This window comes from Nicotiana tabacum, chromosome 5, assembly GCF_000715075.1.
Source record: "Nicotiana tabacum cultivar K326 chromosome 5, ASM71507v2, whole genome shotgun sequence".
NCBI classification, from domain to species: Eukaryota; Viridiplantae; Streptophyta; class Magnoliopsida; order Solanales; family Solanaceae; genus Nicotiana; species Nicotiana tabacum.
This window is the reverse complement of record NC_134084.1, coordinates 6,793,163-6,854,110: the sequence shown is the minus strand read 5'-3', so window position 1 is coordinate 6,854,110 and position 60,948 is coordinate 6,793,163. Positions and strand designations below refer to the sequence as shown.

Sequence of the window (60,948 nt, the reverse complement as noted above, 5' to 3'; positions counted from 1 at the left end):
ACAAAAACGAAAGTAAAATTTGGATTACACCCTTGAATAATCCGGACAAAACAAAACACACAAAACATAAATCAAAGCCTACTACCAAGACTCCCCTCTGACAGGAAGAGGAGTAACTGTCCAATTGTTGGTCTTGGCCTCAGGCCCCGCAAACTGTATCTCTGCTTTGCTGGAACCTTCTCCAGCTTCCACCATACTGACATCCGCGAATAGCCTCTCAAAACTCTGATTCAGGTCTTCATTTATACCGATCAAAGGTCCTCGAATCTTTGGGACCGGCGACCCCTTGGCACTTGCTTTGACAAAAGACCTTGAGAGACGTGGCACTGGTTTAGGCAGAAACCAGACCCTCTTCTTCATTTTTCGCGCTTGCTTCCTATCGCTGCGGTTGGTTTGAACCCTAATCCGAAAGTTTCCAGATTTTTAGGAAGGGAGGCAGGTTGGATAATCCCTTGAAGCTCGACTCCCAGGCCTTTTCCCGGCACAAATCCATTACCCAGCATTTCTGAGACCATCATGACTGTTGCGGCAGCTACCCTAGGGTGCAGGATGATTTCTCCTTCAGAAATTTTGTTGGCCGACCCTGTATCGAAAATCTGGTAGACCCAAGGACCTTTGTCATCAGCGGTCTCTATGAAAGGTACAATGGCTCCGCCCATGGTGCACGTTGTATCCTCGCCGTGTAACACGACCTCTTGTCTTTCCCACTCGAACTTCACCATCTGATGTAGGGTGGAGGGCACCGCCTTGGCTGCATGAATCCAGGGTCGTCCCAACAGCAGGTTATAAGATACTGTGGCGTCTAATACCTGGAATTCCATGGTAAACAGGACTGGACCGATGGTCAGTTCAAGTACAACATCCCCCACAGTGGTTGTTCCGTTTCCGTCAAACCCTCGGACACAGATACTGTTCTTGTGGATCCTTCTGTGGTTGATCTTTAACTGGTTCAAGGTAGATAGTGGGCAAATATTGGCGCTTGAGCCGTTATCCACCAATACTCGAGTTACCACCGAGTCTTCACATTTGACAGCCAGGTATAGAGCTTTATTATGCTCCGTACCTTCCACCGGCAGGTCATCATCTGAGAATGTTACCCTGTTCACCTCGAAAATCTTGCTGGCAATGGTTTCCAGGTGGTTTACAGAAATCTCACTAGGTACATGAGCTTCGTTCAATATCTTCAACAGGGCCCGACGATGCTCCTCAGAATGGATCAGTAATGACAACAGTGAGATCTGGGCCGGTGTTTTTCTCAGCTGCTCGACCACAGAATAGTCTTGTACTTTCATCTTCCTCAGGAACTCTTCAGCCTCTTCTTCGGACACAGGTTTCTTGGTTGCAACTGGGTTGGTTCTTCTTAGCTCTACCGGGGCAAAACATCGACCTGATCGAGTCAACCCTTGCGCTTCACAACTGACTTCTTCCACTTGTTTTCCTTTGTACATCACCACCGCCTTTTCATATTTCCAAGGCACAGCCCTGCTGTCAATCATCGGCAGCTGGACCACAGGCTTTATGGTCACCAGTTCTCTACATACCCCTTTTAACACGACTGCCGGTGTGGGCGAGATCCCTGATATTACCAACTTGCTTGGCTCGGGTTTGCTTGTTATGGCGGACGGGCTCTTTCCCAATATCACTACCGGCTTGACGCCTTCTCCCTGCGACTGTACACTCGTTCCTCCACTGGTTAAGACTTCTTTCGGGGCGGCTTGGATCATCATCACTGTTTGTGAGGGTTTTCTCAATTCTCCTCCCTCACACACCAACTCAATCATGTGAGTTTCGTGGTGCGCTGGCAGTGGGTTTTGGTTGATGTTGGGAGCCTCCGGTGTCTGGACCTCGATCTTATTGGTGTCAACAAGATCCTGTATGGCATGCCTTAATTTCCAGCACTTTTCGGTATCATGCCCGAGCATCCCTGAACAGTATTCACAACTGATTGATCGATCCAAATTCTGAGGTGGGGGATTTGGTTCTCGAGTCTGGACAGGACTAACCAAACCCAATTACCTCAGCTTGTGGAACAAAGCGGTGTAGGTTTCTCCCAGCTCCGTGAAAGTTCTCTGCTTCCGCAACCTGTCATTCCTAGCATCTGGATTTCCCCGAAAACCTGCCCCTGAAGGGTTTCTATACGCCCTTGGTGGAGGGTAGGTGTTTTGTGGTGGTGCATATATATTCTGGGGAGCCGGTGCGCGCCATTGTGGGCGAACCGGAGGCTGAGTGTATGCCTGGGCTTGGTGTACGGAACAATGTGGTTCTCGAGGTGGATAGAAATTTTGTGGTGGGTTGTATGGGTATTCTGACCTGTGAGGTCTGGGTTGGTTGTAGTGCGGCCTGCCAGCCCTGGACCAACTGCCTGCCTCGATCGTGGCAACCTCTTCTTTCTTTCTTCTCAGCGCACCTCCCGTGCCGCTTTGAATACCTGGGTTGTGGCTTTGAGTGCCGAATAGTTCAAGATCTTGTCAGATCTCAGACCCTCTTCTATCATGACCCCTATCTTGACCACCTCGTTGAAAGATTTTCCAACTGTTGTCACCAAGTGACCAAAGTAGGTTGGATCTAGTGTCTGCAAGAAATAGTCGACCATCTCTCCCTCTCTCATGGGAGGATCGACTCTAGCTGCTTGTTCTCTCCAGCGAAACCCGAACTCGCGAAAACTTTCCCCGGGTTTCTTCCCAGTTCTCAATAATGTGAGACGGTCAGGGACTATCTCGAGATTGTACTGGAAATGACCTGCAAAAGCCTGCGCCAGATCATCCCACGTGTACCACCTGCTGGCATCCTGCCTGGTATACCATTCTAGTGCAGATCCGCTCAGACTTTGGCCGAAATAAGCTATCAGCAGCTCATCCTTGCCGCCTGCCCCTCTCATTTTGCTACAGAATCCCCGCAAATGTGCCATGGGATCACCGTGCCCTTCATATAAATCAAACTTAGGCATCTTGAACCCAGCCGGGAGTTGGACGTCTTGGAAAGGGCACAGATCTCTGTATGCTACGCTGACTTGATTGCCCAGCCCGTGCAAGTTCCTGAAGGACTGCTCCAGGCTTTTGAACTTTCTCAATACTTCATCCTGTTCAGGAGCCTTAACCGGCTTCTCAACCTCTGCCGGCACTTCCAAATGTGGATTGTAAGCCTGTGGTTCGGGGGCATGAAACGTAGGCTCGGGGGGATAGTATTGTGCATCGTGAGCCTGAAACAATGGCTCACTGGTCGTCCTTTGCAAAGGGGCTGATGTTGGTCCCACAAAAATGGGAATATTGGGTGTTGGGAGAGGTTGATGGGGTGGTGGAGCTTGGGAATCATGAGGGCTTCTTTCTTGATGATAAAGGGGATTTGGGCGGCTTGTGGAAGGGCCAGAGTGAGGGTACTCCGGCGTGTGTCCCAGTGTTTCAGGGCTCTTTTGTGTTTTGGCTATGGCTAGCTGCATTGCATTCATCTCTAGTCCCATCCTTTCGATCTTTTCCATTGCTTCTTTTAATAACTGGCTCATTGGCCTTTCTTCCTCATTACTATTCTCTGAAGTAGTCATGCTTGTCGCTACCGGTCCTTTGGATCTGGTTTGGTATGAGTGTGTTGCCAGAGTTCTTTAACAACTAACTTGTCTGGATCAGACAATAACAAACTTTGTTAGCGTTAGATTTTAATAGATTTGATCATAACACATAGAGGATGCAATGCACCTAGGCAGTTAACCGTTTCTACATGCTTTGCTTCAAACAACGTGCGTCATCCCGGTTTGCTCATTCGTCCCTTTAAAGTATTTTGGGAAACCCTGCGTTTTATTTTATTTGTATTTTCTTTTCTTTATTTATTAAAAGCGGTCGAATCTTATGGGGATTGCCTACGTATCACGTCCCCGCGTGAATCAGACCAGGCGTAGTTCTGCCTCAAAGTAAAGACATACAAAATTCTTGTGAAATCATTGAATTCATTCTCAAAATTTTGCTATTACAAATTACTTCAAACAAAGAATAGCAACAATACAGACTCCACGGTTCTTTGACCCTATTTGATTAAGGGAGAAATAGAAAACAACATATGGGAATGCAACAAAGCCAAGTGACAGGATTTCGACCACGGATTAATTTTCCAACTTAGGGATCCACGAGGCGTCATTCGGCCTTTTCGCGGCTCTAGGTGTGAGGTCTTTCTGCAAGCTTTTTAATTCATTCATGATCCAGTGGATGCCGCCCATGACGGAAGCAAGAAGGGTCTTCCGAGGCATTCGCTCGCATGCCAAGCATTTCAGGTAGATGTAATGCCCGATTTTGTCAATTCTTGCTCAAATGTTGTCCCTTTCTGCGAACAACTGCCTTATCTGTCGGCTCTTTAATCCTAGCGTTTGTGCATTGGTGGCGAGCTGATCCTGGAACATCTCCATTTGCCTTTCCATCCTGGTCATTGCATTGTAATAGCGTCTTCTGTCGGCTTGGGCATCTTGTGTTTGCTTGAAGATCCGCTCTTGCAGAGCGGAATTCGTTTCCTTTACCGCTTTGACGCTCAATTCACAATCCCTCATGACTTACTGTAGGCGCTTCCTCCGGGCCATTGTACCTTTTGCCCACTTGGTCCGCAGTCTTGCTGTGCTAGCCTCGGATCTTTCCAAATCTTCCTGGCATTCTGCAACCTGATCCTTTAACCCTGCTATTAGTCTTTTATCCGCCCGGCTCAGATACTTCTTGATTTCGTCATGCCCTTCTTTGCCTAAATCATTCCACCAGAGCCGCAATTGGAGGGGGATTTTATTCATGATTGAAAAAGGGTTCATTTGGAGTCGTGCTCATTCTGCACATTTATTAATAAGATTTTAACAAGCAAAACTTATTCTGATAACAACAAAAATATATACAATTTTCCTCGAAAGGATTTCTGAACACGACCTCTCAGCGCTTCATGAACGAAGATTTTAAGGTTGTGTGAAAAAAACGAGGTGGTCGTTTGTACCAAGGCAGCCTTCCGGAGTTCCTTTCGGGAACATTTGGCTATTTTTGACATGAGCGGCATCACCCAGACTTGTTTATGACTCTTTAAAATTTGACATATTCGTTTTTGCTATTTTTTGTAAAAGGGGGAAGTCACATCACTAGACTTATTTATGACAAAAATTAGAAATCTTTGACATGTTTTTTTTTTTTTGTTTATTATATTTTAGAAACAACTGAAAACTTTCTAAAAAAATCGATAATGGAAAATATTTTTGAATTATTTGTATTGAAAATTGGGATTCTAAAAACTTTTGGCAAGACAAATGTTCTTGCAATAGATAAAGATATATATTCATTTTTTAGAAATAAAACTTTTGGATAATATATGCATGTATATATTTGTGACAAATAATGAAAGACCCCATTTTTTTTATTATTATTATTATAAAACCCATTTTAGAAATAAGACTCTTTTTGGTTTTTATTTTTATAACAAGACAAACTATATATTTCTATACTTTCCGAAAAACAAAAACAGAACCACGATTCTTTTTTTTCCCTTTACCTTTAATAAAACAAACTAATAAGACGTTTTTTTTTTCAAAATTTTGGCAGAGTTTTGACAGTATTTGGGTATTGGTTTTTTTCAAAGATAACCAATCCATTCCTTAACCACTATTTCCCTTTTTTCCAATTTCACAACATTCGTACTATTCAAAACACCGGTCAGCATGCGTGCACGAGACAAATAAATGCACAGAAAACAAATAGGATGCATCAGGATGGCCTTTTCATATCGGGTTGCTAGTCCTAGACGGACCCAACCCCTGTGTTGAGCCCCCTAAGTCAAATGCAACGTGATGCAAATAAGCGTTCCTACTAGGGATCCGGCATGAAGTCATGTTATTCTATGTTCAAAACCTGGGTCGGTGTTCTAGACAGTGTACCCGAGCGGACAACTCGAGCTGAGGAAGGAGCTCCTTTCCGGGAACCAAAAGGCCAGCCGGCTTAGAAACTTTCCGAGCCTCTTTTATTCAGGGTATGACACTAACAGAATAGGGAGTCTCAACCAGTAAGCACATCCCCGGAGGTAAGAAGAGAAAGGTTTCGGCACAATTTATATACAGTTCAAATAATATCAAAGCGGTAAAAGCAGCATTTAGCACATTAGGCTCAAAACATGTAATAAAATCAGATAATAAATAAAGCCAAATAATAACAATTATTCTAAGCTCGAATTCTAACCCTGAACCAGTGGTTCTGGGTCATGATCCCCAGCAGAGTCGCCAGAGCTGTCACACCTCCTTTTTACGCACTCGAGAGGGCGCAAGGGAGTTTTTCCAATTAAAGGACAATCGAAACGGGATTTGTTTATTTATTTCAGAGTCGCCACTTGGGAGGTTTAGGGTGTCCCAAGTCACCAATTTTGATCCCGAATCGAGGAAATGAATGACTCCATATTACAGTCTGCGTACCAGAAATCCGGGTAAGGAATTCTGTTAACCTGGGAGAAGGTGTTAGGCATTCCCGAGTTCCGTGGTTCTAGCACGGTCGCTCAACTGTTATATTCGGCTTGATTATCTGATTTTATACAAATATGAACTTATGTGCCAATTTTATCTTTTAACCGCTTTTATCATTATTATTATTTTTACAAGGAATTGCAACGTCGCGAAAACATACCTCGAATCACGTTACATCAATGTACACGTGATTATTGACATATCTCGACTCGGTTGAGATTTGGATTTGGGTCACATAAATGTGCACCCGAGTTAAGGAAAATAAATTATTAAAGGCGCGCTTAAAGCAACTAGCGTGTTGTTATTTTGGGGAAAGCCATGAAATTCGCTTAAACGGCATGTCCCGAATTCTAAGTATTTTATATATATACATTTAGAGGGCCCCGCACTTTGTACATTTTTGTTTGTCGAGGCTCGTCTCATTCCTTATGAAAAGAATTTGCAACATCGTGGAAATGCATCTCAGACCACGCCACAATCAATGTACCCGTGGTTAGAGACACATTTCGATTCCGTTGAGATTGGGATTTGGGTCACATAAATGTGCACCCGAGTTTAAGGAGATAACATTATTAAGTACGCGCTTAAAGAGACTATCGCGTTATTATTCTGGGAGGGCCGTGATATTTGCTAAACGACCCATCCTGGAAACTGAATGCTTCGATAATATACATTTAACGAGGGCCCCGCAGCTCGTGCGTTTTTATTTATTTTTGTCGAGGCTCATCTCGTTCTTATTTTAAAAGGATATCCTATAGCAACTACGTTTCTTGTCGCATTTGTCTCTACTAATTGAAAACAGTAGATAGTCCTAATTAATTACGTGCTTGCAAGTTATCTATAACAACATTCAGAAATGCTTAAAAATCAGAAACGAGGCTGCGTGCACAGTCAGCCGAACAAATAATCACGGGCCCAAATCCAGCCCATGCGTGATGGGCCAGACCTGGGCCACTGCTTGTTCGATGCGGGCCTGCTTGGTCTGTTTTGACCTGGGCTTGACCTTCATGAGGTTGAGATTGCAAGTTTTGTGTTCTTTGTCTTAACATGTGGTTTACTAGTTATATGAGACCATTAATCAGAAAAAGGAAGAACTTAGCCAATGATGTACAGTTTTCATGCTTGGCATACATTACAGCACATATTACAAAGTAAACTAAGTCTGAGATGCAACCTATTTCATTGAGAATATTTTCACCTATCAGCATACATATGTAAACTACCATTTAGCTAATCTATATTGATATACACTGGGCATACATGCTGCTTCTATTGTCAACACAGGAATGAAAATTATCATACAGTACATGATATCTAATATAACAATCTATGTATGAAAATCAACTTCAGGTCTTTTCTTTTTGCATTCATGCTCAATGTTCCAATTACATTTGATAGTGCATTGGTTGTGTACCTGGTATAGAGGACAAAGAAGAGAGGACTGATCAGCGGGGCAGTATGCAGTAAACACAGCAACAGTAGATACACAGCAACAACACAGCAACAAACCAACAATCACAAGTGTTTTCCACAGTCCACAGACAACCAGCAACAATTCCCAGAACAAAGAAAACCAGCAGATGGTCGAGCACCAAACAAGTAATCCCAGAAAAGAGTAATGAAACAACAGAAGTAACAGAGTGTTCAATGCAGCAACACCAGCAGTTCAACAATCACAAGCAGCTCAATCAGTGCAAACAACAGAACTTGGCCAAGACAGCTTGACCAATATGAACTCTTATGTAGCTTTCAGACAGTCTTTGGTTACAGTGTTTACTGGAAATTTCCTTATGTTTTCAGTTTTCTTTAAACTCACAAGACCTCTCTCAAGACTAAAAATTCCAGCCCTTTTTAAGTTCTGAAATGGCCTATTTATAAGCCAAACGACCAGTGCAGTCAAGCTGCCTGGATCCCCCCCACTTGCAGACTGCCCATACCCTCTAAACCCATGCCTAAGCATCTTTTGATGCCAGCCATTTGTTCCCCACGCCTGGTTTATTCTTTAATCAAGGATTATGGGCTTATTTTAGTATTCATTTTAAACCCATACTCTTGTGTCTTGTTCCCCATTGGTATTAGTTTAATCTTAATTAGTACCCTACTTGTCAGCTTATTTAAACTAAGCCTTTTCTGTTCTTTTCAAACCCCAGACTACCCCTGTTAAACCCTGCTTATTACTGCCCTGCCCCTTGCAGCATCAGGGCATTCTGAACTCATGAAAGTTCAAATTCAGGACTGCCCTGGACTGAACCTTTTCAGTCATTTTTGCAATGCAAACAAACTCATTTCAGACAATGCTGGGCATTCAGTCAGTGACAAGGTTCAATTAGTCATGTGAAATTATTAGCTCATTCGATCCATTAGTTATAGAAAACTAATCGACGACGTTTATCGAGTCGACTATACTAATTATAACAGGTAATAATCAGTCGTTCAAATAAACAAACACATACAGGGACCTAAAGGCATCAAACAACTTTTGTTCAATTATTGGGAACCTATATGAATTATTTATGCGACGACTAATCTAATCGAACATGTATATCACAGAATACGTTCAAAACATATACAGAAGACAATCGACCAAATAAAAGGTCTTTACAAGGACGGAAGAAATTAAGAAAAGTATCAGAAAATACCGAACAAACACAACAGAACATGCTAACAGACTCATCCACACAAAAACAGAAAAGGAAAACTTACTAGAAAATGTTCAAAGCAGGCCGACCCTAGTCCGAATTAGATTTGACCATTTGAGGCCAAACAAACTCTAACCAGGGTGTTCTCAACCGAGAACACCTTGGTTAAGGTCTATTAGACCTCAAACCCTCTATGAAGCAGGTCGGATTCCTTAGGCTCTTGTGTTCTAAGGTTCAAATTCTCAGATTTGAGTTTTTGGGAGTTGTGGGTAGATTCGGACCAAACCAAACTTGGTTTGGTCACGAGGAGGGTCAGGGGAGTGTCTGGTATGAAGATGGGGTGGTTTGGTATAGATCGAGTTTCGTCTCGAATCTTCAAATCCAGATTCGAGACGATGGAAGGTGATTCGAGGTACAGGGTTAGTAGATTCGTGTTCAGGGTGGTTGGATGTTTCAAGGGTGTGAAGGGGGTGGTCACCGGCGTTCATGCCGCCGGGTTCTGGTGAAAGGGAAACTAGGGCGGCGTTAGGGTTTGGGGGTTTCAGGGCTTGGGGAAGGAGATGACTGAAGGGGGGGGGGGGGTTCGGATAGGGGGCGTGGGGTGAAGGGCCAAGTTTATATACGGAAGGGGAAGGGAGATTGGAGCCGTTAGATCAAGTGATCTGAACGGCTTAGATCTATTGGTGGGTAACAGGACGGGGTCGTTTGGTATGGGAACGGGGTCGTTTTGGTTTAGGTGAGGGGTTGGGTTGAACCGGCTAAATAGGTCGGGTCATGAGGGAAGCCAGGGACCGTTGGATCAATGGGGTTGGACGGCTCAGATCAACTTGCCTGAAACGGCGTCGTTGAGGTGAGTTGAACAGCCTGATCTGGACCGTTCGTTTGAATCAGATCAACGGCTTCAATAGGGACGCCGATACGGCGTCGTTTGAGTCCGTGCTTGGGCAGGCTCGTCTTGGACTGGATCAGTGCTTTGGTTTTGGGCCTGATTTTAATTCATTTTTTTGGCCCAAATCAACCCTTTCTTTGTTTTCTTAACAAAAATGAAATAACAAAAATAAATAATGAAACAAAAAATGAAATTAAAACAAACAACCATGTGACACTTCAACACAATTATCACACCAAATTAAAATATTTAAGTAAGTTAAATCACAACCTAGAACGAACGACGCCTATATATTTTTTTGAATTTTCGTTCTTTTTAACGACCGAATTACGATTTTGACTACCCTGACAGACATGCTTTTGTATTTTGATCGGTAAGATTAAATGCAAAATGGGCAGATCCACACATGACTAACAACACCTGTCACGGAAAAACGACAAATTGTACAGTGAGGCCATTTATCACTATTTTTTGTTTTCCTTTTTGAGTGATTGCTCGTGAAGCAAAAATCACGTGCTTACAACTATATATATTAAACAGCTACATGATTCTGATTAGAGTAAGCTAAACAATTTATATATACAAATAAAATTTAGAATATAATTAAAATAAATCTGGAACTTCAACTCTTCATTTTCGTATTCATGCTACATGTTTCAGTTTACAATAATCAACGTGTCAGTTGTGTACCTGATATTGGAAGCAAAAGAAAAGTGAGATCAGCAGAAATTCAGTAGCATACAACAACAGCAACCCCAACAACCAGTAACAACCAGCAATGAGAAACCAGTGACAGATTTTAAAATTAAGATGAAAATCTCAAAAAAAACACCGACAACAATCAACGGACAGAAGCCAAAGGAATTTTTTCAGATTTGAAGGACTAATTAATGTTCAACCCTTAATTTCTGAATCCGTATATCAGAATACTTAAATTGTATATCGGGTGTATACTATTCTTCTTTTGAATTTCCAGAATGTTTTTCTTTTTATTTTCTGAATCTTAGTATTTTCGGAATTTTCTCTCTCTTTAATATACAACTCTTTTTTTTCTCTATCTCTCTCTCTTCTGTATTCTCTCTTGTGTTCTCTCTTCTTTTCTCTATCTCTTCTCTATCTGTCCTCTTTTCTATCCTAAAAATCTGATCAAGTTCTTTCATTTATATCCCATCCCAAACCCTTTAATCAATTAATAAAACAATCATTTTCCCCTACCAAATCCACTATCTTCTCACTCATCCCCCTTTTAATCCCACTACCTAATGTTTTGTCCCCCACTATATTAAACTAAAGAATTATTCTCATCCCATTATGTCTTGTCCCCCATGCCTAACATAAACAATTATATCACCCACACCCCATTACATTTTGTCCTCCATGCTTAACATAAAGAATTATTCAAAATGTTCAATTACCAAACTACCCCTTCGACCTTATTGCAATTACCATTTTACCCCTGAACGTACTGCAATTTACCAAACTACCCCATCAGCTATAACCAATTCAACTAATCAATCTTAACCAAAATATAGCCAATATGACCAATTTCTTAAACAAACTCAACAACAAACCATATGAACACAGATGAATCATTCAACTTCAAATTAATGGAAATAAATTAACCATATTGGGAACCAATCCTGGTTAACTTAAACCAAAAATGAATGAGCAAAAGAGACAACAATATTAACAACATGATTCAAACTAAATCAACAAATCAAAAAACCAAAACAAACTCACATAAAATCACTGGATTAAAAACGAACTTCAAACAAAGATGAACATGAATTAAATCTATTTTAAACAACAAAACATGACGGATTCAAATGATTAAACTAACATATTTCCCTATTAAAACTAAATTCTTTTAGGTAAATAACAAAACCAAACCTAAGAAGAAACAATTATGAATTTAAACTTGAATCTAACAACATTAACAATTTCTGAAAAATACATAAAACACATGAAACAAACTGAAGAAATAATTAATTAAATTTAAATTTGAATCTAACAAACATTAAACTAACAATTTCACATGAACAAACTGAAAAATTAACAAAACAATGAACACGAACAAAACAAAAATCAAACATTTACCGTTTTTAGATTTGAGAATATCAAAACGAAATACAGACAAAATAAAACTTAAAACCCACTAACCGGATTGAAACGACGAACAATGATTGACCAACGACGAACTCGTATGGACTGTTTTGACGACCCCAACCAAAACTCGAACAAACGACGACGAAGACGAACCTAAGAAGCAAACGAAGGAGGTGAAGCAGAAGAACATAGTCATGGCAGCGATGAGGGTTTGTTTTAGACTCAGCTTGGACGATGCAGCAGCGACAACATCCATGGCGGACAGTGAAAACGCAACAGCTATGGAGAAGATGAAGCAGAAGGCAGAAGCAGCTGGTCGTGTATACGATGAAGTGAGGCAGCAACGTTGGTGACATTGCTGCTCGTCATGCTGGACGCGGGCAGCAGCCATGTTAGCTCAGGTTCGAGCTCGACGAAACAGTAGCAGCTATGGGGTCTGTTTGGACGTAGCGAAGAAGAAGTAGCAGCTGGTCGTTTGGATGGAGCAGCTGCGGGCAGCAGCAAGAACCAGAAACAGACGATGCAGCAGCAACCATGGTTCTTGGGGTCGTTCATGGCTGTCGTTGGGCGATGGTGGAGCTGGAGTCTCGAGGGTTTGTTTGGACGATGAGGAGGGGGAGGTCGTGTGAGGGTGGTCGACGTTGGGCAGCAGGGTAGCAGCAAGGGGGGGGGAAGCCATGGTTGCTTGCTTGATGCTTGAGGAAGAAGAAGGAAAGAGAGGATGGGGGCGGATGGGTAGTGTAGGTTTAGGGTTTTGATTTCTTTTTTTTTGTTTTGTTTGTTTTTTTGTCAAATGTAAGATATGGAGTGTTGGGTATTTGGGTTATGGACCGGGTCGACCCGGTTTAAAATGGACCGGGTCATGGGGAAGGTTGGGCAATTTTTGGGCTTGTGGTTTGAAACTGAAGAAGAGGCCCAATTCCGATTTTCTTTATATTTTTGCTCTTTTTTCTTCTTTTATTTTCTAAAACTAAATTCTAAAAATCCTTAAATTATTATATAGAAGTAAATTAAGTTATAAAAGTACAAATTAACTCCCAATAACAATTAACGCACAATTAAGTAATAATTAAGCATAAAATTGTACAATTGGACATTAAATGCTAAAAATGCAAAAGATGCCTGTTTTTTTGTAATTTTCAATTTTTGTAAAACAAAATTAATTACTAACAATTGTAGAATAAAATCCTACATGCAAAATGCGACATATTTTTGTATTTTTTATTAATTTAACAAATAAACATGCACAGATAGAAATACAAATAATTATCAAAAATGTCACAAAAATTCTAAAATTGCACACAAAGGAAAATTGTTTTATTTTGGATTTTTTGGGAGTAATTCTCATATAGGGCAAAAATCACGTGCTTACAATGAGTTTAGCAAATTCTTCACATAATGAGACTGTTGTAGCCTCAAATATGATGTCATCCACATATACTTGAACAATGAGTAAGTTTCTTCCCCGTTTCTTCAAAAATAATGTATTGTCAATCTTTCCTCTTATGAAACCATTTTCAAGAGAAACTTGGATAGCCTCTCATACCAGGCTCTAGGGGCCTGCTTCAACCCGTACAGTGCCTTATCCAATTTGAATACATGTTCAGGATGTACATGACATTCAAAGCCTGGAGGTTGCTTGACATAAACTTATTTCTTAAGAAAACCATTTAGAAATGCACTCTTCACATCCATTTGAAATAATGTGAATTTCATATATGATGCAAAGGCAATGAGGATCCTAATAGATTCCATGCGAGCAATTGGGGCAAGCGTTTCATCATAATTGATCCTTTCCAATTTCTCCTGATTATATCCTTAGATAACAAGCCTTGTTTTGTTCCTTGTAGTGTTTTCATGTTCATCCAGCTTATTCTTGAATACCCACCCGATCCCTATGATGGTTTTGTCTGAGGGTCTAGGTACCAGGTGCCATACCTTGTTTCTTTCAAATTGATGTAGTTCCTCTTGCATTGCCGTAATCCAGTCTGTTTCTTTCAAGTCTTCCTTGATATTTTTGGGTTCTATTTGGGATAGAAATGCTGAGAAGGCTAGAAAATTTCTGGTTTTTGAACTTGTTTGAACTTCAGAATCAAGGGGGTGATTATATTATCAAGTGGATGAGAGCTTTTGTGTTTCCAATTTGGGACTGAAGTTTGATTGGTAGAGAAACTGGGCAAATTGGATGGATTTCCCTGCACTCCTTGTTCTGCTACCTGTGGAGTGCCTTGCACTGCATCTCCAACTCTTTCTTCAGCTTCAGTGGTAGTAATTGGAGTACCGGGTTCCTCTTGAGAAGTGGAATAGGATGTTACATTGTCTTTACCTGCCTCCTTCATCAAATTCATCATATCATCCTTGCCATTTGAAATATTAGATAATTCCCCAGGAACCAAAAGTGGTTCATTGTCTTGATCATCACTGTTTCCTTCCTTGCTAGAAGAGAGTGTTTCGTTAAATATCACATGAACACTTTCTTCCACATATTGTGTCCTTTTGTTATAGACTTTGTAGGCTTTACTTTGAGAGGAATATCCAGAAAGATTCCTTCATCACTTTTTGCATCAAACTTCCCAAGCTGGTCCTTCCCGTTGTTGAAAATATAGCATTTGCATCCAAAGGTTCTCAGATGAGTTATATTTGGTTTTCTTCCATTGAGTAGCTCATAAGGAGTTTTGTTCAGGAGTGACCTGATCATGCACCTGTTCACCAAGTAGCACACAGTGTTTATTGCCTCTACCCTGAAATTTTTAGCAATTCCACTGTCAATAAGCATTGTCCGTGCCATGACTTCCAGAGTTTTGTTCTTTCTTTTAACAATATCATTTTGCTATGGAGTCCTTGGGGCTGAGAAGTTGTGAGTAATCCCATTTTCATTGCAAAACTCATCAAATTTGGCGTTGTCGAATTCTATCCCATGGTCAGATCTGATACATGCTACTTTCAATTCCATCTTCACTTGAATTTTCTTGAAAAAGGCCACAAATACCTCGAAGGTCTCATCTTTTGTTCTAAGAAACAATGTCCAATTGAATCTTAAATAGTCATCCATAATCACAAAAATATACTTTTTTCCACCTCTGTTTGGTATTTTCATAGGACCACACAGATCCATATGAAGGAGTTCGAGTGATTTTGATGTGCTAACATCCTTCTTTGGCTTAAAAGATGATTTCACATGTTTTTCTTTAGCACATGCATCACACACTCTATGTTCCTTGAACTTTGAAATTGGCAGACCACGAACCAGGTCCTTCTGTATCAATTTATTCAGAAGTGAGAAGTTTGCATGCCCCAATCTTCTATGTCACAGTTCTACATATCAACCGCCTTCAAACAACTCATATCACTAGCTTGCAGAGATTCAAAATCAACAACATAGATGTTCTTATATCTTTTGGCTACTAAAACCACTTCACTAGTTACCAGATTAGTAACTGTGCACACTTTAGACAAGAACTCTACCTTGTTCCCTTTATCACAGATTTGAGAGACGCTCAAGAGACTGTACTTCAGGCCATCCACATAGTACACGTTCTCAATTGAGTGTGAAAGAAACTTTCTAACCTTTCCGACACCGAGAATGTACCCTTTTTCCATTTCCAAAGGATACATTCCCTCCATGCAGGGCTTTTAGCGAGAGAAAATCCATGATGTTTCCAGTTATGTGCTTTGAGCATCCACTGTCCATGATTCATTGCAGTCCGCTTCCTCTTACTATTCCCTCTTCATTCAAATTATGGGTTAGATTTAGGAGCCCAAACTAGTTTGGGTCCCTTGTAATGAGGAAAAAGGTGGATAAGAGCTTTTCTAGTCCATGCAGGAAATATGCGATTTTTGCGAGTGGTACCTGGTCCCCCTTTAGTAGTCAGTTTTTCAGCAAATACTTTATTTTTTTGAACAAATAGAACCCTGGCCTGGCAATTTTCTTTGAAGTGTCCATTGTTCCTACAATAGATACAAAGCCAGTTATCAGGATTAGTGACGTACTTGCTGTGAGGGTTGTAAGGAATTTCTCCTTTTGGAACCTGATTCCTTGTCTGTTTCCACTATTGTTGAAGTACATGGTAGTGACAACATCTAAGGACCAGGTCCAATTAAGGGATTTCTCAAGATCAATTTTTACTTTCTCTAATTCAGCTTGAAGTTGCCTATTTTTCTCAAGTTCACCACATATAATAGTTTTCATATCATTTAATTCCTCTTCAACCTGATATATGTCTCACTAGCTACTTCTTTCCCTTTCTCCATACTTACAAGCCTATGTTCTGATTTGAGTCCCTCAATTTTTTCTTCTAGGTCTGTGATTACCTCCAGAAAGTCATCCCTTTCTTGCTTAGTAGCTGCAATTTTCTCTGCTAGAGTATTCTTTTCTTTGCTAAGGTTCTTTATGGTTTCATTCAAGTCAACAACCACTACTATCAAGTCATTTCTCTCATTTTCTACACTATCTATTTTTCCAATTAGAACTTTTTCTTTTTCAAGATTGTGTATGGTCTCCTTTAAATCAACCACACTCACCACCGTATCATCTCTAGATTATTCAGCATCTCCTAGCTCTATGGTCAAGACATTCTTACCATTAACAAGACTATAATATACATCAATTAGAACATTTGCTAATGATATCAATTTCTTAGAAGAGTAGGACTTCAGATTTCTCTGAACATCCCTGAAATTTACCTCATTATTGTCATCTTCTTCATCATCCTCAGACTCAGCCATCAATGCAAACAATGAATCATATTCCTTTGTTTCATTTTTCACTGCCATCATGGAACTATTTCCTGCATCTAGTTCCTCTTATGATTCATTGGAGGAGTCTCCCCATGCAGCAAGAGCTTGTTTTACGACATTGTCAGCTGCACTTTTTCGGCTTAATCGTTTGTCAGTAACCGAGTTCCTTTTTGCTGCTTTGTCAGGGTTGTATTTGTAATGCTCCTGTTTCAAAAGTGGGCAATCTTTGATGAAATGCCCTGGCTTTCAGCACTTGTGACATAGATCATGGTTCCTTGTTTTACTTGAGCTGCCCCTCTTTAGTATGCCATCATTTCTTCGCACCATCTTTTGAAATCTTTTAGTGAGGTAGGCCATATCATCATCCCCTTCACTTGAGTCATTGTTTTCAACCTTGAGAACCAGGTTCTTCTCCTTCTTTGGCTCTCTTCTTTCATTGTCTTTCTTTCTTTTCATCTCGTATGTCTTCGGATTTCCAATCAACTCATCCATAGTTAGAGTTTGTAAATCTTTAGCTTCAGTGATGGCATTCACCTTACTCTCCCATGAGCTAGGCAGAACACTGAGAACCTTCCTTACAAGCTTGTTTCTATGAATAATTTCTCCAAGTGCATGAAGCTCATTTATGATAGATATGAATCTAGTGTGCATATCTTGTATAGAATCGTCATCCTTCATCTTGAACAGCTCATACTCGGTGGTGAGCATATCAATCTTGGACTGTTTAACCTGAGTAGTTCCTTCAAGTGCCGTTTGCAATAGTTCCCATATTTCCTTGGCAGATTGACAAGCTGAGATTCTATTGTACTCATCAGGTCCTATACCACATACCAAGATCTTCTTGGCACGAAAGTTCTTCTCAACAACTTTTCTGTCAATATCGCTGTATTCTTTTCTGGTTTTCGGCACCATCACTCCAGATTCACCAACCTTCTTCATAGGAACGTGTGGACCATCACAAATGACATCCCACAACTCAGAGTCTTCTGCCATTATAAATCATGCATACGAGTCTTCCACTAACCGTAATATTGACTATAGGAGGTCTGTAGGTTGATTGTCCTTCCTCAAAGTTAGGTGGAGCAGCCATTGAGATCCTTTCTAGGTGTTAACCTTTTAGAAAGAACCTGCTCTAATACCAATTGATAGTTTATATGAGTCCACTAACTGTATAGAGACCTGGTCATATATCAGTTCCCTTAGTGCTAACTACTGAAACAGTATGTAAAATAAGACGCCGGATTTTTATGTGATAAAATCCCAACTCAAGGGGACCAAAACCATGACCTACACTGGTAGGATTTGAACTTTACTAACTTGTAACTACACTATTACAAGCCACTTTGTAATGACTCTATTGCAAAGACTTCAATCACTCTAACTTGTAATACACTTATCACAAGCCACTTTGTCACTCCCTAGTTACAAAGACTTCAACCTATGACTACCTCTAGTCACAACACAAACTGAGATGGTTTATGATTTTGAGTTTCCTAAAACAAAGCTTCTAAGAAAGTAAGATATGAGTTACAATGAAGAACAAAATAACAAGATTACAACTCAACTAAGGACATACATAGACTCATAGTGAAACTGGTCCGTAGTGGAGTTGTCTTCTTGTTCTTGACACACTTGTGACTTCAATGATAGATCAACTCTTTAATACTTGAGAGAATAATACTAAATGCTCAAGTAAGTACCTTGTTGTCTTACACCATGGTATTATACTTCAAAAGACATCCTAAGGATGATGTCTATTCTTGGTTGGTACACGCCTCTTCCTAATGGGAAGTTATTGTTGCACTGTAGCGTGCATAGTAGCATTCAGTCACTTTCTGCAGTTGCTTTCCAGCTGTAAAGTTGACTTGTACTTCTGTAAGGGAAATACAAAAGGATCAAGTCCCTAAACTGATTCTTGTGAATCCAAGACACACTGCCCAGATTATCTTGAGTCCATTGTTGAATGATTGTACCAGGCATGCATCAGGTCCTTTATCTGGTCAAGAGATATTAAGCCCATCACCCTTTATGCTTTGCGGTAATAATTTCTCTAGCATTATCGATATCCGAATTCGCAAAGCACAAGACATATTAAAAGGGAAAGCGCTATCCTATGTATCAGAATATTTTTCTTTTGTAGGGCACGAACTTAAAATCTCTATTAATTAAATTAAGGTAGATGGATCCTCTACATCCGATCAGAACTCTAGGTGGTAAGACAATACTTACTTCCTTGTCAACCAAGAAATAAAAAAAGGGGACATATTACATGAAACATACCTATGTAAGACACGTGTTGGCTTTATATTAACTATTAATTAAGTTCTCAACTATATTTCTGTATCTCACCTAGGACCTACACTAAAAGGTGGCCTTTGTTTTAGGATTGCAAATTCAATGTTTAGTTTAAAAAAAATAGTACTTGTTTGAATTGCTTTTACAAAAAAAGTAATCCTCTTTTAACATTTCTACTAGATTCATTTGTCAAACCTTTCAAAAAATTCAAATATCTAAATCTACTTTTGAGTTTCTGAAAGATTTTGAAAATTTGAGTTTTAAAATCTTGGAAAAAAAGAATTTTTTTTCTATTTACAAATTCAATTACTTCAAAATTTAACTAGAGGACGGAATTTGAACCCCGAACCTTTTTTATTGAAAAATTATATTATGTATATAAGGTTAATTCTTTATGAATATCTATTAGATGTTGAATCCCCTTGAATTCTTCAAGTATTTTCTTTTTATTTTTTGAATTCCTTAGTGAAGTCTGCTTCCGCCATGACTGATGCCCCGTTTAAAGTTTTGAAAGTTCTTAGTGCTTACTTTTCGACGCTCTTCTTTCGAGGGTAATTCACTTTTAGCTTATGCCATCAACTGTTATAAAATTTATATAATTTTGTTATCTAATATACAGAATGTATATATAATACAAAAAAATATATACTTTTTTGACTATTATTTTAATAGTGACTGAACCGTGTCATTTTCCCTCTTTCTATAGCAAAGTCATCAGCATAAGACTTGCACCAGCTGTAACAGCGTTTAAGAATTATACAACCTAAGTTTCTACCTAACAACCACCAAAAAAAAATCATGAAAACTTAGGGTCAGTACCTAAAATTAAATGCATGAAATAATTAATAGATACGTACTTTCCCTACTTTTAAAATTAATGTTTCCCTACTTTTAGATAATAAAGTCTTTCAAAATATCAAAATTTGGATGCCATGCATGTGAAGTGTTTGACATGTAGATTTTCTTGGTTTCACCAAACTATTCAATATAGTTTTGTGATATATATCTACCTATCAAAAGTTCGCGATGGAATGATAAATGTCATTTTATTTTTAATTAGATAGAAGGAAATTACTTTTTCAATAAATAAATAAATGAAAATTTTATCTTCGGCACACTTATTAAAGATATACGAATTCTTAGAGAAAAAATATACTCCATTTATTAAATCAACCTTAATTAATTGTTATCTTGACACATTAAAATATGTAAATACGGGCAAATTTTAGAAAAACAAAATTAATTCTTTCTTGATTATGTAAATGAACACTTATTTTTGACCAAAATAAAAAGGTAAAATAATCACTTATTGTGAACCGGAGGGAGTAGTTTTGGTGTGAAAGTTTATCTCCAAAATAGAACTTTCGTTGCAAGATATCTCTATGACAAAATCTTTATATAACTGTTTTTCACTATAAAAGGTAAGTTTTTCTCGGAATAAATCTTTTATATTATGTTATAGTATATGTCATCTATAATAACAATTCACTATAATATTCATAAAATATCGGAACAAACACAATTGTTACATAGAGGTTTGACTGTACCAAATATCGAGTGAATTTTCTAAATATAAAACTTAAAACAAACTATCTTACGTCACATTTTTCGTTATCATTACCTAAGCATGACCGATGATATGGAAAAAGGGAAAGTTGGAAGCTTTCTTAAATTCTAGTCTTTACTCGGTTCATGAGCTGTAGATATTCACCTAACTGTCCATAAACTATTATTATCTGATTTTTTTTTATTTAATAATTTACATGATAATGTCAATATGTCATCTTTTTTCCCCACAACTTTTTCTTGGTCATTTTTTTGAATATTAATGCATATTTACTTGTTATAGCATGTAATTCCTTATTTTCCATGTGGCATAGTCACACTGTGCCAAGAGTGATCAAACGAACATTTTGCCGAAATTATATTATATATATAGGTCAAATATTATTTTATATGATTATATATTATATTTTAAACATCTTTAACATAGTTAACCGAGGTCATCTAGCGATTCAGAGTGTTCAAAATGAGATATTGTTCACGAAATTGAATCCATATCTAAACATTTTTTGTCTTCTCATTTTGTTTGCTAAAGCTGTGCGAAGACCACCATATGTGGTTTATTTGACTCTCTTACAATCTCAAAAAAACTAATAAATAATTCTTAAAACTTAAAATTGAAGTTATTTCTAACAAAATAAATTTTATAATTTATATGTCAAGCTCTACAAAAATTTCTTCAACAAAAACTCTCTACATACTATAAACTCTCTCGATTCTCTCTTTTTTTTAAAAAAAATTTTATTCTTACTTTTATTAGTAAATTTTTTTGCCGGTTTGTTTTAAGTTTAGTTTTAATTTATAAAATTATATATTCATTACATGTGCTTTAATTGTTTAGTTAAATGTTATGTAGTTTGATTTAAAGAATTTTGGTGTGCTCATTCATCCAGAAAAAAAAATTTCACTTCCTTAAAGTTTGAAAATCCTTGGCGAAATTTTTGGTTCCGCCACTTCGTGTTACTAATATTAGTATCTATGTGCGATTATATATAGTTATCTTTTATGTGTATTGATACCATTTGATAATTGGCATTTAGAGTAGGTTAATCCTTTTCTATGACCATTTTGTTCCCTAACTACACTGCTGTGATTATTGGGAGAACTATAAAAAAAAAAAAAAAAAAAAGAAGTTTCAACCCTAATAATATATTCAACTTAGAAAAGCATGAGTAAAGAATCTTTGATTACACAATTGAAGTTCACAGATGTTTCAACTTATTAGAAAAGCATGAGAAAATGAATATTTCATATTTGTAGAATTTGTAATTGTAAATTAAACACTCACATATGCTAATTTTGTGCTATCTACTTTTTCATCGTTGCATATAAATATTTTCATTCATACTTTAAAAATCTTTAAGAAAGTCATTTCCAAATTTTCTTTTAAAAATATTTGGTTTAAGGTTTTGGTAGGCACGTTATAATAAAGATGACATTTGATGGTTGTTGGACCAATTTATTTGAAGCCCAAAAGATTCATTAATTAAAATTTTAAAAAAACTATAAATTTATATATAAAACTTCATCAAAATTACAACAAATAGTAGATATGAACGTATAATTTCAAAGTTATAATTAGTGCAATATTAAAAATCTTAAAGATTGAATTAAATCCTCGATCCGCCTCTGCTTACAGGCAATGGTGCATGCATATTCCAACTTGAACTATATATATGATTAAATTTGTTTTTGAAGTATATTATATACATACTAGGTCTGATTTGTCTCAATCAAGCACGTAACAATTCTCTTAAGATCGCGTTAAGTGTGTATTTCTTACTGATAATATGGTGGGGAAGTGCACAGTTAATCACTAATTAGAGATGTCTTTACTTTTTAGTCATTGTTTAAAATGTATTTACTTTAGCCAGTGCTTAATAAATTTTTACCCGCCCGGGTGAAAATATCCCTGTGCTAGACATGAGTGTTGTGTAAATATTAAGGACATGGTGTCCTTAACTTCATGAATGATGTGTAAATATTAAGGACAAAGTATCATGTATTTGCATCTTCCGTTATTAAACTTTAGGAAATGATGTCCTTAACTTCATATGTGCAGTGTAAATTTTAAGGACATGGCGTCTTTCACTTCATGTGTGAAGTGTAAATATTAAGGATATAATGTTCTTAACTTGTATTTGCACATTCTTTTGTTAAACTTTAGGACCTCATATCCTTAACTTCATATGTGTAGTGCAAAATGTTAAGGACATGACGTCCTTAATTTTATGAGTGTAGTGTAAATATTAAGGACATGGTGTACTTAACTTCATGAATGCTGTGTAAAATATTAAGGACAAAGTGTCCTGTATTTGCACCTTCCATTGTTAAACTTTAGGACATCATGTCCTTAACTTCATATGTGCAGTGTAAAATGTTAAGGACATGGCATCCTTAACTTCATGTGTGCAGTGTAAATGTTAAGGACCCTATGTTCTTAATATTTATACAGCACTCAAGAAGAAAGGGTAAAAATATCTTTTCGTATTAATTTTAATAGAGTAATGGTTATTTCTGCTTAGCATTAAATATTAAATAAAAACTAAATTATGTTAAAAAGTGGCTATCCCACGCCATTTCTACTAATATGGTGTAAGGCTGTTTAAGTTTAACAAAGCCCAAAATATAATGGACTAATGCAGAATAACAAAGCCCAATAAAAATATAATGGACTAATGGTAAAAATAGCATGGGCTAGACTGATCATTCAAAAATAGTCAGCGTTTGCAAAATTATCGAAAAATAACCACTATTTTGCTGCAACACAGAATGTTTCAGCATAATATACTGGAGATCGGTACACCTGTGTATGAACTTCCAGCATATTATGCTGGAACTCCAACACGCGGAAAGTTTCAGGATAATATACTGGAGATTGGAGCACCGGTGCTCCAATCTCCAGTATATTATGCTGGACGTGTATATTATACTGGAATTTCAGTATATTATACTGGAGTTCCAACATAAGTATACTGGAATTCCAATATATTTTGCTGGAGTTTTTTTCGGATTTTGAACAGTGCTTTCGTTCATATTTATCTTTACATGAAAAGTGGCTAAATTTCAATTACTTTTGAAATTGTAGCTATTTTTGAATGACCGCTTGTAAATCTGGCTATTTTTGAATTTCTCCCAAATGCTATAACTCACTAGGCCTCCCTTGGGAGTTAAGATCAAACCTTTTGTTCTTTTTTTCACAACTCAATAGTAGTAAAATTTAAGATTTAGATATAACAAGAGTCGTTTGGTACAAGGTTTAAAGATAATAATTTTGGGATAGAAATTGAGACGTAATGCAATTCCAAACTAATTAACCTATTAAATCTTTTGAAGATTAGCGGAGGAAGTGATGTGTGGCTATAATTATGTATTTTTAGTGCATTACTAACTTTACATTTATGTGCTTTAATGCTAAACTATACTATATTTGTGTTTAATTGAGTTATTTTATGTGTAGGTATATTGAAGATGAAATTATGAGCAAAACGAATATTTTGGAAGAAAAAGTGTAAACGAAGTAGTGAGCAGGCAAGGCAAGCTTTGTAGCTCGTGCTAGAGTAGGCGAGGCAAGCTTTGTAGCTCGCGTTGGAGCAGGCGAGGCGAGGCATTTTGCTTGCTATAGAGCTATCACCGCGAGGTGTACGCGGCAGCCCTCGCGTCGCCAGGTATTCGCGTGGGGGAGCTCATCTAGTGAGGTAGGTCTCGCGGCAACCCTCGCGTCGCACGCTTCTCAGCTCTTTGGCTCGCCAGCAGCCTCGCGTCGCACGCTTCTCAGCTTGCATGTGAGCTCGCCTCGCCAGGTATTTGGCTCACCAGCAGCCTCGCGTCGCCAGGTAGGTTTTTTCTTTTATTTTCTTTTTGTTTTGTTTCTTATAACTCTTCCCCATTAAAACCTAACTTAAAAAAATTCACTGAGGACAAACGCCTCAAAATATCAGTATTCTATAATCCGGGAATCCAGGATTTGAGGCTTATAGGTTCCTACTATAATTGTAAATTAATATGCAATAAGCTAAGTTCATAGTTAGATATTTATTAATATTTAGTGAATTTCTTAATATAAATAGAGGCAGTGGCGTATACAGGATTTTGAGTTCATGGGTGCTTAACTTTTTTTGACGTAAAATTACTACTAATACATTGTATAAGTATGCAACTATTTAAATATGGAGATAAAAAAATTAATGAGAAAACTATAGTACATATATGAACGACGCCCCAAATATGTGATGAGTAATACAATTTACGGTTCTGGAGGAATCCTTGGTTTTTAAAAACTCATATTCTTTTCTTTCTTTGCTATGGTGAATTAGATAAAGTAACAAAAGAAAGTTAAAAAAAAAAAGGTAAAACAAAGTTAGAACCAAAAGAATAAAAGTAGTAGTATTTGATAAACAAAAGTCGCTAAACAAAACTTAAAGAGCAAAATAGAGACCTGATAATTGGAGCAAAAGAAAGTTAGTGCTTGATAAATGGAGGAAAAAGTCTAGCTAGGAACGTTAGATTCAATCTCTCGACCATAGGCTTTTAGAGCCTTCAACACCCATCATAACCAAAGCACCCACCAAGTCTTTTGTTATCTAGGTGCTTGCTATTTTATTATATCCCTTTTATTAAATTCTCTATATAATTATACGTATTCGGGGTCGAGGTTAACGGGTGCTCGAGCACCCAATTTTTATATGTAGATCCGCCCCTGAATACAGGGTCTATGCAAAAGTTACTGGATTTCTGAAAACCCATATTTTTTACTCTAGGTCTAGGTCTGCCCTTGTCTATAATGATGTATAGAATACTTTTAATCAGAGCCTCTTCAAGGGCTAGCTTGTCTCCTCAATTGATTAACGTCAAGAACACAAACAAAATATAATTAAGACATAGTAAAAGGATTTAGTTAAACTCACAGAACCCTTTAAGGAATGGTTACTCGTTAACCAAACCAAAAAGGGACGAGCAAGTGTTAAGTAACCAAACCAAAAAGGAATGAGCAAGTGTTGAGTAACTTAACCAAAAAATTCAAGTTGATAAATAGAAAGAAAAAAAATCGCAAAATAACAAGAACAAGATAGGGTCTCATTCATTCATCAGCACGGTAAAATGGTGACTACAATGGGCCCAAAGGGCCTCATAGAGGCGGTCACCGGCAGGCTCATCTCAAAGCTGAAATGAAGAAAGTAAAGTTCTTGCATTTTTCAACCATAGTTGGCTTTTCACTCCACCTAATTTGGCAAAGCGTTCTCTGGGAAAACCAGACGACTGCTCCTGAAAGATAGATGAACGCATAAAATAACTATTCAACATATGCGCCAGAGCGATTAAAACGAGAGCGTCCCTTTCACCAGGAAAAATAACCCATTTATGATCAGGGTCCCCTGGCTGACATAAAGTTTCAACATAAAAAAAATCGCCCCGTCTGGGACACGTTGACCGTGTTGAAATCAGGAATATCCAAGATTTGAAGCTTATCAACTTCTATAACGAACTCAAATTAATAATTATACAATAAAATTTGAATTCATGAATTATTTAGTACACATACATGGTCTGAGCAATCGATTACAAGCTAGATCCGCCTCTGATTACTCCGTTCTAAATCTGCTTTCGTGTGGCGTACCTGTACATCCAATAGAAAACAAAAGTTGCAGTAGCACCAAAACCTCCAGAGACAAAGAACCCTAAAAGGATCAAGAAAATTGATATCATAGCAGGAACAAGAAGAGGACTGAACATCAGCAGCAAAGGGGTGGCGACAACTAGGAAAACGACGGTGGCCGCCAACGTTAAGCCGCAAAGAACCAAGAGTGAACCACTCAATGTGATGGCTGTTGTAGTCCTGGCCACTCGATGCGAGCCATGGCGGGGTTGATTATTCTGAGACATTTACATTTATGTTAAGATGAACGGAAAGAACTAAGAACTAAGAGCTATAGTGACGAATCCAACAATGAGTTCGCGAATTCCTCTATTACTGATTTGACAGAACTCAGACTTCACCTCAAAATCTTAAGAGTCAGTGACGAATTCAACAATGAGTTCGCGAATTTCACTGTTACTGATTTGATAGAACTCAGACTTCACATCAAACCTTATATATATGTATAAAAAAAAATAAAGATAGATTAATTTAGACATATCTATACATTTGAAAACTCCCTCCCTCTGCTCAAAATTTATAACATTTAAAATCTGAATCCCCATCTAAATAAAGTAGAGTATATATAGAGAGTGTAGAAGTAGATGGGAAAATGTAATTCATGGTTGTTGTCAATTGAAAGGAGAAGAGATTGTAACGTGTTGAGTTTTCTGAGTTTGCATGTGAAATAGGTTCTTATTTGCTTGACACTTACCTTTCATACCTGCCATAGACCGACTGAAAGAGAGTCGGGACGTTTGGCCTTGAAAGCATTTCGAGGCGATACTATCAACAAATCTTTCCAAGAAAAATTAGTACAGTATATAGGGGTGATAATTTGAGTCCAAAATCATTTGATCTGTTCAATCCGTTTAAGATTGGGTCGGTCATTGACCTATTCATTTGTGTTAAAGAAAAAATGACACTATATAGCTACTCTTAAAATAGTAACTGAAAAGGTATATATTTTTTGTATATATACACACACACATTCTGTATATTATATACAAAAATTATACAAATTTTATATATTTTTCTGGCTATCGAATATAAATAGTTTTTGGCGCGAGCTAAAAGTGAAAAAAGCCCTTTGTTAAACTCGCACATCTTGATCTAGTCCATCTCAACCCATCTATAGTTTGAATGATTTTTAGCCCAAAATAATACCTGAGTAACTTTATTAAAATATCTTTAAAATAGTTTTTTTTTGGTTTTATATGTTATATATGACCATAACAAAAGAAAAATATCTTATTTGATAATTAAATAACTCATAAGAAAATAACACATATTAATTAAAGTTTGATAAGAGTTGGCCGGGTTGGGCTATGACCAAATTTTGGCCTATCTTGACCAGCTCAAGTAACTTATACCGGCCCATTTATTGAGTAAAAATAGCATGGGCTGACCAGTTTTCGGACTGGTCATTCAAAAATAGCCACCATTTGCTAAGTCATTGAAAAATAACCACTATTTTGCTGCAACAGAGACCGGTCCAACATAATATACTGGAGTTCGATGCATCTGTGTATGAACTTCCAGCATATTATGCTGGAACTCCAACACATGGAAAGTTCCAGCATAATATACTAGAGATTCGAGCACTTGTGTATGAACTTCCAGCATATTATACTGCATCGGTATACTTTACTGGAACTCCGGTATATTATGCTGAGGTTCTAGTGTACATATGCTGGAACTCTAGTAATTTAAAGATGTTGTTAATAATTTTGTCTGTCTCGTGCTTAAAGATGCATTTAAGTAATTAAGTCAAGGACAATCATTTGAAGATTTGCATCTTAAAGATTTACTTTTCAGAGCTTTAGCAGAAAAGGAAGTAGGGAAAAAAATGGCATACTAGATAGCTGGGGATAACTCATGTAGAGATGGCAATAGGGTAGGGTGGGGAGGTTGCGGGGCCGGTTCAACCTCAACAAATTTTTTAGTTTTTAACCCGTCCCGCCTCGGCCCGCATAAACCCACACCTCCCGTCAGTATAGCAAAAGTTTTTTATTTTTTTCAATTTTATTGAGTAATTTAGCCCTATTATTGTATTATGTCTAAAGCTTTCCTTTCTTATTTACATACATAAAATTATGAGAAAGAGAAAATAATAGTTCGATCTATGGGACAAATTCAATTAAAAATTATCAAAGACTTTGTTTAACAGTAAATTACCCTTATAAATAGTGTACAAGAAGAGTAACACTCTATTTAGCTAAACTTTTAAAAATTGCTTACTTTGAGAGAGTTTCCAAAAAATACTTTCGTGAGACAAACATTTTGTGTCTAGCTAAATCACTTTTAAAAAAAAATACTCCTGTTAGTATTAGATGAGTAACTTATATTAGACCAATTTTCGCAAAAATATGCTTTTGAACGTCAAGTTATCTAGAGAAAAGCAATTTATATATGTAGAGAAAAGTAACGAATTCACGATGGTACTAGTCAAAAGTACCTCACCCGCATTATGTTTTAAAAAAATGTTTGCACCTGCCCCGCAACCGTCTCACACTCGCATAAGCCTAAACCCACCCCACCCTGCATAAGCTTAACCTGCTCCGCCCGCACCCGTTCCACCCTATTGCCATTCCTAAACTTATATACTCCCAAGGAGATAGCGGACACCCCATTAATTTAATCAAGGCATACATAAGCTATATCCGACACTATAATTATTAAATAAATAAAAAGATAGATCATTCTGTCATGCTTGGTGTAATCAGGGGCAGAACTACCATGGCTTTGTCTTAAGAACTCTTTTGGCAATATATAGATTTGTAATCAGGGTCGGAGCCACCGTTACAAGTTCTGTATAATTCAGTAACTTTAGCTCAAACCTTATATTTTTATTAAAAAGTTTATTTGATATATTTAAATAATCTATTTAGAATCCAATACGCACCCATAAACTAAAATTTTATTTTCGCTTATGTCTGTAACAAATGATTAGGAGGGTAAAAAAAATATTTAGCCGCCTGGCTTAAAACGTTAAGCTCCTAAAGTTAAACCCTTATTATAAAATGAAAATAATATGACGGCAATGTAGACTTGAGAAGGATTGTTTTTGAAAAAGGAACTCAAGTCAAAGTTATGGATAATATTTATCGTATTTTGCTTTCTCAAAGAAAGTAAACAAGCCAGTCCATCAAAATATGTTTTACAAAAAGGATCGAATATTATAAGGTTAATCATACAATGATTACTAATGATTGGAAAGGAGGCAACAATGTTGAAGCTTCTTAGCTTTTACTTTTGTAAAAATAGCACGAGCGAGCTATTTTTCGGACTAGTCATTCAAAAATAGCCAATATTTACAAAATTATTATAAAATAGCTACTATTTTACTATAAAGCATAATATATTGGAGATCGGTGCACCTGTGTATGAACTTCCAGCGTATTATGCTGGAACTCCAACACGAGAAAAGTTCCAGCCTGATATACTGAAGATCGGAGCACCTGTGTATGAACTTCCAACATATTATGCTGGACCGGTATATTATACTGGTACTCCAATATATTATACTGAAATTCCAGTATATTATGCTAGAGTATTTTCCGGCTTTTGAATAGTGTTTTCGTTCAGATTTATCTTTACTTTTCATTGAAAAGTGGGAAATTTCGATTACTTTTGAAATAATGGCTATTTTTGAATGACCACTTGTAAATCTGACTATTTTGAATTTCTTTCTAATTGAATTTAAAATACATATCTTAACAACGTAAAGTATTTTAATATTATAATAAATATAATTCAATCAACAAAAAAGTCCAAATATACCCTCGAACTATGTGAAATAAGAGGATATGTCCGTCATTAATATTTCGGTACAAACATGCTTATGCGGTCCAATATTTGCTTCAAATATATCCTTAATTTAAACGGTTCCATATGGAGGACATATTTGATCACAGGTGTATACTTTGAGGGTATATTTACTCCGTCAAAGTTATTAAGCATTTATATATGGGGAATCTTACATAAATATCCCAAATAAGTTTCAACTTACCAACATCTAGCCATTAATCCTACACTTTCCAAAACTAGTCAAACACATATAAAAATTAAAAACTCAAATAAATAAGGTTCTTCCTCTCCAAGAATCACATACAAAGATCTCCTTCCATATTTTTAATCGTGATCAACAACATTAAATGCAAGACAGAAAGAAAAATTTATGGATGAGGTAGCAAACAAGGTGATGAAATATAAAAAATATATAGACAAGATTCTAAAAATCTAAGCAAAAAAGGACCATTTCCATTGGGTATGGTTGAAATTCATTGAAAACATATAGATGAGTCAATATACAAATTTTGAGGAAGATTGGAAGTGATCTGGACTGATTTGGTATCCAAATTCATAGATAAAATCGAGTTAAAAAAAATCTTCTGCGATACATGTATCACACATAGATATACATGTGATACACATTTGATACAAATATGATACACAGTGTGATACACACATTATTTTTTCATGTTTCATCTTCTACATCGAATTTACAATTCAAACCACCTCAAAACTTCGTCAAATCATCCAAAAACTGAGATTCAAACTCCTTAAGATGTATTAAATCTATTCTAATAACACTCACTCAAAAAAAAAAATCAAAATTTTGACCTTATTTTAGTTACACATAGCTAATTGGCCAATATTGATAATATTTAGCTAATATTAGTAATATTTAATAAATTAGCTAATTTTTGTAATAAACTATTTATAAATGGATATAGATGGTAATTTTCCTTTGAATTATCTTATTTGGTTTATGGCAACGTAATGGAAGTTTATAATTATAAAATCCTCTCAACTCAGATTGTTTTCTTCTGTAAATCTTAAATACGAGCAAAGAAAGGCAAAGTCTTAAGAGGGCGTTTGGACATAAGAATTGTAAAATTTCGAAAAAAGTAGATTTTTTTTCAAGTAAAAATGATATTTGAAAATTTGAGTTGTGTTTGGAAATTAATATAATTTTGGATTGTTTTTGAATTTTTGTGAGTGATCTGAAGTGAAAGTTTTGAAAAATAGCTTATTTTGAGTTTTTCAAATTTTCGAAAAATTCTGAAATTTATTTTCAAGTGAAAATCGAAAATTTCATGGCCAAATATTAATTTCGAAAAAAGTGTAAAAAATTCGAAAAGAACCTTTTTTATGGTTAAACGTCCCTAAATCATTGTGTTGGAACAGAAACTTATACAGTTGCTGGCAATTTGGGTTCCCTATCGATGCGTGTAGGCCTTCGTCAAAGAAAGAAGGGGAATCACAAGAAATTTTTATAGACCTAGATTTAATTCCATCGATGAATCATTCGAGAACGAATTTAGCGAGACTAATCTAGAATTCAAGTTTTTTTTCTTTTTCATTTTCCTTGCAATTTATAATACATTAATGGGACAAAGACCAGAAACTCTTCGTTAAATGTGGCTCATAACCGGTACCGGTGCAGTGAGGTATTCCAGTTGAGATTCCTAGGTTTTTGTACACTTTACTTTTCTTTGATCCTAAATTATGCTTTTCTTTGTTCCTAAGCAAGTGTATCATGGTCTTTCTATTTATTCTTAATTAAAAACTTTTATAAGCGTAATAATATTATCAATTATTTTAAAAATCTTTTTTTGAGTCACGTAATTGAGATGAAGAGAGTAATAAATGTTATTTTAAACGAAAAATTTAATACATTGAACAAATTCCTCAATCCTACCGAGAAGAACAAATTTCTACGAGGAGAGGAAATGAAATAAAATATTGAACTCAACCTGTTCATGGAATTGTACAATTTTGAAATTCCCAAATTAACCCTCAGCTGTATAGTTGGGCAACCTTCTTCGTCCTCTTCGTCGAAATATTTTCCGACGACGACGAGGAAGAACTCTCCGGCGAAATTGACGACCTCTTCGAACCAACCCGAACCGGTTCCGGTTCACCCGAATTAACCCTCAACGGAAAATTCAACACTGCACGCGATCCCCGAATTCGATACGCCGCCTTGTCATACGCCAACGCCGCATCCTCCGCCGTCTCGTATGTCCCTAACCAAACCCTAGCTCCGTTCTTCGCTGGATCCCTAATTTCCGCCGCAAATTTTCCCCACGGCCTCTGCCTTACTCCCCTGTAACGCTCTGCTTTTTTCGGCGGCGGCGGCGCAGCCGTGAATGCGGTGAAATTACTCATTTCCGGCGAACTAACGCTAACTTCAGGTTCTGTTTTGACCGCAGATTGTGTCGGCTCGTTAATGTCATTGTTGTAAATATACATGTTTTCTCTGTCATTTTCTAAGAAATTAGTAAATTCAGGCTCGATTTTGACTGCAGCAGCTGAATGCTCAATAGTGGCATTATTGTAAATAAACATATTTGCAGTGTCATTTTCGCTAATTGCGAAATTATCAAAAGTATCAGAAAAGAAATTAGGAAATAATTTGTTCTCAATGTTTTTGCTTTGGCAATTTGTAACAGGAGATTCCCAGTCTTCAAGTAAATGTTGTTTAATGAATTCAAGAAGGGTAAAATCATTCAAAAATTCACTGTTTTCAAACATCATTTTTGCTGAAAGAAAAAAGAATTAAATTTGGAAATTGGGATAAACAATTCAAAGTGAATTATGAGTTTTTTGGATGAAAAAGGGTTGATGGGATTTATATATATTGAAAGAAACTAAATAGGGAAATGTGGTTTGTATATTTGAGAGGGAATAAATTTTGTAGAAAATAGAGAGAAAAATGAAGAAACTGAGTTTTATTTGGAAGAGAAGGTTGAATGGGTATATATATGAATTGTTAGAAAAGGTGCATGCACGTAGCTGATTCCTTTCATGATTTGAGTTATTAAATAAATATTTTTTTGGAAACTTTGTTGAGGTTCGATGAAGTTTCTATGTGGAGAAAGGTTAAAAGAGTTTGGTAGATGAGGACTGCATTCACGTGCGTATAATTTAGGAATATGGTAAGCAGTGAAGTTGACAAGAGGGGTTGCTCTAGTAGTAAGTATACTCCACTATCAATCAAGAGATTGTGAGTTCGAGTCACCTTAAGAGCAAGATAGGAAGTTCTTGAAAGGAAGGATGTCGAAGGTCTATAGGAAACAGTCTCTCTACCTAGGATAGGGATAAGGTCTGCGTACACACTATCCTTCCCAGATCTCACTAGTGAGATTATACTGAGTTATTGTTGTTATTGTTGTGGCAAGCAGTGAAGCCTTAATTTGAGTTTTACTTGCCATTTTTCATATTACCTTCGAGTTATATATGGACTAAAGCGCAGCCCGATGCATTAAGCTCCAGTTATGGGTGGGTTCCGGAAAAAGGTCGGACCACAAAGATTTATTGTACGCAATCTTACCTTGCATTTCTACTAAATGTTGTTTCCATCAAGGGCGGATGTATAGCCTAATTCACGGGGCACGTGAACACATAGTCTCTTTGTCAAACTAGGTATTTTATGTATATATTTTCTAAAATTTATCTAATATCATCTGCTGGCACCCATGCTCCAAAGAGGCTAAATGGTGCAATTGGTTGAATGTTGAATTATTTACCTAAAGGAGCAAGTATCTTTTTCCATTTAATACTTTCTTTTTTCTCCTTCTTTTAGTGGTGCACCCATGTTATAAAAATCATAGATCCGCCTCTGGTTTCTATGGTTCAATCCAATAACCTCCTGGTTACTACTAAACCACAAAGTATCAAGCTTTTTGTTAAACTAATTAATAGGGAGATTAGGGGTAAATCTTAGCCAAAAATAATTCATTCAAGGTCTAAAATAGAAGATAAGAATAAGCAAGCATAGCTGGACATAAAATTTAACCATGACCATGATTGAATTCCGTTGTATGAGAGATGGATAGAGATTTACATAATATTGAATAATAAGGAAGAATACATAATTAAAAGTGGTCACCAATCTTCAACGAGGTTGACCCTCGTACATTTGGTATGATGAGACTAATGCTATATATTGATGATTTGAGCTTCCTTGCTTAGATGAAGGTCCTTCCTCTTTGAAAATATATCTCTGTATGAGTTTGTTTTTCAGCCCCTCTTTCTTCTTCCTTTCACACAGTATATACTAGGCGTAGACCGCACTTTCCTGGTTTCTCATAGTTATTATAACAAGGATATATAATTCAAAAATAATTGAATTTAAATTATATATTCTAATAGCTAGTATAATTTTTCTGGAACTATCAATATATTTTAATTTATTGTAACCGACTAACATTTTTTATCAACCTGTCCAATTGTCTTCAAGATGACTTGATATATGTTGTTGTCGTGCGAATTTACTGGGTTTATTATTGTTGTTATTTATCAATGATGACTAATGTTTCTGAATCCTCCTCCTAGTTTTTAAAAAGTATATGTATGTACCTTAAAAAGTACACTAGGGATCGTTTTGTCGGGAAATAAGTTATCCCAGGAATAATTATTCCAAAATTAGTTATCCCGAGATTATTATCCCACCCTCCTATGGGGATAAAAATAATATTACAATCTCGGAGTTAGTTATACCGTAATTTTATCTCAACCAAACATGGAATAAACTCATCTCAAATTTAATTTCAGAATTAATTATCTTTTATTCCTCGTAGCAAATGAGCCCTTAATAGCCTCTTAAGAAGTTGCCTTTTTACTCTTCTATTTATATACAATAAAAAGTTAAATTTAGTTTTCGCCTTTTGATATAAATACTAAAATACAGGTTAAGTGCTCATAAACGAAACTTATCTAATGAAAGTGCTATCACATTTTATCCTCCTATTTAACTAAAAGAAAGTTCTAATAAAACTAAAAATATATTACTATAAAAAGAAATATTCAAAAAAAGTTAAAGCTGTTATAATCTTTTTATGACCAACAAATATATTTGGAAATTCAAACTTGGAGTACATGTTTCGTATTTTGACTTTGACTCAGAGATGTGGAATACGTCTTCAGTTGTTTCTACTTTCTATTATTAGCTGATAGAAAGAAATATTCTATTCTAAAATAGAAAGAAAACAGGAGAGCAGTCACTACGTGCCAAAAATTGTACACGTGCATTTTTTAAATAAATCAATGAAAATTCCAAAATTAAAATTGAATTGAGAGTTTTTGAAGATAAACATTGGTACCAAAATAATATTTTATGGAATTTTCAAATAAGGAAATGAGGAATAAGGTGTTATTGCTGTTGCGGAAGCCAAATGTATATAGTGCGAATAAATCACAACTACTATACCAAAAATTATGACAGCCACCAAATAATAAATAAGACAGTAAAACAACAATAAAGGGAACACCAGAATTTACGAGGTTCGGCTAATTTTGCCTACTCCTCGGACACAACCAATATTTTATTCCACTCCAAAAATACAAGTGAAATAATACTAAAGAGAGAAAATACAAATGCCTTAAACAGATGAGAAGGCAAATGAGAGGTGTGTTTCAATCCTAAACATTAGGCCTTCTTTTATAGGGGAAAAATCCCCCCCAAACTTAACTCCCAACCAATGTGGGACTTTGGCATTTTGCCAAACTTCAACAAATCTCCACCTTGGCAAAATTCCACAATTTCAATTATCTCTCAATAACAAATTTTGGTTGTGTCTTCATCTTCAATCTTCAGTGTTCAACAATGTTGATCAAATCCAAACAATGTTGAAACTTGATCGCAGTCACCACCTTAGTTAGCATATCAGCAGGATTCTCCGTAGTATGAATTTTCTTCATTGTGACTCCTTCTTCTTCTATGATTTCTCGTACGAAATGATACCGAACATCAATATGCTTCGTCCTTGCATGATAAACTTGGTTCTTCGCTAATTGAATAGCACTTTGACTATCACAAAAAATTGTGATACCTTTTTGTTCAACACCAAGCTCCTTTAATAATCCTTGAAGCCAAATTGCCTCCTTCACAGCCTCTGTAATAGCCATGTACTCTGCCTCTGTTGTAGACAAAGCAACTGTTGACTGCAAAGTAGACTTCCAACTAACTGGTGCTTTTGCAAAAGTAAACACATAACCAGTAGTTGATCTTCGTTTGTCCAGATCACCCGCAAAATCTGAGTCACAATATCCAACTACAGACTGATTGTATTCCTGCTCAAAAACTAACTCGACATCTACAGTATTATGAATATACCGTAGAATCCACTTCACAACTTGCCAATGCTCCTTCCCTGGATTGTGCATATATATGCTAATAACTCCAACAGCTTGTGAAATGTCAGGCCTTGTGCAAACCATTGCATACATCAAGCTACCAACAGCATTTGCGTATGGTACCTTTGACATATACTTTCGTTCAGCTTCATCCATTGGTGACATAGTAGTACTTAGCTTAAAATGGGAAGCAAGTGGAGTACTAACTGGCTTAGTCTTGTCATCTATGCCAAAACGTTGAAGTACTCTCTTCAAATATTCCTTTTGAGATAAACAGAGTTTCTTTGAACGTCTATCTCTAATTATCTCCATGCCAAGAATTTTCTTTGCCTCACCCAAATCCTTCATCTCGAACTCCTTCTTCAGTTGAATCTTCAACTTATCAATTTCTTCCGAATTCTTGGAAGCTATCAACATATCATCAACATATAGGAGAAGATATATAAAGGAACCATCTTTAAGCCTGCGCAAATACACACAATGATCGTATTTGCTTCTCTTGTACCCTTGCTGCAACATAAACTTGTCAAATCGTTTGTACCATTGTCTAGAAGATTGTTTCAAACCGTACAACGATTTTTCAAGTTTGCACACCATATTTTCTTTTCCAGCAACTTTGAATCCTTCTGGCTGAGTCATGTAGATTTCCTCCTCCAAGTTTCCATGTAAAAATGCAGTTTTTACATCCATCTAAACTAGTTCCAAATCCAATTGTGCTACCAAAGCCAACATAATTCTAATGGAGGAATGTTTTACAACTGGAGAAAATACTTCATTGTAATCAATTCCCTCCTTTTGAACATATCCTTTGGCCACCAATCTTGCTTTGTAGCGAACATCTACTTGGTTAGGAAATCCTTCCTTCTTTGCAAATACCCATTTACACCCAATTGCTTTCTTTCCCTTCGGGAGATTGGTCAATGTCCATGTATGATTCTGATGAAGGGACTGTATTTCATCATTCATGGCAATCCTCCACTTATCTTCTTCTGAACTTTGGACAACATCTTTATAAGTGGTAGGAACATCATCAGCTACAATTGAGGTTGCACAAGCAACTGTCTCTATGAGACGAACAGGTTTCGTTATTGTTCTTTTTGGCCTGCTGGTTGCTATTGATTCAAGTTGTTGTTGAGGTTCCTGAGTTGGAATCTCCTCTACTGGCTCTCCTTCCAGAGGGTAATCTTCATTTGTTTCCTCCTCTGCTTCTTGTGTAGGAAAAATAAATTTTCCCTCAAACTCCACCTGCTTAGAAGTACCTTTATTTTGTTTGGTATCTTCTGTTACCTTATTTACCATAGCAGATTCATCAAAGGTAACATCCCTGCTGAATATTACTTTCTTTGTCGTAGGACACCATAAGCGATATCCTTTGACTCCAGAAGTAATTCCCATAAAAATAGCCTTCTTTGCCCTTGGATCCAATTTTGACTCCGTCACATGATAATATGCAGTTGAGCCAAACACGTGCAAAAAGTTATAATCTACAGCAGGTTTTCCATACCATTTTTCAAATGGTGTCTTGCCATCAATAGCAGCAGATGGTAGATGATTAATGAGGTGACATGCATATGTAATTGCCTCAGCCCAAAATTCTTTGCCCAAGCCAGCATTGGACAACATACACCGTACCTTCTCCAGCAAGGTCCGGTTCATACGTTCTGCCACTCCATTTTGTTGTGGTGTATGTCTAACAGTGAAGTGTCGGACGATGCCATCATTTTCACAGACCTTATTGAAATGATCATTTTTGTATTCACCTCCATTGTCTGTGCGAATACACTTGATCCTCTTGCCTGTTTGATTCTCCACCATCGTCTTCCATTTGAGAAAAATTCCCAACACTTCATCTTTGCTCTTCATTGTATACACCCATACTCTTCGGGAAAAATCATCAACAAAGGTTACAAAATAGTGCTTCCCACCCAATGAAGGTGTTTTGGAAGGACCCCAAACATCTGAGTGTACATAATCCAAAATGCCTTTAGTATTATGGATCATTGTACCAAATTTAACCCTTGTCTGTTTCCCTTTAACACAATGCTCACAAAACTCCAAGTTGCAAGCCTTTACTCCTTTTAACAATCCTTGATCTGATAGAGTTTTCAAGGATTTTCCTCCAGCATGTCCCAAGCGCATGTGCCATAGCTTGGTTGCTTCTGCTTCTTTGTCATCACTGGATGTCACTGTCGCTGTCCCAATAACTGTACTGCCACGATAGCGGTACATATTATTATTCTTTCGATTAGCCTTCATTACCACTAGTGCACCGGAGCATACTCTCATCACTCCATTTTTTGCAATGATTTTGAACCTTTTTGATTCTAGGGCTCCCACAGAGATGAGATTCTTCTTCAAGTCTGGTACATATCGAACATCTGTTAATGTTCTGATCATTCCATCATGGTTCCTTAATCGTATTGAATCAATGCCATATGAGGTAAGAGGGCTGTTATCCGCTGTGTGGATGACTCCATATTCTCCTTCTTGAAATTCCACAAACCAGTCCCTGTTGGGACACATATGATGGCTACAATCCGAGTCCATCAACCATATGTCTGATGATGTTAATGACTCTGTTGTAACTAATGAGAAGTCTGAATCATCACAATCGGCTACATTTGAATCCATAATGGCCTTTCCATTGTTATGTTTGGCCTTATTCTTCAACTTCGGACAGTCTTTCTTCCAGTGCCCCTTTTCTCGACAAAAGGCACATTCATCTTTGCTGGGTCTGGATCTTGACTTGGATCTTCCCTTCTTTGTCCTCATTTGACTTTGAGGACGACCCCTCACAAATAGCGCTTCTCCTTCTCCGCCCTTCTGTTTTTCTCGCTTTCTTTGTTCATAGCTGTACAAAGCCGAACAAACTTCTCTGAGAGAAATTTCGTCATTTCCATGGAGTAGAGTAGTTTCAAGGTGCTCGTACTCATCAGGAAGTGACGCCAACAACATTAAGGCCAAGTCACCATCATCATAAGTTGTATCCATATTTTGCAAATATGTGACCAACTTATTGAAACTGGTGATATGTTCATTCATCGTGGTACCAGGAACATAAGTGAAGTGAAACAGTCTCTTCTTCATGTACAATTTATTTTGACTATTTTTCTTCAAAAATTTATCCTCCAGTGCTTTCCATAATTTACCTGCAGAAGTTTCCTTTGTGTATGAATATTTCTGCTCTCTAGCAAGGTAGGATCGAATGGTACCGCAAGCAACACAGTTGATAATTCTCCAATCTTCTTCTCCAATAACATTTGGTTTCTTTTCTTCAATGGCCAGATCTAGCCCTTGTTGAAAAAGGACATCTAGAACCTCGCCTTGCCACATCCCAAAATGTCCGGACCCGTCAAATATTTCTACCGCAAATTTCGCATTTGACACAATTCTTGTCATAAGCGAAGATGTCAATGATGACGTATTGTTGACACTTGATGTAGATTCTTCTTGTTTATTGTCTCCCATCTTTGACACAAATATTATTTAATAGCTGACGACACAAATCAAGATTATTTCCTTTCTGGTGTGGAAGATCAGACTAAGCTGCAACCACAGAGCATACTAAGACAGAATCTTGACACAATTACCAAGATAAGTCTTTTCTGATGTGGAAGATCAGACTATGCTGCAACCACAGAGCATACTTAGACAGTACCTTGGCTCTGATACCAATTGTTGCGGAAACCAAATGTATATAGTGTGAATAAGTCACAACTACTATACCAAAAATTATGACAGCCACCAAATAATAAATAAGACAGTAAAGCAACAATAAAGGGAATACCAGAATTTACGAGGTTCAGCTAATTTTGCCTACTCCTCGGACATAACCAATATTTTATTCCACTCCAAAAATACAAGTGAAATAATATTAAAGAGAGAAGATACAAATGCCTTAAACAGATGAGAAGGCAAATGAGAGGTGTGTTTCAATCCTAAACATTAGGCCTTCTTTTATAGGGGAAAAATCCCCCCAAACTTAACTCCCAACCAATGTGGGACTTTGGCATTTTGCCAAACTTCAACAAATCTCCACCTTGGCAAAATTCCACATTTTCAATTCTCTCTCAATAACAAATTTTGGTTTTACATGTATATAAAATCTTTCTAATTTGTAGTTCATTTTCAAAATTCAAAAAAAAAAAGAAAGAAGAAGAGATTTCATTAATCAAAGATGACATTTATACAAATTTAAAGACGGAATCAGTATTTGAAGTTTATCAATTTTGAACATGTCATCGATAATATATATAGCTCGTCTTATTAATAAGTGGGTTTGCATTAATGAGTTTTCTAATACAAATACGATATTTAAGCGAAAATCATTGGATTCGTCCAAAATCAATATCTAATTCAGTGAGATTTTTCTATAACAACATCCCTATATAATAACACTTTATTATAATAGTCAAGTTTTTTTCGGAACCAATTTTCATGTTATGTTATAATATATATTTTTTATAACAACACTTATCTATAATATTAAAAAATATTCGGAACAAACGATGCTGTTATAGAGAGGTTTGACTGTACTCTAATTCCATCCGTAACATAATCAATACGAAGCTGCAGCTAAACTTCTTAGTTTTGTTTTTGTACGAGAGAGTTTATCCAAGAAATTTTAATAAATAGAAAAAGTAAATTTGTCGCTGAATTGAATTCCAAGTGGATAATATTCTTTTATTTAGAATCTTGCATTTTAGAAAATTATATATGCAAGTGGTCAAACAAGTTGGATAAAATAATCTGTCAGCTTGTTCTTTGCTGGTTTCAATAATATTTATGCTAATCCTGGTACATTAATCATTAGAAAACCCTGCATAAAATTATTTCATATATTCCATGTTAGATCAAGTCAATATTAGGCAAAATAATGTGGCAGCATGTTCTTCATTAACCAATTAGAAAACCCTGAATTAAATTGTTGCATTTTTATTATTAAATCAAGAAAATATTAAAAACCCTGCTTTTGCTGTGATTCAATTGTGAAATATCCTTTTAATTTTCATTCTTAACCAGAGACATCGAAATGTGCCTAAAGGACGGGCCAGACGCAGCAAAGCAACGACCAATTAAGGAGCGGGTTCCCTACTGGAAAGGAACATGAGACTAGATTGCCCGTTCTGCCATAAGTACCTCCACATTTCGCTGAGTAAAATTCGATAATGGGTTTGACTCGGTAATTGTAAAACTTTCTTTTATCGATCTTGATTACCGTATAAATTCCGAAACTATGGACCTAGCTAGCTAGCTAACTCGAGTACGGGGATTGAAAAACTCATGATAGAGGATTATTTCTCTTTTTAATGATTCTTACGTGGTGCGAATCATTATATATTCTCTTGTACCTTTCTGCTCCTTTTGGTGCAAAGTATTTTGTATTAATTTGTTTTCAGATACATAATTATTTTTATAAAAACTTGGATAATACAGATTATACAATATGATAAATTGGATGAACTTCTTTTTATTTTAATATATTCAACGAAAATGAAAAAAATAAATGAGGATTTAATTTCATTTGTTTGATGTGCTAGGACTAAGACAAGAAGATGATTAATCAGTCAAGTTTTCGGTCAAAGTGTCTAGGTTCTTCCCATCAAATAGGGTTGGATTCTTTTCTTGTTTTTTTTTTTTTTAAAAAAAATTATAGGACGTACTATACAATTATAATACCATCTAATATTTTCTAATAAATTTATTCGTTCTATTATTTATTCAAGAATGGTGGGTAGACCATCCATTCAATTATCCATTTATCATTTCTTGCATTAATTGTGAACCATTTTCTTTTTTTCTCGCTAGCTCTTCAAGTTTTGATCAGTTGAGCATCATAACTTGAATTCTTCTAGAAGAAACCCATTAAATAATTTGAACTCAGAGAAATTTTAAAAATTTTGAAATTTTTTTCCTAGACAAATTTTGCAAGATCTTCTTGAAAAGTATATCAAAAAATCATTTGTAAACGACTGTCCAAACGGATAAAACCCGACAGCGGCGGATGTTGTATTATAACTACGGGTTCAATTGAATCGTAACTTTTGAGGCAAAACATAAATTTATGTATAAAAATTTATTAAAATTATAAAAATAATTAATATGAACCCATAACTTTTAAAAAATAATAGATTTTATGCTAAAATCTTAAATATTTAACTCATAATATTTAAACTATGGATCTGCCAGCCGACACGTAGGGATCACCAAGAATGTATAGAGTCAGCATGGTAACTTGGCAGTAGCAGTAGTTAAGTCTATTTTTGGATAAAAATTACTCCTATAAGTAAATAAAATTATACATTTTCTAACACAAAGCTTACCTGAGAAATTGAAAAATGAAAGAAAAGCCAATAAGGGAATAGTTCATAGACCAATAGACCAAAAAAGTCAGTTGGGCCAATTAAGGTGCAAGTGATCCAAAAGGATAATTTTTTTATTCATAAAATTTGAACATAAAACCTTTGGGTGATGTGATTGCTCTGATGGTCAGCATCCTCCACGTATAAAAGGAACAATAATTTTAACAAAGGGGTCAAAAGGAAATCAAACGGGAGGGGGAATGAAAAAATAGCAAAAAAGAAAAACAGTTTTTTAAATTTTTTTTTTAAAAAACTTTGGTTTAGGAAGAAAGCATCTTAGCTGTTTTATTACTCCTCATAAAAACAATTATATGTTTACCTCATCATGATCCATGACTTTTCTACTCTTTTATTCCCTTTCGTCTATTTTAGTTGTCATGTTTTTCTTTTATACATTTTTAAGAAATAATTAATAAAAACTACTTTTTTGTTTTCGCTTATTTATATATTTAATCATTCAATTTATTAATTTCTCTTCAATAAATATTTTATCTATTAATCAATTCTATCTTTTAATTTCAAAGACAATCAATACTAAGGGTAAATAGAAAAAAATTATACCCTTTAATTTTCTAAAATAACAATTATTTTGGATCAAATACATTTTATAATCACGGTAACTAATACGGTCCCAAGGAAGTATCTCTAATGCCTCTTTTTTTTAATATTTAAGATTAAGACGTCTGAATCTGAATACAGATCTGAATATCAAGATGTGTATTAAGATTAAGACATCTGAATCTGAATACACACCTGAATACTAAATAATTATGGTTGTTTAATTTTTAACTTCTGAATGTATAAAATTTATCTTTATTTGAAAATTAATAAACATAAAATTCAAATGAAATACTAACTAATCTAATATTCTATCAATAAAAAAAAATATTTTTAAAATATGGTAGTTGCTGGTGGTGATGGCTAACGGTGGTGCTTGTAAATGCTGACTAAAAGCGGTGGTTGGTGGTAGGTTTGGTTGATGGTTGTGGGTCAGGGTAATAGCTAGTAGTGATTAGTAGTGGTGGTGATTATGATTGAGGATGATGGTGGTAAGTGGTGATAGTTAATAATGGCGGGTGGTGGTAGTTGTGATTGAGGAAGGTGGGTGGTAGTAGTTAATAATGATGTGCAGTGCCGGTTATGGTTGTTGATGGTGATGTGGTGGTTAGTTGTGGTAGTTGAAGTAGATGAGTGTTGTTTGTGTTTGAGAATGATGGTGGTGGGAGTGGTGCAGATGCTAAGGTGGTGGTAGTCGATTATGACAGCGGGTATGATTGAAGATGATGGTGGTGGTGGTTAAATATGGTGGTAGTGGCATAGCGGTAGTTGATAATGGCAGCCGATGGTGATAATTAATAATGGATATGGATAATAGCATCTTAATGAAATTAAGTTTTTGTTATGGATCTTAATCATACATACCTATTTAGACCCATTAAGTGTTTGTGAAGTAAAAAACCAAACACACTTAATAATTAAAATTTGAATAATTAATATTCAGACTTTAAAAATAAACGTACTTAATATCTGAAATTTGAATAATTAAGATTCTGACCTCCGTTAAGTGAAAAGTGCGGCCTAATTCTAGTTGTGCGAAACATCGAGGAACGTCATGAAACAATAGTACAAACTCCACTTCCCTATCACAACTTGATGACTTCACCTTATCACTAAACTCTTGACCATTTTTTAATTTCCCTTAGACGAATTCCTTCCCTCCTTCTATATATAAAATAATTTTCTACTCGACTTTCCACACTCAATTAACTCATCAAATCTTCATCCAAATTCCTCTGCTTCTTCTCCATTTCCAAAAAATCTCAAACACTTGACTCAATTTCAGCATTTCAATGGAGAATCTAGACGAATACTTCGCCCCGGAGAATTCCACTTCTCAATCTGAGTACTCTTTTTACACAAATTCTTCTTGTTGCGACTATTTTCCTTTTGATTTTCCTTCTAATTCATTCGATTTCCTTCAATTTGGATATAATTCATCAAATTCGAGTTCTGAATCAGCAAATTTAGTGCAAAACCAAAGCAATTTCTTCAAGCTTGAATCGGGGCCGTCGATTTCAAGCTTCGAATCTATGAATTTCGAGCAAAAGGAGATCAAATGCTTCGAATTTGAATCGGAAACTCAACTAATCATAGACAGCTCGGAATCAGCAGATTTGAAGAATAACCAAAGCGATTTCTTCAGGCTTGAATCGCAACCGTCGATTTCAAGCTCTGAATCTATTGATTTTGTTGGAGAGGTGAGTAACTGCTTTGAATTTGAATATAAACCTAAAATAATCATCGACCTTACATCGCCTAAATCGAGTAAACGCAAGTCTTCATTGAAGAGTGATTTGTTTAGAATTGAATCCCAACCGTCGATTTCAAGTTATGAACCTATGAATTTCGAGCAAAAGAAGCGCAAATGCTTCGACTTTGAATCGGAACCGTCGATTTCAGGCTCTGAATCTATAGATTTTGTGAAAAAGGAGAGTAAATGCTTTGAATTTGAATCGAAACCTAAAATAATTATCGATCTCACATCTCCTAAATCGAGTAAATTTAGTGAGCCCAAGTCTTCATTGAAGGATGATCATTTTTTTGGACTTGAATCGCAATCGTCGATTTCAAGTTTCGACTCTATAGATTTGGAGCAATGCTTCGAATTTCAATCGAAACTTCAAGCAATTGTAGACATTACGTCACCTCAAAAATCTCAAGTCGCAAGCTATAAATCGAGAAATTTAAAAGAGCGGAAGCCGTCATTGAAGATTGATTTACCTCCAGTGAAGAAATTAGATTGGATTGATTTTGGTAATTCGTCGGAAACAGAGTCGGAATCGGTGTTGTCCACTCAGCAGAACGCGAGTGATGAGGGTTCCACCGTGGACGGTGGCGTGAAGCGGCGGAGAGAGGCGGAGGAAGGAGGAGAAGAGGTGGCAGTTAAGAAAATAGAGAAGTGTGTGGAGGAAGATGACTCAGTGGTGAAAATGGAGTGGCCGTTAACGCCGTCAAGGTGGAACTCATTTTGGGATCAGAATTCGAACGGAATGTTTAACGTTCCGCTATTGTCACCGTTATCTCCTCATCCGTCGTTCTGTCCGCAGCTCATGGTCGTCTAAAAGTGACTTATCATTACGACTAACACATTTATTTGATACGCTTTTTTCTTAATACAAGAATTTTAAATTTTTTATTCTTTTTATTCTTGCGTTCAATTAAACACTATCGTATAAGTTGGAATAGAGGAAAAACTTTTTTTTTTCTCCTTTGACTCCCTAACAATCACGACAATATGAAGGAAATGGGAAATAGGAAATAGGAGCCGAAAAAGAGAAATTTTTCTAATATAAATTTCAAACTTAAAATTTCTGATTAATGACGAAGACATGTTACCTATCCCATCATAATCCTTTACAGTAACAACTACTAATTTACTGGCAAGTCAAAGGGAGCACGGTGTTTATATTCTAGATATGAAAATGTCTACAATATTACCCACTAACCACTGTGTTTATATGCTAATTTTGGTCTTTCATGGCCTTTTTTGGCATGTGAACATGTTATGATGTCTGCAATACCTGTGGGCTTATGTCCATCTCCCCATAAGCTACCTTTGTTTTTTGTAAAGCAGTTTTGGAAAAAATTATTGAAATAATTAATATAGGAAATAATTTATGTTTGTATTGCATGACCTCAAAACATCAAAACATGAACCCGGAAGTTATGGCGAATCGAAGAGTATTGATCACTTGGCAGTTTCACGTGGACCTATGAAATTTCAGGCCGATCAGAGTCCGCAAAAAAAATCTACAAAACAACATGAACTAGACACAAAAAAGTAAATATAATCATAAATTCGTATTGCATGACCCCAAACGAGAGGAGGTGGTTAGAGCTATTGAAAGACTATGATATTATCATTTTGTATTATCCCGAGAAAGCCAATGTGGTGGCCGATGCCTTGAGTAGGAAGTCAGTGAGTATGGGCAACCTTGCGTACATTCCACTCGGTGAGAGACCGCTTGCGTTAGATGTTCAGACCTTGGCCAATCAGTTCGTGAGGTTGGATGTTTCTGAGCCCAGTCGTGTTCTAGCTTGTACAGTTGCTCAGTCTTCTTTGTTTGAGAGCATCAGGGAGCGACAATATAATGACCCTTATTTGCTTGTCCTTAGGGATACAGTGCGACACGGCGATGCCAAGCAGGTTACGGTTGGAGATGATGGAGTTTTGAGGATGCAGGGTCGTGTTTGTGTGCCTAATATGGATGGACTTCGTGAGTTGATTCTAGAGGAGGCCCACAGTTCCCGATATTCTATTCATCCGGGCACCGCCAAGATATATCAGGACTTGCGACAACATTATCGATGGAGGATAATGAAGAAAGATATAGTGGCATATGTGGCTCGGTGTCTAAATTGTCAACAAGTAATGTACGAGCATCAGAGACGTGGTGGTTTGCTTTAGAAGATAGAGATTCCTGAGTAGAAATAGGAGCATATCACTATGGATTTCGTTGTTAGACTTCCGCTTAGAGGAAGTTTGATGCTATTTGGGTTATTGTGGATAGACTGACCAAGTCATTTCATTTCATCCCTGTGGCAGTTACCTATTCTTTAGAGCGATTGACAGAGATTTATATTCGCGAGATCGTTCATCTTCATGGTGTGCCCGTGTCTATCATTTCTAATCGAGGTACACATTTTACCTCGCATTTTTCTGGAGGGTGGTACTGCGTGAGTTGGGCATGCGGGTTGAGCTGAGCACAACATTTCATCCTCAGACGGACGAACAGTCTGAGCGCACTATTCAGATATTAGAAGATATGTTCCGCGCTTGTGTTATTGACTTGGAGAATCTTGGGATCATTTCTTTCCACTTGCGGAGTTTGCCTACAATAACAGCTATCAGTCGAACATCCAAATGGCTCCCTATGAGGCATTATATGGTAGGCAGTGCCGATCGCCGGCTGGATGGTTTGAGCCGGGGGAGGCTCGGTTATTGGGCACAGATTTGGTATAGGATGCCTTGGATAAGGTTAAGATCATTCAAGATAGATTTCGCATAGCTCAGTCCAGGCAGAAGAGTTATGCCGACCGTAAGGTCCGTGATGTTGCATTCATGGTCGAAAAGAGAGTGTTGCTTCGTGTGTCACCCATGAAGGGTTTAATGAGGTTTGGCAAGAAGGGCAAGTTGAGCCCTAGGTACATCGGGCCTTTTGAGATTCTTGAGCGAGTGGGAGAGGTGGCTTACAGACTTGCGTTGCCACCTGGTTTATCAGCGATCCATCCAGTGTTCCATGTGTCCATGCTTCAGAAGTATCACGACGATCCATCCCACGTGTTAGACTTCAGCACTGTCCAACTGGACAAGGATTTGACCGATGAGGAGGAGGTTGTAGCTATTCTAGACCAGCAGGTTCGTCAGTTGAGATCGAAGAGTTATCCTTCAGTTCGAGTGCAGTGGAGAGTTCAGCCCGTTGAGGAAGCTACCTGGGAGTCCAAGTCCGATATGCGGAGTAGATATCCCCACCTTTTCACCAGCTTTTTATATCCGTTCGAGGAACGATTATTTGAGAGGTGGAGAATGTGATGACCCGATAGGTCATCTTATGATTTAAAACCAAATTCTGTGTTTCAAGGCTTTAAGCACCTCATTTTAGCCTTCCTCAATTTGTGTGCGCGGTCCGAGTATTTTTTCGGAAGGCTTATATGTTAAAAATTGATTAAAACGATATTTTTTGCCTTAAAAATTAATTTTAGTTGACTTTGGTCGATGTTTTGAGTAAGTGGACACGGACCCGTGCTTTGACGGTTCCAGTGGGTCCATATTGAAATATTGGACTTAGGTGTATGCTCAGAATCGAATTCGGAGGTTCATAGCTCGAGTTCTGAATTTTTGTTGAAAATTAAAAGTTTGAAAATTCAATAGTTTTAAGTATTGATTAATGTTTGGCCTTGTTCATACTAGGTCCGTATTTTGGTTTCGGAGCCCGTTATAGGTCCCATATAATATTTATGACTTGCCTGTAAAATTTGGTGAGAAATGGAGTTGGTTGGACGTGATTCGGATGTCCGGTTGTGAAAATAGAAATTTCAAAGTGTTCTTGAGAACTTCATTTGATTTGGTGCTAAATTTGTAGTTGTAGGTGTTATTTTGGCGATTTTATCGTTCGAGCAAGTTCGTATGATGTTTTAAGACTTCTGTGCATGTTTGGTTTGGAGCCCCGAGGGTTCGATTGAGTTTTTGATAGGCTACGGAGTGTTTTGGATTTAGAAATCATAGCTAGTGTGCTTCAGGTCTGCAGACTTTGCATTTGCGAGGTCTGGCTCGCAAATGTGAGCCTCACATTTGCAAAGAATCATCGTATTTGCGAGCAGTGGAGCCGGGAGGAGACCTTCGTAATTGCGAAGTTAGGATCGCAGTTGTGATCAACTTAGGCCGCATTTGCGAACAACTGTTCGCATTTGCGAAGACAACAGGGCTGAGGAAGCTTCGCATTTGCGAAGTATTTCTCGCAATTGCGAACCCCTGGTCGCATTTACGACATCTGCAGCTGTGTAAAACTTAACTTAGACAGGAGTTTTTTCTCATTTCTCAAAACTTTCAAAACAAGAAACCCTCTAGGCAATTTTTCAAAGACGTTTTCTTCCCCAAATTATTGGCAAGTGATTCTAACTCATTTTCATTAAATCTTTCATTACATTTCACAATCTTTAACCTAAAATCTAAGGTTTTCATGGTGGAATTGGGAATTTTTTGGTAGAAACTAGAGATTTCAAAATTTGGGGATTTAGACCTCATATTGAGGTCGAATTCCAAAACGAATTGTATATCCGGACTCGGGGGTGAATGGGTAATCGGGTTTTTGTCTGAATTTCGGGTTGGACCAAGCAGGCAGAGGTGTTGACTTTTATTGACTTTTTCAATAATGACCTAAATCGAATTTTTTTATCGTGGGTGATTCTTAAGGCTTATTCTGAATTGTTTGGTTGGTACTTTGCTAGATATTGATGGTTTGGAGTCTAGTTTGAAAGGCAAAGTCGTGGTTGAGCTTTGAGTAGTCCTAGGAGCAAGGTAAGTGTTGTGTCTAACCTAGACTTGAGGGAATTAGGAACCCTCGGACTATGTGTTATGTGAAATCCATGTGAGCGGCGTATATGCAAAGTGATGAGTGCTTATACGCCACCAAATTATTTATCTTCCTTGAATTTCTATTTTTCCTTAACTGTTTCCTTCCCTGTCTTAATTGTTATATGTTCTAGATGCTTTCGTGTTAATCAATATCTTTTTTTGTTAACCGTGTTAGTTCTTTTCATAGTTCCCCAAATCCCTATTATTTGCTTAATTTGACTTGTTTGCACCTTCTAATTGTAAATTGCTAGGTTGGTTTTGTTATGTAGTATTATTTGTGTTGATTCTATATTGAACAAGGTTTCATTCTCTTGGTTCAGTTTGGTATTTATTCATCGTAAAAGACTTGTAATTTAGATTGTTGATTTGACTGTGTATATTGAGTATTTGGTACTAATATGGTGGGATCGGGCTGCACGCCGCATCAGGCGTAATAAGAGAGGATTGATATGATGGAATAAAGGTGAATATATTTATACGATGGGATCGGGTTGCACGCCATAACAGGTGGAATAAGGGTGGATTGACATGGTGAAATAAGGGTGAATTATTAATATTGATATACAGTGGGTTCGGGTTGCGCGCCGCAACAAATATATAAAAATATTTACTATTATTGATATTGTTACGGTGGAATAAGGGAGGATTATGTGTTGTCTGATGGGATCGGGTTGCGTGCCACAACAACCTATATATTTCCTTTTCACGAGCTGCATTGTTTCTCAGTATTATTATTTGAACTGGTAAAGATTGGTAATTCTGGACGAGATTGTGTATTTTCGAGGCTATGGTTATCAATTTATGTTGGCTGTTTAAATTATGTTCAGTATTTCCGTAGGTGACCCGCCTTAGCTTCGTCACTAATTCGTCGAGGTTAGACTCGACACTTACCAGTTCATGGGGTCGGTTGTACTGATACTACACTCCGCACACTGTGCATATTTTGGAGTCGATCCTAGTAGCGATTGTTAGCATGCTCGGATTGGACATCGGGGAGACTTGAGGTACGGCTGTTCAGCGCCCGTAGCTCCTGGAGTCCCCATCCTGTTTTCTTGTTAGCTATATAACTTCATTTAGATAGCTTTGTACTTATTTCAAACCTTTATGTGTATTACTTTAGAAGCTCGTGCACTAGTGACACCAGGTTTAGGGGATTGTAATAGACGTTTGGCAGTTTCATTTTCTGCATTATTATTTCAGTTATTCTAATTATCTCTCATTATTTAATTTAATTGTTAAAAATGGATAAATTGTTCTAACGTTGGCTTGCTTAGCAAGTGAAATATTAGGCGCCATCACGGTCCCAATGCTAAGAATTACGGATCTTGACAAAATCCTAATCTACTCTAAAAATAAAAAAATTATGACACGATTCAAACTACATCCCATGAAAAAGAACCAAGGCATAAAGAAAGACCACATGGGATTATTACTGTCTAAAATAAAATTAAAAGACACGATTTTTTGATTTTTCTATTTTTTTGTATGTTTTTGGTTTGACCTTAAACCCTCAAGAAAATTATCTAGGATATACATCATCGGGAAAAGTCTAATCTTTTTTATTTTTCTAAAAAAAATTATTCAATTAAACTAACACAACTATATAACATAGAAAGTTATCCAGACAATCTAATCACCTCATACTTAAGATTGTGCATTGTCCTCAGTGCACACCATAAATAATAAGAGGGTAAAAGAAACTCCGTGGAAGGACAAAGACTGAATCATTAGCAGTTCATGGGTACTCAAACTTCTTCCTGGCATTTTTCTTTGTGCAGACACCCCACACTTAGTTCTAACCATCTGGCTTGCTTTTGCTTCCTTCCAATGCGTTTGATTTTCATGCCCCTACAGAGTTGAAAAACTACACTACAATAATAATATAATAAAAATTAAAAAAATAAAAACAAAATAAAAAAATAGTAAAGTTGGGTGACCTCCCAACAAGTGCCTTAGTTAATGTCGTGGCACCACATGAACCACTTTTTTCCTCTACTTTGAACTTATGAATGAACCCCAAGTTTTGATTATGCTCTATGATCATTCTCTTGGGGCGATACAAAATGTTGCGATCAAAAAATTAAATGATTTTTATGCATTTTTTGTTTTCAACCTACGAGTGTCACCTTGCCTAGACGACCTCAAAAATTTTAGAATACATGGCTCGTCTACCTCTTCCCTTTTCTCTTTTCTACGCTCGTATGGATCCATTCTCATTTTACCATTCGAACATAATGTAAAGAAGTGTTTGGAATGAGGTCCAACACACTCAAATACATGAAATTCGAGAAGTTCAACATCATCTCCACCAATGACACTAGACTCAACTAAATATTTTTCTTCAATATCCTCGGTTGACTCTAGTGTTACTTCTTCAATATCGGCATCCTCAAATTATAGTGGGATAGATTATTAGTGCTCTACTCTAACCTCCTCTGTTAGCACCTCAATTTCAGTCTCTAACACACACTACTCCTGGCTACAACCCATAATATAAGCTTGATGAGCATTAAAAGCTTTAACTAATTGAGCCACTTGAGCCTCCAAGTTGCGAATAATTGCCTCTTGCCTTTGGATAGTATCCCATTGACTTTGTATTTGCAATTCTTTCTCATTATTTCGTTCCAAGAGGAACATGAATATATCCTTCATCTCTTTTAGGTCAGCATCCCCAGGTTCTATGTTCCTATTAACATCATAAAAAAATGTAAAACCATCATAATAAGGGGTTGGGGGAGGATAAGAAGTATAAGCACAATCATAAAAGTGACCATCTTGACCACCACACACATAACATATATTCCATATATAAGATTGAGTTTGTGCATGTAAGCACGTGATTTTTGACCCTCCCCGAGAATTTTCACATTTTTAGCATGAATATGTGAAATTGGGTCCAGTATGGCTATTTTAACTATTTTACTTTATTTCGTTGCAAAAAAAAGAAAAAATTCAAAAAATATATATATAAATTTTAGTTTATGTATCTCTCATAAATTTGAAAAATACAAAAATTGTACTTTATTTTGGTACTTTATATAAATTCGAAAATTACAAAAAATATAGTTCTATCAATGTTTGCAGTCATTATAATTTTGAAAAATACAAAAATATTACGTCATATTTTTGTCTTTATTAAAGAACGAAAATTACAAAAAATAGTTTTATTAATATTCTATAGTCATTTTTAACTTGGAAAAAATACAAAAATATTACCTCATATTTTATCTTAATATTTAAAACGAAAATTACAAAAAAAAAATAGTTTTATTAATATTTTGTAGCTATTTTAAAAATCTTGAAAAAATATTTAAAAATATATATAGTTTTGTTTAAATACTAGTCTTATTTTTGGTAGTTATTTTGCTTACATAGGACTAGTTAAGCAACGTGTTCCTATTTCTCGGGTCCGGGCAAAAGAATAATATTCGGGTTCAAACTACCCGGTTTTAGGCCTAATTTTCGGACCTAGCCCATAATAAACCGTGTCCAGGACACGTGGGGAACCCCACCACGCGTGGGGGACATATGCCTCGAACCCCACCACGCGTGGGGCTCATTTTCATGGGCATTATGTTACAAAACACGGGGACCAACGAAAAGGACGGGGGGAATTTGAAAAAGGAGGGATTTTAAGAATTTTGAAAAAAAAAAAGGAGAACATGTACTGTTTATCTTCTTCTTAAAAGAAGAAGCAGAAGATAAAAAACGGGGGGAACGAGATAAGAAGAGAGAAAGGAACAGAACGAAAAAAAAAGAAACGAAAACAAAGAAACACTTTGGATTTTTTGAATGGAAGAAAGAACGGACTTTTGGAAAAGTGGGGAAGATACTACTGTTCATCTTCTTCTTCTTTGAGAAAAAGAAGCACAAAAACCCTACTGTAAACGACGCCCTAACCGGAACATAACCATCTCCTCACGTCGACCACCAAACCAGTCGCCCTCACGTCCAAGGTCCAGCCATCGCGACCAACCAGTCACCACCTTCCGGCACCCCCACGTACCATCCCCGTCAACCTGCTGCCTCAAAACCACCATGGACGACCGCTAAAAAACTCCCTCCATCGCTGCACCCCGACGACCTCAGCTGTTCGTCGTCCCAGTCCGGTCGTCGACCACGTACCATCCCCGTCAACCACTGCCCGCAACCACCCCCGTCGTCAACTGTCCAACGACTTCTTTGTTGCAGCTTCACGCAACAGTGCTGCGCCGAAAAATACAGCAGCTGTTGCTGCGTCGCTGCGTTGCTGAGTAAGCTCAGTCGTTGCTTCAGTCCGGTGAGGTTGTTTTGTTCGTCGAGGTCCGGAACGTCGAGGTCGTTCCGAGTTTTCGTTGTTGTTCCTTGTTCGGTGAAGTCCGGTTCAAGTTTCGTAGGAGGCACTGTTTGTCGTTCTAGGATTGTCGAGGTTCGAAGGTTGGTGTTCTTCGTCCCTTGTTTCATTTTGTTCGTTTCGCATGTTATGATTCAAGGCAATAAATGAAAATATTCTATATTTATGAATGTCAACGATGCAATTTTTGTTGTTGTGTTAAAAATGGTATTTTATGTTTGGTTACTGCATGCTTAAAGTAAATATGAGCATATGAACGAGGTTATTCTATTTTTCATTTTTACCATGGATATTATTACCTGTTAGAATCGTTTTTTTTTGTTTAATCTCGGATGGCTTCACTAGTAGGAAATCGTAGTTGTTTTAAGTTTGCCCTTAAATAGTAAGAATGAGACGAGCCTCGCAAAAAAAAAAACAAATAAAAAAAAAAAAAAAGAAGAAAAGAAAAAATGCACAAGCCGCGGGGCCCTCTAAATGTATGTATTAAACACTTAGATTCCGGGACGGGCCATTTAGAAAATTTCACGGCCCCACCTAAAATAATAATGCGCTAGTTGCTTTAGGCGCGCCTTTAATAATGTTATCTCCCTAAACTCGGGTGCACATTTATGTGACTCAAATCCAAATCTCAACGGAGTCGAAATATGTCTCTAGTCACGGGCGCATTGATTGTGGCGTGGCCCGAGATGCATTTCATGACGTTGCAAATTCTTTTAAAAATAATGAATGAGACGAGCCTCGACAAACAAAAATGTAGAAGCTGCGGGGCCCTCTAAATATATATATATTAAAAATATTTAGAATTCAGGAGGGCCGCTTAGCGAATTTCGTGGCCTTCCCAAAATAATAACACGATAGTCTCTTTAGGCGCGTGTTTAATAATCTACTTTCTTAAACTCGGGTGTGCATTTCATGTGACCCAAATTCAAATCTCAAAACATCAAGTAAAATGCGTTCCGGATGGTGGGTGCATTTCATGTGACGCAGTCCAAGGACGTGTTTTAAGCGATGTTCACATTCTTGCAAAAACAATAATAATAAAGCGGTTAAAAGTTAAAATTTGCACATAAGTTCATACTTGTATAAAATCAGATAATCAAGCCGAATATAACAATTGAGCGACCGTGCTAGAACCACGGAACTCGGAAATGCCTAACACCTTCTCCCGGGTTAACAGAATTCCTTATCCGGATTTTTGGTACGCAGACTGTAATATGGAGTCATTCTTTTCCTCTATTCGAGATTAAAATTGGTGACTTGGGACACCCTAAATCTCCCAAATGGCGACTCTGAAATAAATGAACAAATCCCGTCTCGATTGTCCTTTAATTGGGAAAAACTCCCCCTGCGCCCATCGGGCGCGGAAAAAGGAGGTGTGACAGCTCTGGCGACTCCACTGGGGATATATAACCCAGAACCACTGGTTCAGGGTTAAGAATTCGAGCTTAGAATAATTGTTATTATTTGGCTTTATTTATTATCTGATTATTACATGTTTTGAGCCTAATGTGCTAAATGCTGCTTTTACCGCTTTGATATTATTTGAACTGTATATAAACTGTGCCGAAACCCTTCTCTTCTTACCTCCGGGGATGTGCTTACTGGTTGAGACTCCCTATTCTGTTAGTGTCAATACCCGAAATAAGAAAGAGGACGGATAAGTTACGAAGCCGGACGACCTTTTGGTTCCCGGTAAGTTGCCCCCTCCTCGACTCGAGTTATCCGCTCGGGTACACTGTCTAGAACACTGACCCAGGTTTTTGAACATAGAATAACGTGACTTCATGCCGGATCCCTAGTAGGAACGTTTATTTGCATCATGTGCATTTGACTTAGGGGACTCAACATAGGGGTTGGGTCCGTCTAGGACAAGCAACCTGAAAATAATAGACAATCTTTCGGCATCCTATGTGCTACATGTTATATTTAGTCAAGGGCGTATGAGTCATTTGGTCATTTCCAGCATGATGTTATTTTAATCAAAGCATGGGGAACATTTGTGGAATCCAAGAAGCCTTGGAATTCCCTATGTCCCCCACGCTTGCTTTTGGGGAAAGCACATTGGGAACATTTGTGGAATCCAAGAAGTCTTGGAATTCCCATATGTCCCCCACGCTTCATATGTTGGAAAAAGCGCATGGGGAACATTTGCGAAATCCAAGATGTCTTGGAAATTCTTATGTTTCCCATGCCACATTTTGAAAATAACAATAAACATAAAAAATAAAAATACATATAAAAACAAGGCATGAAAATTCAAAAGATTTTGTATGTTGTCATCATTTTCCACATATAAGAAAATCGTAAAAAAAGGAGAAAATAACAGCATAGAAGTCCGAGTAGAGTCGAAACTCTGCCGAAATTTTTGAAAATGAAAAATCTCTTGTTAGTTTGTTATATTAAAAGCAAAAAAAAAATCATCATTGTTCTGTCTGGTTTTTTTAAAATATTAAAGAAAATAGTTTGTTTTGCCATTAAATAAAAATGAAAAAAGAGTCTGGTTTTTACAATGTTTTATTTTATTTTGTTTGTCTATGAAAATGCCAGAAATAAAAATAAAAAGAGTCCGGCGTTGAATGTGATTTTATTATTTGTTCCAAAATAAGTATATATATAATCCAAAAAAAAAAATTCAAAAGAAAGTTCAGAATTCAAAAGATAAAATAGAAAAACAAATCCGAAAATATTTTGATTCCTCTTTCAAAATTGAAAAGAAATTCAAAATTTTAAAAAAAATTTTAGAAGCATTTCTTTTATTAAAGGTAAAGTTTCAAAAAAAATATTTTCTTTTTCTTCTTTAGAATAAAAAAAAAAGAGCAAATGAAAATTCAAAATATATCTTAGAAGTGTTTCTTTTAAAAAGAAAATCAATAAAAAAAATGCTTCCTTTTTTCTTTTAAAGTAGTTCTTTGAACCGAACTACGCGGGTTTGATTCTCACCGGATGTGAGATACGTAGGCAACCCTCATCGGGTCCAACCCCACCTTCTCAAAAAGAAGGAATGTTTTATGTTTTTCGTTAATTCGTTTGTTTGTTATAAATGAAAATAATAGAATAATAGTCTATTTGATTGTTGTGAAAATAATAATAAAATAAAAAAAAATATAGAAAATGGAAAAGGGTCTTCTCAATAATAGTTTATTTGCCCGAACTACGCGGGTTTGATTCTCACCGGATGTGAGATACGTAGGCAACCCTCATCGGGTCCAACCCCACCTTTTGCTGAAATAGCCAAAAATCAAAAATTTTAATCTTGTCATAAGTAAGTCGGGTGATGTCCAACCCACCTTTTGTAAAATAGCCAAAAAACAAATAAATAAAAAATATATGTCAAATTTTAATTTTGTCATAAAGAAGTCAGGTGACGCTGTTTTATCAAGACATAGCCGAATGTTCCCGAAAGGGACGCCGGAAGGCTGACTTTGCATAAACAGCCACCTTTGGGTCATTTTTTAAGACTTGGTCCAGTTGACCCCCACAGCCTAAAAATCTTCGTCCCCGAGACATTGAAAGACCGTGTTTGTAATATTGAGTTTTCTAATTTGAAAAACGATGAAAAAAAAAGTTATAAATTAGTCAGGTGATGCTGTTTTGTCATAAATAGCCGAATGTTCCTGAAAGGGACGCCGGAAGGCTGACTTGGCATAAACAGCCATCTTTGGGTCATTTTGAGATATGGACCCACACAGCCTTAAAAAAGCTTCGTCCCCGAGACGCTGAAGGGCCGTGTTTGCAACACCAAGTTTTTTATCATAATTTGAAAAAAAAACAAAGAGTCAACGGTCGGGTGAATGCCGTTTGGATGTTTAGTCAAAAAAAAAATGAAAAAATAAAATAAGCCGATCCAGTTTCGGCCGCGTCTTAAACCGTTCTTGCCGAAATAGCCTTAGAGTATCTTTCAGTTGTCGAAAGGTTATTTTCGTAAAAGAACGGACAAGTTTGTAAAAGTGTCATAAAATAATCCTCCCCGGCCTCAAAATTCATGTGAAATTTGGAAGGGGCCACATTTGCAAAAATAACCATCTGGTTGCATTTGTCGAACAGAGAAAGGGAGCTAGAATTTTGTTTTTGAGTCTACCAATCTTTTGATTAGAACATGCGGTTTGTTTGATTTTCAAGTTTGCGGGTCATCTTTAAATCCTTGAAACCTAGTTTGTTCTAATATGAATAGTGAAAAGAAAAATGTTCATTATTGTTTATCTTTTATTGGCACGAACTACGCAAGGTCTGATTCATGCGGGGTCATGATACGTAGGCAATCTCCATAAGATTCGACCACAACAAGAAATGAAAAAGAGAATGAAAAAGAAGGAAAAAGCGAAAGAAAATTTTTTTTTGAAAAAAAAAGAAAGAAAAACATCGAAAAAAGGAAAAGAAAAACAAAGGTAAATAAATAAATAAATAAATAAATATATATATAGGTATATTGATAATAATAAGGACCGACTGAGTCCATTCTAACATATTTGATTTTGAATTGTGAAGAAAATTGAGGTGGTTGGTTTGTGCCTCAAAGAAAAATGACAACTAACGTCGAAGCTGTTACAAGTGCTCCAGAGACTCAGAGTGGGAAGGTTCCTCGTCATGAGTCACAATTTGCGACACAACAAGAGCAGTACCACTCTCCTGAGTACCACTCGTACTCGTTTGATCTTGCTGCAAAAACTGAGAAGCCTGCCCGAAAGATGGTACAGGAAGAAATGACCCGAAGAGTGAAAAGCTTAGAACAATGGTTGGAAAACATGCAAGGGTTGGCAGGCCAAAAGAGTGTTGCCTTCAAAGATCTATGTATGTTCCCCGATGTCCACTTGCCGCCTGGTTTCAAGACTCCAAAATTTGAAAAGTACGATGGACATGGAGATCCCATAGCCCACCTGAAAAGGTATTGCAATCAACTGAGAGGGGCAGGAAGAAATGAAAAATTATTGATGGCTTATTTTGTGGAAAGCCTTACGGGAGTAGCCTCCGAATGGTTTATGGATCAAGACACGTCTCGCTGGTATGTCTGGGATGACATGGCACAGGCCTTTGTCAGACAGTTCCAATACAACATCGACATTCCCCCAGACCGCATGTCCCTTTCAAACCTGCAGAAGAAACCAAGTGAAAGTTTCAGGGAATATGCCATAAAATGGAGAGAGCAAGCAGCTCGAGTTAAGCCACCCATGGATGACCACGAGCTAATTACTGTCTTCCTTCAAGCGCAAGAGCCAGATTACTTTCAAAACATGGTGTCCGCAGTTGGCAAAACCTTCTCGGAAGCAATCAAGATTGGAGAAATGGTAGAGAATGGTCTTGAGACAGGCAAAATTATAAGTCAAGCTGTTCTTAAGGCCGCAACTCAGGCTGTCCGGGTTGAGTCAGATAATCTTAGCGGCACAAATGAGGAGATTGAAGAAATCATGATGACATCAGGGCCTAGAAGAGGTCCCAGGAGTACATCTCGAAGGTATGAGCAGCCTCCTCAGATTTTCTATGGCTCCCCTGAGCAGTATTATCCACCTCAGGACGCTCAATACTCTGTCGCTCCACCTCAATATGTTGTCCAGCCACCAAAGCACCCCAGGAGGCGAGCACGAGCATCACAAAATCTCCAGAAGTCTCCACAAAATTTTCGGGTGCCCTATAACCCACAGCCAAGCCAGTGGTATAAAGGTGAACAAAGGCTGAAAGATAATTTTACACCAATAGGAGAGTCCTATGAAAGCTTATTTGAGAAATTAAAGAATCATGACATGATTGCACCTATTCCTCCAAATCGTGTGGACCCACGTGCAAGAAGCTTTGACCCTTCTAAAAGGTGTGAATACCATTCCAATGTCCAGGGCCACAATGTTGAAAGCTGTCGGGATTTGAAAAGAGAAATAGAAAGAATGATCCAAGAAGGGCGGATTGTGATTAATAACAGTGACATGGAGCACTCGAACCTCCTCGAGAACTTGCCTGCGGAGGTTGATGAGGTTGAAGCTGGTAATATTGATGCAAGGCTCAGTGGCTAAAATGCCAATTTTGATAAAGTGGGAGGACGTTTTGTTCCTTGGTCAGCAAGAGAGAAGCTTGTGGTGGCTTATTTTGTTGTCATTTCTGTCGTCCGGATTATTAAGGTTGTAATTTGGATTTTGTCCTGTGTCAAACCTTCTTATCTTTCCATTTTGTCATGGCAATTTGTTTAAATTTTGTCCAGTTTGTGTTAGGATTTTATTCTGGTTGTTTTGTTTGTTTTTTTATTCAAACCATTTCGCCGGTAGTCTAATGCAAAATCCGGTCTTTGATTATTCCCAGTCATCTTTTTGTTTAGTTGTGTTATCATTTCGTTCAATGCCGATTCTAGGGACATGACATGCGCACACACTTTGGGCCTAGTCTTTAAAGCTAATCATAAAAACCTGGAAAGGCGATCAGACCATTTAAAGGAAATAAAGACGGTTTGAGATTATTCAGAGCTCGAGTCATGTGGAACTGGGGCAAGTTAAACAAAAAAGAAAACCATTTAAAAGCAAGATTCGCCTAAATTGGCATGAGGGTCGTTCATAATAATGAGAATGAGAGTGTCGCCCAACGGTGCCTTAGAAGTGACAAAGGGAAAAACAAATGTTTAACATAATTGTCAAGCCCAGCACCGTCAGAAGAGGCTACAAATTTTAATCGTGT

General features: G+C 36.9%; 2 protein-coding genes and 1 long non-coding RNA gene across 3 annotated transcripts; all 3 read right to left on the bottom strand.

Moving 5' to 3' along the window:
• Positions 1 to 16,894: 16,894 nt before the first annotated feature.
• On the bottom strand, positions 16,895 to 17,821 carry LOC142180678 (uncharacterized). The gene is made up of 2 exons (XM_075252723.1): positions 17,363 to 17,821; positions 16,895 to 17,032 (listed from the first exon to the last, which is right to left on the bottom strand). Exons 1-2 carry the CDS (start codon positions 17,819 to 17,821, stop codon positions 16,895 to 16,897), a joined length of 597 nt encoding a protein of 198 aa, XP_075108824.1.
• A 7,920-nt stretch (positions 17,822 to 25,741) lies between these two features.
• LOC107797400 (uncharacterized) lies at positions 25,742 to 27,030 on the bottom strand. Its single transcript, XR_001650684.2, has 2 exons — positions 26,229 to 27,030; positions 25,742 to 25,951 (listed from the first exon to the last, which is right to left on the bottom strand). It is a non-coding gene; the product is annotated as an uncharacterized LOC107797400 (long non-coding RNA).
• A 4,925-nt stretch (positions 27,031 to 31,955) lies between these two features.
• LOC107797398 (ethylene-responsive transcription factor 1A) lies at positions 31,956 to 33,067 on the bottom strand. The gene has a single exon (XM_016620284.2). The coding sequence runs from the start codon at positions 32,865 to 32,867 to the stop codon at positions 32,127 to 32,129; it is 741 nt and encodes a 246-aa protein (XP_016475770.1). The 5' UTR covers positions 32,868 to 33,067; the 3' UTR covers positions 31,956 to 32,126.
• Positions 33,068 to 60,948: the final 27,881 nt, after the last annotated feature.

Coding starts and splice junctions, on each gene's coding strand:
- LOC142180678 (XM_075252723.1), bottom strand. CDS start 17,821: ATGGCAGAAGACTCTGAGTTGTGGGATGTCATTTGTGATGGTCCACAC. Junction 17,033..17,362: donor CTAGCTCATGGGAGAGTAAG/GTGAATGCCATC, acceptor CTTTTGAAACAG/GAGCATTACAAATACAACCC.
- LOC107797398 (XM_016620284.2), bottom strand. CDS start 32,867: ATGATGTTTGAAAACAGTGAATTTTTGAATGATTTTACCCTTCTTGAA.